The following is a 63,126-nucleotide window of genomic DNA, read 5'->3' as shown; positions in this document are numbered from 1 at the left end:
ATATATATCTATATATATATAGATATATATATAATGTTTTATTTGCCCTGCCAACCTGCCAATATTTACTGCCACAAAAAAAAGTTGCTTGTATCGTAATTTTTTTTACCCATGTTATCTTTTAAGCGTATATGCGTATATGACACCAAAATTTGTAGATACCAAATAAATTTCCAAACCAATTTCGATACTACAGCAAAAACTACTAGCCTAATAATTATAAAGTTCAAAGTAGGGCTGTGCGATTAATCAAAATCACCATAAAATCGCGATTTGAGCATACTCTATTTCTAAATCGCTTTACAGCACGATTTTCTGCGCCCCTGACCTTCATATGCTATCCGAAACAATCAGAATGCCGCGCGCCTAAATGGAGCACGAGAACAGAACAGACCGGGTGGGCATACAAACGTAAAGCCAGGTTCACACACTCCGTCTGTGGTGCGTATTTTGTCCGTGCCCATGTTAATGGATCCGAGCGTTCACACTGCACGCGATTGCGGTCCGGCAGTGCACTCCAGGCGTCTGCAGCAGTCATGCTGCGATCGTTTCCACACAGAGTCTATTTCTGCTGTGGGTAAAAATTAACATGGATTGACACGGAAATTTTGTAATTACACCATAAATGCATATAATTAAAGTACTGTTTCACAGTCAACACATGCTTTTTGGCTAGGTTTAAAACAAGGAAAAGTGCACTTTTAGATAAACAAGGCAATAATAGGTGGCACTCGTGGTGGTAGTTAAACAAAGTTATATTTATTGAGTTTAAATGTGAATATATGTCTATGAAAGATTGTATTACTGTACTGTGATAAGAGAATCAAAATGCTGAAAAGGCATTTTCAGAAACAACGTTTGGATTTGAAATCAAAATAATGGATAAATGTTGTGTTTGTGGTAAACATCAGGATCAGAAGCGGCCTGCAAACGCATCCTGTGTGAAAGCAAAATTAGTCTGTGCTGCTTCTGCACCGTATACACATACTGTATACACACTGCAGACGGAGTACGTGTGAACTTGGCACAACAAATCTAGTTCAACATCTGAGGCAACACCACAAAGAGCTCTATGACCAATGCATGGCAAAAAAAATCCCTGGACACAGGATTTTTTTTTTCTGCCATATGTCTATTCTAGAGACATTTTGTTACACCTTTACTTAGTGATTATTTTGCCTTATGTCTGTTCTAGAGACATGTTACAGCTTCTTGATAAAGCTCTAATTGGTTTTCTTTTGGAAATATGTTTCAAATTCACACTGAATGCATTTATGACTGTAAAGCATGTCTGTGGGTGTCAAAATCGTGATTAAAATCGAAATGGTAAAATTTATCAAAGAAATCGTGATAGGTTTTTTTTTGTCCATATCGCACAGCCCTAGTTCAAACATTATTAAAGACAAGTGAACAGTCCGTAAATAAGAACAAATTACAAGCAATAGCACAAATGAATGTTTAGAACAAAGATACAAATGAAATGATGCTTTCTGAAAAACAGCAGATGGGCTGAATGAGAATGCAAATTCACTCTCTGACAGCAGGTGGTGCTTATGGAACAGCACTTCCTTGGTTCCCGCTGTACTTATTACCTTAAATCCATAAAACGCCATGTAAACTTTTCTGAAGAAAGTCAGTTCCCCACAGAGATACATTCATATAAACCCCTAATTCAACATTTAGGATTTTCTTTCAATATTTTGCAGATTGTGAACCGTGCTCTTGCTCTGCCTGCTACAGTGTTTACTAATATTTGCGTCTGTCTTCAGTGTCTCTGGCCTCTGTTAACATCCGTTTACACACAAAGTAATATTTACACACAAATGACATTTTGAACTATGATTGCAGTGCAGTTTGTATGCAAGCCCGGAATGGAAATCGGTTGAAATAAAAAAAATAAAAATGGCCAGTCGAATGGTGCATCTGTACTCCACTGTGTAAATTAAATATATATTAACTAAGGATGTAACGATTTACCGCGAGCTGGTTGAAAATCGATTCAAATATGTGACGATTCAAATCGGTTGAGATGCTAAACAAAGTGTAGAGTAGGTGTAGAAGTTTTTATGAATGAACGCCACTAACTGCGGTTACTGAAACCACGCTGCCTTTCTTTGCGTGAACATTTGGGCGGCATTATGCAAATATTTCCACATAGTGACCTAGATATGTAGGGGCGTGTTAGAACGAGCCGTTTTAGGGGGGGGTGGCAGAGTCTTAACTTTGATAAAGAATATCTCTTTGGTTTTGAGACTTTAGTCTTTGCAACTTCAGGGATCTTATCTATGCACAATCAGCTTGTAACACTCCAAAGAGAAAGGAAAACTTGAAATCGCATCATATGACCCCTTTAATGTAGTCGTCTTTCGCGTCTTGCTTGAATGCTTTTATAATTTTTAAATTAGCAAGGCATAAAAACACGTGCAAATACTAAACGTTTGTGACAATGCAGCAGTGGCCCGATCGGGCCAATGACAAATCTGTGAACTGTCCCAAGTCTTTTACGCTGACCCCGTGCCATCTGGCAGTCCTTATTGTCGAGCCCAGATATATATATATAAATTTTTTTTTTTTTTAAACAAACATTATAATTGGAAATTATGGAGAAATTAACTGATGAAAAATTTGACTCTTTGGTGAGCCACCTGATGTGTTAGTGCATTAGTATTACCTGATTGGTTCTTTTGATGTTTACATATAGATGATGGCAAGGAAGAGCCACCCACTACGTTACTCTGGGTGCAGTATTTCCTGGCTCAGCACTTTGATCAGATCGGCCAGCACACCATGGCTCTCGACTACATCAATGCTGCCATTGAGAGCACACCTACTCTGATAGAGCTCTTCCTCATTAAAGCCAAGATATACAAGGTGATGTCCAAAACGCATTGCATACAATTACCATTTTGGAAATTCTTTTAATTCAAATCGCAGTATGCTAATTGAAGCGATGATTGCAACAACTGTGTCTCACCAAACAGTGTGACTAATTAAAAGAAATGCAGAATAATTAGGTGGGTTCAGTCATTTGATTGTCATATCCTGGCTCCATTGGGTCCCGTTTGTATTTTCCTCACTCAGCATGCTGGGAACATCCGGGAAGCAGCTCGTTGGATGGACGAAGCTCAGGCCCTGGACACAGCAGACCGTTTTATTAACTCTAAATGCGCCAAGTACCTGCTTAAAGCAGGTCTGGTCAAGGAGGCTGAGGAAATGTGCGCCAAGTTCACAAGGGTAAGGGAAATGTGTGTGTACATTCGTGTATATATAATCTACTCACCGGTGTTTTGTGTGTAACTGCTCTGTTTCTCTCTCTCTCTCAGGAGGGAGCGTCTGCGGTAGAGAATCTGAATGAGATGCAGTGCATGTGGTTCCAGACTGAATGTGCTCTGGCCTATAAATCCATGAAGAAATATGGAGAAGCACTGAAAAAATGCCATGAGATTGAAAGGGTCAGTCATTTTTGCTTTGTCATTATATCATGGTATTTGTGTGCTGATTTTACCTCCTCATCTGATTACTTCCCTCTCTCATTCGTTCATAACAGCACTTTGTAGAGATAACAGATGACCAGTTTGACTTCCATACGTACTGTATGCGGAAGATGACGCTGCGTTCCTATGTGGACCTGCTTAAACTGGAGGACGTGTTACGTATGCACCCATTCTACTTCAAAGCCGCACAAACCGCAATCCAAATCTACCTCAACCTGCATGACAACCCGCTAACGGATGACAGCAAGGAACTACAGGCTGATACCGGTAATATGCCATAAATCTATGGAAGCCAGATTCTGCTACAGATTAAAAAATTAAGGTAACTGTGACTTTTTCATCTCACAAATCTGACTTTTATCCTTGTAGAATAGTGAGGAGGGAAAAGTCTGAATAGTGAGACGAAAAAGTCACAATTAATTTAGTATTTTTTGTTCTGTGGTGGAAATGACAAAACTGAATTGCGAGATTTAAACTCAGAATTCAGAGGGGGGGGAAAGTTAGAATTATGAGATGTAGACTTAGTATTCAAAGAAACAAAGTCAGAATTCTGAGTTTGTATTTAGCAATTTTGAGTTTATTTTCCAAAGTGTTTATTTTGCAATTAGTTTTTTCTCAGACCGTTTTCTCACAGTTCTGAGAAAAAAGTATTTTAAATTAAATTGTGAGAAATTGTGTGAGGGGGAAAAAGTTGCAATTACCTTGATGATTCCATGCCAGAAACGGGCTTCCATAAACTGAAGCAAGCCTGTATATGTTTACTTTAAAAAGAAGTGTGCTCAATGTTGCTTGGGTTTTCCAAACAGGGAACCTGACTGACAAAGAACTGAAGAAGTTAAGGAACAAGCAACGGAGAGCACAGAAGAAAGCACAGCTGGAGGAAGAAAAAAAGAATGCGGAGAAAGAGAAACAGTTAAAGAACCAGAAAAAGAAAAAAGAGGATGATGACGAAGAGATCGGCGGACCTAAAGAGGAACTTATACCAGAGAAACTGGCCAGGGTGTGTTTGTTTTGAGAGGAATGTTTGTGAAAGTGGGGAATTCTTCATCTGAAAGATTTTCAGCACAGTTCATCTCTTTAGTAGGAATACCAAGGGGAAATTCGAAGAAACTCGAAGCCTGTTCTTTGTGCTTGGACAAAACATGTTTTGTTTCTCTTTCATTTTTAAGGTGGAGAACCCATTAGATGAAGCTGTAAAGTTTCTGACACCCTTGAAAAACCTGGTGAAGAATAAGATAGACACACACCTTCTGGCCTTTGAGATCTACTTTAGGAAAGGTACATGCTTTACATCTCTGAACTCCATTCTCATCTCCATTTGTACAGTCTAATAATAGTTTTCTTTTTTTAATAATCCATTTCTCTTGGATGAACATCAGAATACGAAACAAATTATCTGTTGCTACATCTCAACTTGAATAGCTGCATAATTTCAGTGTTCCTTGTCCTCAATTTCCTCACAGAAAAGTACCTGTTAATGCTGCAGTCAGTGAAAAGGGCTTATGCAATAGACCCGGACCACCCTTGGCTTCACCAGTGTCTAGTGCGCTTCTTTAAAGGAGGTGAGTGAACCCAGGGTGCCTCTTGCTATTAGTTTGGTTGTATTTTCTTTACATTTTATCAATCAGTCACTATTATGTCTTAATTTGTTGCTTTTGACACCATGTTCACCTCCATGCGTTGGTTGAATTGCAAATTTGTTTGGTAATGTGTTCCTGTTGATTGGCTAACAGTGTCCGAAAGTAAAGACCTAGCAGAATCGGTCAGCATGGTTCTCAAGCAGGAAATCTCCAGGCTGTTTGGGGAAAGTAATGCAAAGAACTTCAACCAGGCCTTCCTCACCAAGTACTTCAATTCCATCCCTCATCGAGTAGCAGGTGCACATACACAACACTTTATGTGCTCACAAATTTCAAACTGCTACTTTTTCATGTTCAATTTCACCTTTTTTTCTTGCTTTACAGCTGCCAAAATGATGTTCTACTTAGACCCTTCAACACAGAAGAAAGCGGTGGAACTGGCTATAGCACTTGATGAATCACTGAACAACAGAAATATTCAGGTACATAATGGGCTACATGACCTTAAAAAGGTCATATGATGCGATTTCAAGTTTTCCTTTTTCTTTGGAGCTGGAAGCTGTTCGTGAATAGATAAGATCCCTAAAGTTGCAAAGACTAAAGTCTCAAACCCAAAGAGATATTCTTTATCAAAGTTAAGACTGGTCCACGCCCTACCAAAATGGCTCGTTTAAACACGCCCCCACATGTCTACGTCACAATGTGGATTTGCATAACGCCACCCAAATGTTCACATGTGTATTGTTGCTGCACCGCCGCCGCCATGTTGTGAAGACGCTGTGTTTCGTTGTGAAAGAGAAACTACTTTGTTTGGCCTTCCAAAAGAAGACACGACTAGAAATCAGTGGTTAAGTCTATTTACAACACTGTTCCAGAACACTTCAACCCAAATATTCAGATGTGTGCAGCACATTTTATGGAGGACTGTTTCCTGATCCTGGTAGAGTAGACTACAATGCCGGCTGTTCTGACTCACAGACTGTACTACGTTTTCATATTTAAAGGATTTGCCACTGATGATTCAAACGCGAGTTTTGAGCAGTGTAGAGTAGCACTTGTTGTTTGTAATTTCTCCGATCACAAATGCAGACATGGTTTTATGTTTACGCGGCACGATGCAACGCGTAAAAAGACAGTATAAGTCATTATAATCCGTAATTATGTCCCCACTGGATGCAACAAATGCCTTGTTTATAAAGGATTTTAATGTTTTTGTCTCGTCGCTCCGGCTAGACAGGGCATCACAGTATGGTAAGGGCGTAACATTTCCGTCACACGCTTGAGGTATTCTGCCAATCACAACGCACTGGATAGCTGGCCAATCAGAGCACACCTCGCTTTTCAGACCGATGAGCTTTGTAAGAATCAACACGTTTCAGAAAGGCGGGGCATAGAGGAGAAACAATAATGTACATTATGTGGAAAATAATTTGTTTTTTGAACCTTAAACCGCATAAACATTTCATTACACCAAATACACAAAATAATGTTCTTTTTAGCAACATCATATGACCCCTTTAAGAGGATTTTACGAGCTGGTTAATGTATAAAAAGTGATAAGAATGGAAATGTTTGGGTAAGTAGTGTAAAACAACTGTGATTTCCTTCACAATACTGAATTGACCACAGCTTTCTGTTTTTTTGTTTTTTTTAAAGCTGATGTCCTTCGCAAACCCCCAATTGGGAAACCCTAGTATATTACATGCTTATATTACTATTTCATTTTTGCAGATCTGTACAGAGGTTTTGGAAAGCCTGCGTGATGGCAGCCTCGGAGAGGCTAAGGAAACCGCAGAGTTCTACCGAGCGGAGTGTCTTAAGATCTACCCCTATACGCTGGCCTTCATGCCTCCAGGCTATGAGGAAAACATGAAGATTGCGGTCAATGGAGACGTCTCCACAGAAACTGAGGAGCTGGCCAATGATATGTGAAGATCTGAAGAGGGAGGAGGTGGAATGGGAAGCGGTGTGGCACCGCCACTGTCAAACACCCGAGATGGTTGCAGTTGACTAATGCGATTCTGTGAGGAACTTCCTGCGATCTTCTACGCCCCCAGAAATTGCAGTTAGGACTGACAGACAATGACTGTGTTTTGGAGTGGAGGAAGAAGAAGAGGTGGAGTGTTGGGGGGGGGGATAAATTGCCCATTTTACTTTTTTAACCTTGCTGATGACTACTCTCTAACTGAAAACTAGTCAAACATGCATCCCCTTTTGAATACAGTATGTTTGAATGCAAACTTTGTGCAATGGTGAAAGCAAATCCCATAGTCAACAAACCAAGCTAGAGAAGCGCACTCAAACCCATCTTTCCCCTGTTTTAAAGAGTAATTTATATGAAAAATAAAAGCTTAAAAAGGTTATGTGGCTTGTGCAAAAGATCTGGTTTGAGTTGGTGTGAAAAGGCAGCTGAACCGTTGGATGTACTTTAGGGGGGAGACTGGACATGGACAGGAAGTGATGTCATAATGGGAAGCGGCATGTGTAGAGGTTCCTTATTGCATATCTTGAAGAAGAGGCTGTATCCAACAAACGGACAGTAAACTGTGATCAAGAGCCTGTGAAATTGACAGAAGAAAACCCTTTTCCCCCTTTCTCCTTCATCTTACTTCATTCTGTCACTCTGTTTGATCCAAATGGGTTACAGTGTTCAAAGAAGAGTTTGTTGTATGATAGATTTTTTGTAATAAAAAAATCGTGAGAGCACACACATGGCACCAGTCCATGCACATCACTGTTCCTTCACATTGACATTGGTAGAGTCTTCAAAACATAGAAGATAACATAGATAAGCATACTTTGCCTCAGTTACACTAGAAACCGTTCTAGCTACTGAGAGGGATATGAAATAACTGGGCTGTTTTGGTTTCTGTCCAAGCTGGATGTCAGACTTCCCTTTTAAAAACGGTTCTTACCCCCCTTTTATTGTATGCATAATTGCATGCATGCAATGAATACTTGTGTTTTTTTATTATATTGTAAAAGAGAGAGGGAGAAGCTTAAGTTTACATCAGTTACCTGCTTTGACGTCTTATGAAGGTGGGCTTTGAAAACGAGTCCAAGTTTCTCTTATTTAAAGGGGAAGTTCTTCTAATCTAACCATGGGCATGTGAGGAGTGCTCTGTCCATGCACATCACTGTTCCTTCACATTGACATTGGTAGAGTCTTCAAAACATAGAAGATAACATAGATAAGCATACTTTGCCTCAGTTACACTAGAAACCGTTCTAGCTACTGAGAGGGATATGAAATAACTGGGCTGTTTTGGTTTCTGTCCAAGCTGGATGTCAGACTTCCCTTTTAAAAACGGTTCTTACCCCCCTTTTATTGTATGCATAATTGCATGCATGAATTCATGCATGCAATGAATACTTGTGTTTTTTTATTATATTGTAAAAGAGAGAGGGAGAAGCTTAAGTTTACATCAGTTACCTGCTTTGACGTCTTATGAAGGTGGGCTTTGAAAACGAGTCCAAGTTTCTCTTATTTAAAGGGGAAGTTCTTCTAATCTAACCATGGGCATGTGAGGAGTGCTCTGAACTTTTAGCCTCCTTTTAACATCCATTTCACATGTTTGTTTCGCCACTGGAACTGTAGATGGATTCGTCCATAGAGAGCTCCGGTTCATCGACCGGTAACCCGGTGCGCTGCCGTCGTACCTGTAAGATTATTGTGATTGGAGATGCCGGTGTCGGTAAGACCTGTCTGACTCACCGCTTCTGCACCGGACAGTTTCCCAGCAGAACGGAGGCTACAATCGGGGTGGATTTTCGTGAGAAACTTCTCGAGATCGAAGGCGAGAAAATCAAAGTAAGACTTCTGAGTTTAACGGTATCTTGGTTTTTTATGAAACACGTATATATTGTGAGCCAATTACAAAATGTTGCTAGGATGCATAAAGATAATTTATGCGGTGCAATAAAATCGTTCCAAAAACGCGATTTCATTCAACACGAATCGGATCTTTCGAACGGCGTTTAAAAGGAAAAAGACGATTCAGCGTTTTTTACGTCGTGCCGTAAAATCTCAACATCACTTGGCTGGAGAGGTGTTCTGTGTGTAATTTTTCTGTTTTTAATCAAGTCAATCGTTATCAGAACGGTTTATTTGTAACGGTTAAATGAACTTTTCACCCCATAAACTGAATCATATGTAGCGTTACACAAATCCTCTTAATATCGGTTTACTCATCGTTTAAATGAATGAGTTGGACTTGTTCGAAAGATACATTGCTCTAGTTACTCTAGTTAAACTGAAGAATTTGGATTTACCGGCTCTGATGTCAATTCAATAACCGACGTAAATGTTTACTTCTTGAATTTTTAGGTGGTAGATAGATTTATTGCGTGTGAATCCCATAGAGGAACAAGAGCAAATCGTGGGATTTCACCGTTTTGTTGTGATCTTTTCTGAGCTTCAAAATGAGGAATTGGACTTCACTTTTAAGAAAAATAGTCCTATGCACAAACATTAAACAGCAACTGCCTTAAAGATAACCATATTACATTACGTTTGAGTACATTTGCCTAAGAACAAATTAAGTTTGTGATTTAAATGTCATGTTAATTTTAAGATGTTGTCTAGACTTCAGCAGTACATTGGCATTTTCTACTTCTGCAAAGTCAATGCAGCATTGTGGTTTATGGGTCTGTCTTCTGTGAACATCTTACTGTCATATTTATTCGCATGTTCCTCTTGTGATATGAATTAATCAGATTTGCTTTTGCTTTGCCGTATTTGTGTATATAAACATTTTCATTATTATAGCCCAGTGTAAACTGGATTACATAATTAGATTTTTTTTTAAAGTAGGTTTTAATAAGTACTTGTAATTAGATTATATTACATTTTAAAATACTCGTAATCAGAGTACACTTACTTTTTTATTGATTACATATTATTCACAAAAGTCTTTGTCCTTGGAAGGCTTTTGTCTTTCAAACACATTAAAATGCAAACATGTACATTATTTCTTATTTGCATGTAATGCAGGGATTCCCAATTTTTTTTAAGGTCATACATGAATAACACATTTGCATGTTCACGGTTCTCTGACATTGGTTAATGGCCACATGACATGCAGGTAAACAAAGTATTTTATTTTTATTTTAAAGAGATTTATTTTAATTCTACATTTTTCATGATTTAACTATTAGGTTTTCATTTAAACTCACAAACCCCTTGCCGTTCCTGCGTGAACCTCATTTTATGAAACCTTGACGTAATGTTTAATGCTTCATTTTCTTAATTTAACAATGAATATTTTCATTCTCTTTGCATTTTTATATCAATATGATACAGTTTTATCCTATTTAAAGCAATGTGATTAACAAGTTAGGTCGCAAGTGATCAAAAAGGAGTCTGATTATATTACCTAAAATGTGTAATGTAATAGATTACGTTACTAACTACAATTTTTGTCAGATAATTTGGAATCAGTAACGGACTATAATTTGTAAATAACCTACCCAGCACTGCCCTTAGGTCAGATTAACCCTATGGAGATTTAATTTCAGTTTTCAATGATTCTATAGATCAAATGGTAAAGCATGTCACTAGCAATGGCAAGGTCATAAGTCAAATTCCCAGTATACAAAAATATGAATCTCTTCCTTTTCTGTCTCACCTCAGATACAGCTCTGGGACACGGCAGGTCAGGAGCGTTTTCGTAAAAGCATGGTGCAGCACTACTATCGCAATGTGCACGGAATTGTCTTTGTCTTTGATGTCACTAACCCCACTAGTTTCTGCAATCTTCCCTTGTGGATGGACGAGTGCCGTCAGCACTCTCTTGGTCTGGATATACCCCGTGCCCTCGTTTGCAACAAGGCCGATCTGGTCACTTCGACGACTGCTTCGGTGTTAATCGTCCAGGCTCGTCACTTGGCTGAAGTCCACGGAATGTCTTTTTATCTTACTTCAGCCAAAGGTCCCAAAGGGGACCCGGTGGACAGCATCTTTGTGACATTGGCACAGAGGTTGAAGAGCCAGAGAAGGGAGAGTGTGAACGAATGTGTATTACACTGCAGATCTGAGAGCTTCAATATCCCAGCAAGAGTCATAACCGCACAAGAGAGCAAGAAGAAATGGGCCTGCATCTGCTAATGGATGGATGAACTCGAGAGTTATTTTAGTATATCCACTAAAAGAGGCATAGAAAATAACAGTAGGTACTTTGGTCTCTATGTGTGATAGTATGAATGCTGGTTTAAATGGTAATTGCCATTTGGATTTTTATAGTCCTCTGGCCATCTTGGTTTGGTAGACAAGGTCTAGGTTACTTAACACAACATAATCTGTATGAATAAATGCCTTATAATGAAACAAATTGCAAGACAGTGAGATTTGAGAGTTTCTTTGGGGTTTTCCTGACCGCTGAATCTTCGCTTGTACTTGCTGCTCTTTGCACTGGGTTTAGGCTATAGTGACTAACATCCATATAAAACAATTAAAATATATTGTATTTACAGGTAGCAAAGTGTTTGTATGATTCAGTAAATTAATAAAAGTGTCTCTGTTCTTTTTTTTTTTTTTTGGTTCTTTGTTCTTTTTCTCTTTACAACTTTCTACTCAAATTATTGAATGATTGGGAAGCAGAAAGGAAGGCGAGGTATGAAGAGGAGCAAAATGTAGATGCAGTAAAGATTTAAGATATGATCATAATTCAGGTTGTTCCAGTAAACATCTTGTTAATGGAGCCAAACTCTCAGCAACCAATCATGGTTCAAGTGCAGCTGACTATCTGCTTGATACTGACAAAAAAGAAACATCTGCCATTTTTCCCTCTTCTTTTTGAGGCTTCCAATAATGCAGTGCATTGGAAAAGAGATGTGCCAGAAAATGTTTCGTTTCCTCAGCTTACCACACTTTCTTTTTCATCTGTAGATGCCAGAGTGACACCAATATTTGTGTAAAAACATCCAATTTATGTTTGCAAATATTTAATATTCTCTTCAATTATCAGCGTTAGTCATTTTTAAATCATTTGGCAAGTATAAAAACAGAGGCTTACATTCAGAGCCTACAAACTAGCACTTGACAGGCAGCACATCCAACTCGACTGAAAAAAGGAGCAAGGATGATAATAATCAACAGAATAGATGTTTCTGTCATTGAAATGTACAAAATTTAGTGGATTAGGTTGGACATGAACAAATATATTCATGAATAAGCTATTCATTTTGCTCATTGTGCAACAAGTTGTGTTCTGACCAGAATCACGCTGTCATTCTGAGCATGCTTTCAAACTAATTTAAATTTTTTTCTTTTATATATATATATATATATATTTACATTTATTCATTTAGCAGATGCTTTTATCCAAAGCGACTTACAAATGAGGACAATAAAAGCAGTCAAAACTAACAAAAGAGCAACAATATATTAGTGCAAATGACAAGTCTCGGTTAGCCTAACGCAGTACACATAGCAAGGTGTATATACAGTGGGGCAAAAAAGTATTTAGTCAGCCACCAATTGTGCAAGTTCTCCCACTTAAAAAGATGAGAGAGGCCTGTAATTTTCATCATAGGTATACCTCAACTATGAGAGACAAAATGAGAAAAAAAATTTTTCTATTCTATCTACTTGTTTTTCTGTGTGTGTGTGTGTGATATCTGTATATATATATATATATATATATATATATATATATAGATAGATATTATACACACACACACAAAGAAAAGCAAGTAGAAAAAATAGAAAGCTAGAGTTTTTGTTTTTTGCTGTTTTTTTTAATAAAAAAAGATAAATATAGATAAAGTAGAATTTAAATAGAATAGAAAGTGTTAGAGTTAGAGGGTCAAATAAAGGTGGAAGAGATGTGTTTTTAGTCTTTTCTTGAAGATGGTTAAGGACTCAGCTGCTCGGATTGAGTTGGGCAGGGCATTCCACCAGGAGCGAACAGTTAATGAAAAAGTCTGTGAAAGTGATTTAGTGCCTCTTTTAGATGGCACAATAATATGCCGTTCACTTGCAGAATGCAAGCTTCTAGAGGGCACATAACTCTGAAGTAATGAATTTAGGTAAATGGGTGCAGAGCCAGTGGTGGTTTTGTAGGCAAACATTAATGCCTTGAATTTAATGCGAGCGGCTACTGGTAGCCAGTGCAAATTGATGAACAGAGGTGTGACATGCGTTCTTTTCGGCTCATTTTGGATTAATTGTAGAGGTTTGATAGAACTGGCTGGAAGACTTGCCAAGAGAGCATTGCAATAGTCCAACCTGGACAGAACAAGAGCCTGAACAAGGAGTTGTGTTGCATGTTCTGAAAGAAAGGACCTAAAAAGCAAATCTGCAGGACCGGGCAGTTTTAGCAATGTGGTCTGAGAAATTCAGCTTATCATCAATCACAACTCCAAGGTTTCGAGCTGTTTTTGAAGGAGTTATGATTGATGAGCCTAACTGGATGGTGAAATTTTGATAAAGTGATGGGTTTGTTGAAACCACAAGCAGTTCTCTCTTAGTCAGGTTGAGTTGAAGGTGATGGTCCGTCATCCAACAAGAAATGTCTATATATATAATATAATAATAATATAAATCTAATATATATTTATATTATCTTAGCGTTCTTAGTGCAGTTTCTGTTTTATCATGTGGGTTTGTGAGTATGCTTATCTAGCAGCCTTTCAGTGTAAGAACATTTTTCATTGTTTAATATTTAATCTGATCACTAAATCTTTTGACTGTTTAACTTAGTATTTGTGCAATTAAATAAACATGAGATTTAAATTGATTCTTTGTTCATCTTTCTACTTTTCTTTCAGTCATCATTTAAGATAACTTCCAATGAGTCAATTATCTCACTGAAGCTTCCCATAAAAAAGTACATTTGCTAAAATATGTTTCAAAATATATTTGTGTAAATATGTTTTCTACCAATATATTTTTGACAATTTTTTATATATTATTGAAAATATATTAAAAAAATTATATTTAAAAAAACAACAACATTTAAATATTTAAAGGGATCATATGATGCTTTTTTGTTAAAGATCATTATTTGGTGTATTTGGTGTAAGAGAATATGTTGACATGCTTTAATGTTCATGCTTTAAATACTGTACATTATTGTAGGTCCTCTATGCCCCGCCTCTCTCAAACGCTTAGTTTTCTACAAAGTCCCTCCTTCCGACAAAGCGCAGTCTGCTCTGATTGGCCAGCTGACCCAGTGCATTGTGATTGGCCGAACACCGCAAGCACTCGTCGGAAATGTAACGCCCCTTACCATAATCGCTTCATCTTTCAAAATAAACGTAAAGACAGAGCCCGAGAGGGGAACAGAGTCGCGTGACAGACACAGTGATGAAGTTGGTCTCTCTCGCTCTCTCTCTCACACACACGCACACACACACACACACACACACACGAAGCGCAAAACTCCGCGAACAGTCAATAGCAAATACTTAAACTAATAACATATATATATATATATATATATTAATATATAAATAACATATTTAAATAAAATAAAACTTTGGATTCTCCATAACAGAACTTAACAATTGTGCTTCTCAGGAGCCTCCAGTCGCATACCTGACTTCTGTCCATCAAAATACAAATTAGCTACTATATACATATGGGCCTAAAAAGAAACGCTAAGCTGGACATTAACTACAGTTAGGTTGGTTATATGAAGCAAAAAAAATAGGCATCCTTGTTTATTATGCAAGAATAATAATGTCCATTATGTTGTGTTTTTTGTAGAGCTGTTTCATCTCAGCACAAATTAATATACTCCTTTTTTTTACAAGGTATTTACAGTTTTTTTTTCAACTGCTTACATTTTCAAAAATGTGCCTCTTTTTTTCAAAACTTTACACACAAATCCAAAAATTGCACACACAAAATGCAAAATGCCTCACATCTCTTGCTAAATGAAGTACTGCATTCAAAATATCACAAACACATCTCAAAAGCAAACATTTGTCTTACGTTACAAACACCTTGCCATAATATATTTTTGGATATATCATATGTGACCCTGGAGCACAAAACCAGTCTTAAGTCGCTGGGGTATATTTGTAGCAATAGCCAAAAATACATTGTATGGGTCAAAATTATTGATTTTTCTTTAATCCTAAAAATCATAAGGATATTAAGAAAAGATCATTTTACATGAAGAAATTTTGTAATTTACTGCTGTGAATATATTAAAACTTAATTTTTGATTAGTAATATGCATTGATAAGAACTTCATTTGGACAACTTTAAAGGCGATTTTCTCAATATTTTGATTTTTTTTTCCAGATTTCAGATTTTCAAATGGTTGTATATCGGCCAAATATTGTCCTATCCTAACAAACCATACATCAATAAAAAGCTTATTTATTCAGCTTTCAGATGATGTATAAATCTCAATTTCGAAAAATTGACCCTTATTGTGGTCCAGGGTCTCATGTACACACAGTTCAAAACCTAAAGCTCTTCTTTCATGAGCTCCTACATTTCTGTTCAAGATTGAAAGTAATTGGCAGAGAGATGTTGAAAAATTCATGGTAAGCACAAAAGCAAGATTGAAAACCAAACTTTTTTTTTTACTGTAAGCACTTGTGGTTGTGAATACACGTGTAGTTGTGTAGATGTGTATTTATAGGCCCATTATAAAGCCATGATTGCTTGGTGTTAAGTAAAGCAATGTGTGTTTGCACAAGTGAAGGAGTTAGTGTGAGGCACTGATGAATTAGTGTGGCATTTTGATTGGTTGTGTTTGAAAAAGGAAAGGTTTTTGTGTGTTATATAGAGAATTATGTGTTGTGTTTTGCAAAAAGTGTTTTATGAAATTGAAAACTCAAAGGCCAAAGGCCGAGAATTAGTGTATGGTTTTTGCAGATTTGGTGTGTGGGTCTGGTGTTTGAGTGTCAGGTTTCAGAAATTGTGTGACAAGTAAAGATTTTGTGTGTAAGCAGTTGAAAAACAAAATGTAATTGAAATCTAGTGTTGTCAGTACCAAATCATTTGTAGTGCTAATGTTCGCCTCTGGATGGGGTATTTTCTCCTTTTTGTGTCCCTTTGTAGGCTATTTTACCCTTGATTTTTGCTGCCTTGTTTGATATTATAAATGGTTGATTTAGTAGATCAGCAACAATATTACAACATATAGGTTACACTACAATAGTCTATAATATATAACATATAATAGTGTGTATTGTTACATTTGGAAAAAAAAAACATGCAAAACATTTCATAACATTTTCACACAGGTAATGAAAATATTTATCAGGTTTTGAAAATATTTAGGTCTGATGATTTGTCTGGCCAGGGGAGATGTTGAAGTTCATCTTGGTGCTCCAACTGTCCAGGTTTTATAATTATAATACCATCTTTGCTGTATTTTGGCACTGGCGTCTGTGAGTACACAATCCTTAGTAGTGTTTAAGGGGCCCTTTCATTCACTTTAGGTTGTCGCCCACTGTTCTTCTTCACTGATGAAATTTTGCCATGCTTTGACTACACAGTCATAATCATAAACGCTATTACTCTGAAAGGGATAGTTCACCCAAAAATTTTAATTACCCTCTGATTTACTCACCCTCAAGCCATCCTAGATGTATATGACTTTCTTCTTTCAGATGAATACAATCTGAGTTACATTAAAAAATGTCCTGGCTCTTCCAAGAATTAGTGAATGGTGGTCAAGATTTTGAAGCAAAATAAAGTGCACCCATCTATCATAAATAGTACTCCACATGGCTCCGGGGGTTAATAAAGACCTTCTGAAGTGAATCGATGCGTTTATGTAAGAAAAACATCCACATTTAAAATGTTATAAACCATAATCTCTAGCTTCCCCTAACTGTCATACTGGCGTTCACGAGAGATGACGTAGGAGGTAGGCGTAGCGTAAACTCCGGTGAGAAGTGACAAACCCGGAAACACCGATCACGAATTAGAAGTACAAAACGAGGATTTGTAAAGAAAAATGTCGGACGGTTTCGATATAAGCCAAGAGGAGACTGGTTTTCCTTTGCTGTAAACAAAACTTGGTTCTCGCGAGACTAGTATATTCTCACTGGAGCTTATGCTACACCTAGGCTATTTCCTACATCATCCGCTGGAACACCACTCTCTCGTGAACAAGCGTTTTAAATATGGATATGTTCCTTTCACAAACGCATCGCATCACTTCAGAAGGCCTTCATTAACCCCCGGAGCTGTGTGGAGTACTTTTTATGATGGATGGATGCACTTTATATTGCTTCAAAATCTCAACCACAATTCACCGCCATTATAAAGCTTGGGAGAGCCAGGACATTTTAAAATGTAAGTCTGACTGTATTTGTCTGAAAAAAGAAAGTCATAAACACCTGGCTTGACGGTGAGTAGCCTAAATAATTTTTCTTTTTTTGGGCGAACTATCCCTTTAAGAGCAACAGTTTTTATGATTATGACTGTGTAGTGTAGACAAAGCATGGCAGAGGGCGAGAAACAAAAGTGAATAATAGGGACCCTCGAACACTAATTTTGCCCTTTTCGGAAGTCTAACAATAAACCCATTTCACCAAGCACTTCACTGCTGAACACAACTTATAGCCTACTACACTGACACAAGCTAGAGAGTAGAGACAACGTAGGCGAAATATAAAAATAAGGTAATCACAATGTTTTTCCCCCCACTGTAGCCTAGAAATGATATTAACTCCTATAATAACGAGTGTTATAGTCCAACCCCTGCAAGGGACCCTCGAACACTAATTTTGCCCTTTTCGGAAGTCTAACAATAAACCCATTTCACCAAGCACTACACTGCTGAACACAACTTATAGCCTACTACACTGACACAAGCTAGAGAGTAGAGACAACGTAGGCGAAATATAAAAATAAGGTAATCACAATGTTTTTTCCCCCACTGTAGCCTAGAAATGATATTAACTCCTATAATAACGAGTGTTATAGTCCAACCCCTGCACTAGGCTATAGATATCACTTTACACTCACGCCAAAACAAACGTATTTACATACGTATATTGCTTTAAAGGACATTAACCGCAGCAGCGTTTAAGAGTATTATTGTCCTATATTGTGCAGACACCCCAACCAACATTGTCGCATAGGATACTATTGGCTGTTGCAAAGCATTTTACATCCACTCTAATTTTAGTTCTGCTTATAATGTTCTGACCTGGCGTGCTCGATTTGTACTGGACAGTGGAGCAGTGACTGTTGATTGGTGTTCTGCAATCTGCTCTCTCTCATACCTCGCACTGTGTGTGAGTGTAATTAGCCATCAAAAGCAGTGGAGTGGAGGGAACGAGTGCATGTCTGAGTGCGAGAATCAGGGAGACAGTATTTTAATGACATAGCACAAGGAAGAGCATTAGGGATTTTCATATCAAACGCACACACGTTATTAGCCTACATCAGCGTGCTGCTCTCTGTGGAAAAATCTCACAGAGAATTGAAGTCGTAGCTCAATGAACAAACTAGACACCTGAACTGTATTTCTCAACTCGGAAACAGACGGAATGCAGGCAATTCTGTTTGCAGCAGCAGTGCTCTTTGCGCACGACCTCGCCGTGGCCGAGCCGAAGACGAAATGTCCATCCAAGTGTGATGTGAGTAAATGTCCGAGTCCGAGCTGCCCGAGCGGGTATGTGCCCGACCACTGCAACTGCTGTCTTGTGTGCAGCCTGGGCGAGGGCGCGTCGTGCGGTCGGAAGGATGATGCTCCGTGTGGCGACGGACTAGAATGTAAATTTCCAGCCGGTAAGCGACTTTCCAAAGGTGTTTGCCAGTGTAAGACAACTCACAGAGTGTGTGGCAGCGACGGAAAGACCTACGGGAATGTGTGCAAGATGAAGGCTGCCGCGCGTAAAGCGCAACAGCGAGGGCTCCCCGTAATAACCCAAACGCAGAAGGGTCCATGTGCACCATCAAGCTCAGGTCAGTCACTGATCACTTCAACTACTTATTTTATGTGTGTAATACTTTTTTAGACATGTATGTCGTGTGTATATCTATCCTAAAACTCGTTAATACGAGTAGATATTATAAAAATAAATATAAAAGTTAGACATGTATTTAAAACATTGATTATAAAAACATATAAACATACATATTTTTTTGTATGTGTGTTATTTTAATAAGGTTGTATATATAAACAAAATATTTGTTGTTGACATCTATGGTTGCTAATCAAATCATGATGTATAGGCTACACACACATTTTACTATGGGGATTTTATATTTGTTATAAACGTATGTCTTCATCTGCCCAGAGAATGTATGTATGTGAAAATTATATATCACCTTATAGGTAACATAAATGGAATAAATATGCTGTATATTACATTTAATTATAGGTGCTATCAGAGTTTACTGCAAGGTGGATCTGGACTAATAATTAAAAGTAGTAGCCAATCCGAATGAAGCATGCAGTCACAATAGTTCTGAGGCAGTCAGCTGTAGGACAGTTGTTATATATCCACTATAGTTTTGACTTCCTGTGTGATGTCTGATTTTGTCTGATTGAGACTTCATGGAATTTCACACTGTCTCCAATTGCTTTTTATCATTCTATATTGAACTTTCTATACACAATAACAACCTTGTTTTTTCAGCAGGAGACAATTACTTTAACCCTGCTTAAAGTGCTAAGATTTGCACAAGGCAGAAACATCAGTGTGACCTTGGATGTTTAGTGAGATGTGGACTCTTAGTTCCTCTTACTATTCCCGTGCCAACTGTGGTTTCACTCAGAGTCAGAGAATACAGACACCATCTAAATGCAGCTTTTAGTCCTTTTGTACTGAAGTGCAAAACAAAATATGCAACACTGTTTATATATTCTACCCAAAGCTTTGGGAAAGAGGAAACAATCTAGGCAGAATGCCATCTGCATCCAGCCCACAGAATGTGAGGGAAGTAATAAATGTGACACACCTAGCCACAGATGAGCAGAGATCAAAATTATTACAATGGATGATCTGTTCTTTGTTATATGCTCTATGGGAGTAACACGAACCTAATAGAACAATTATTTCTGAGCAGTACTGTGGAGGCCTCTGATAGTTACACTACTGGTCAAACGTTTGGAATAATTAAATTAAGATTGCATTTATTTGACCATAAATACAGTAAAAAGTGATATTGTGAATACAGTAATATTGTGAAATATAACTTATTATAACTTTATAAGAATTGTTTTCAATTTGAAAATATTTTAAAATGTAATTAATTCCTGTGATGGCAAAACTGAATTTTCAGCATCCTTACACCTGTCTTCAGGTGTTCAGGGGGCCCAGAAACCATAGCGGCGCCCATGCCAGTCATCAGTGTCACATGATCCTTCAAAAAATCATTCTAATACGCTAATTTGCTGCTTACTAATTACTAATAATGGTTCTTATTATCAATGTTGAAACCTTAATACATCTTTAGTCACATTTTAATTGAATGCACCATTGCTGAATAAAATTATTTCTTTCTTTCTTTCTTTCTTTCTTTTAACCTAAATTGTCTACTGTATCAACAGTTGTTTTCAAAATAATAATATTGAGCAGCAACTCAGCATATTAGAATGATTTCTTTCTAAAAGATTAAAAACAATTTAGACAGATTTGCTGAAATATGAATTTAGTGCACATTTACACATGTATAGGCTTTTTTACCAAAAACAGTAAAGTATTGCCAATACATCCCAGTATAGTCTTCATATCTGGCATATCATGTAATGTCATTGACGTGAATGGTTCTTCCTGCTAGTATAGGTCCTGCACATCTGAACAGCCCAAGATACAAGTTTAACTTTATCGCTGATGTGGTGGAGAAGATTGCCCCGGCTGTGGTACATGTCGAGCTCTTCCTCAAGTAAATACAATTCTGGTCTTCATGATATTGATTTGGCAATGTTTATATTGGCGATAACTATTTTTAGAGACAAATATATATGTCATTTTGGCACCTGATTGAAGACTCACAAGAAAAGGTGTTTTTAAATAATCTAATAATGAGGCAATCTACTCATTTCACCTCACTGATGGCCAACAGTTGCTTTGGCATAATTTTTTATTTTCAAGTACTACTAGAAAATAAATGTTCACCTAGTCATGTAAAAACCACTGTTTTCAATGTTTGTGTCCAGCCATCCACTGTTTGGCCGTCATGTACCTTTGTCAAGCGGTTCTGGATTCATAATGACACAGTCCGGTCTGATCGTGACCAATGCTCATGTGGTTGCTAGCAGTGCACCAGTAACGGGCCGTCAAAATCTACGAGTGCAGCTACACGATGGCCAGACATACGAGGCCTCCATCAGAGACATAGACAAGAAATCTGACATTGCAACTATCAAAATTAACCCAAAGGTGAGAATCATTTCACAAGCATTAATGACTTTATCTGTTTAAGACTGTTAAAAATAACAGGACAATTTAAACAAGTAGACAAGTTTCCCAGGTCTCTTTTTTTATTTTTATTGTACTGTAAATGTGGAACAAGGCCTTGAGGCTGAAAAATTTTAATTTTCAACCTTTCTTGCTGTCACCATATTTTTCTTTACAGTGTTTTCTGACACAAAGCCTATTAGTCAATAGTCCAGAGTTTATCTTTCAAAAACTTCCAGAGTATAAAACCTCAGCATACATCATCCAAAACTGGCTACACCTTTGACTCTTAACACCCATGTTTATGAGTCCAGAGGCAGATGGTTTATATCACACAATCCGCCTCGTCTAGACACACTTGGACTTGTTAATGGTAGCCTGCTGCACATGTTGACCTACATTTGTGTGTGGGAATTCAAGAGGTGTTGTGTTGTAAGAGCTATTTTGTTTCCTGATTCATATGGATCTGATTATGGAGATGCACATTTGGTCTAGTGCAATATTTCCATAGCCCATTTTTGATTTAGGGTATCAAAGAAAAAAATATTCAGAGTAGGGACTGCTTTCGAAACAAAAGTTGAGGAATGTTCCCACGTCAGAGAGTCTGGATTGCTTGCAAATATTTTGTTTCTGTTTATAGCAGCTCATGTAATTTCCCCATCTTTTGCTCTGCAGCCTTAGACTTTTTCCACACTGCACCCAATTCTGATCTTCTGGACAGACTGCCCATGTGTTTTTGCAAATAATGAAATCAGTCCAGTTTGTTCAGGTAGTGCTTGTCACATTGGTGGTTCACCAATGTGACAAGCACTACCTGAACAAACTGGACTGATTTCATTATTTGACTTTGAGTGGCATTGAGGTGTAGGATCCAATGCAAGCAGTTTATTAGAATGAAACAAAAACACAAGAAAACCAGGAATCTAAAAAACAAGGGCTGCATTCAAAATTGCACACTTCCATACTATATAGCAGGCGAAAAACAGTATGTGTCAAAGGAAGTGTGTCCGATTTCACAGTACTCATAAAAGAGTATGCAAAAAGTACCCGGATGACCTACTATTTCCGGTGTGATTCTAAAATGTGCATATGATGGACACAGGAGAGAATTTGTGAATGGCAGTGAAGCTACACAACTGATGCTGGTAGGTCATGTAACAATGACAACATGGCGAATGTAGTACATCCAGATTACATTCGTATTACACACATTCATACTATATAGAGCAGAGGTCCCCAGGCAGTAATCAGGTCTGGGTGTGGCTAGTGAAATTTAACTCAGCTTTCTAAAATAATGTGGTTAATCACAGTTCTTTCATTATTTAAGAGGAGGGGCAAATAATTTTTCACGTAGGGCCAGGTAGGTTTGGACAGCTTTTTTCCCTTAATAAATGAAATTATCATTTAAAAACTGCATTTTGTATTTACTTGCATTATCTTTGCGTAATATTAAAATTGGTTTGATGATCTGAATCTTTTAAGTGAGACAAATATGCAAAAAATAAAAAAAACAGGAAGGGGGCAAAAACCTTTTCACGGCACTGTATTAGGAGTTAAACGGATCGCAGTTGATCCGTAATACGTACGGGTGAGACCCTACCGTTCGGCACGCACGTGATTCACAGATTAATTTGCCAATTTACACGTACAAGCAATTTTAAACCACAAGAAGAAGAAACGAAAGAGAGCTCAATTCGTTACTCACGCGCTGTTCTCACAGACAATCAAACTGCGCAAAAGCATAGAGACGTGTTTCAGACAGCACGGAAATACCGAGTTGCCTATACATACACATAAAATTAGCCTAGCCTATATCTAAAACCCTTCACGGCATTGTCATTCTCTGTGCTATAAATATTTTTTTTCTTGCTTATCCGAAAAAACCCCCCAATATAATGCGTTGAACCACTATATAATGCTATTATAATAGCCTACTAGGCTATATCCTAATATATATATAATTTAATAATAATAATAATTTATGCATTTAGCAGACGCTTTTATTATTAAAAAATATTTTTTATAAAATTGTATTATTCATTTAACCGGTAGAGCTGCTAACGCTGCCACAGGAACATTAATATTATAATATAATAATAAAGAAATAAATGTACGGAAGTTCTAAGCGGCCATGCATAATTTTTTTTTTTCCTTCTTGTTTTCTCGTTATAACGACTTATTTTCTCGTTAATACCCTGAACATGTTTCTTTAATAATTATTCTCTATTTATGGATTAAAACATGCTCTTCTTCACAAATACATGCTTTAATAACAGCGAAAATTAATTTAATGTAATCTTAATGTTGTGTGTCAAGTTTATCAAAAAACTTCCGAACTTCCGTATAAATGTAATATATATATATATATATATATATATATATATATATATATATATATATATATTAGGCTATATATAACCTCAAAACAAAAAATTGTTAAAAACATTGAGTATTGTACTATTTATGGAATAATTCAATTTATTCAATGACTCACTCATAAAAACAGTGGCTTAATTGGGAAAAGCACACTACCATACTACTCTACTATTTATGCCATATAAAAATCTACAGATAAGCCATAAATATATAAACGTTATTCCAAATATAGCCAGTTACTTGTTTTGTTGAGTGTTTTTTAATGATTCTTTTGAACAAATGGTTTCAAGACTCACAAAGACTTGTTGCCACCTATTAGCGTAAACTACAACCTGTAGGAAGTGTTAATGAAGAAAAAAAATCAATCAGTGGTGCACAGATTGACTGAGTCATATTTCAGTTGATTTTATTTGCATGAATTGTTTGTGTTATTTCACCTGCAGAAAAAGTTACCAGTGTTATCACTGGGTCAGTCTGCTGACCTGAGGCCTGGTGAGTTTGTGGTTGCCATTGGCAGTCCATTTGCGCTTCAGAACACAGTCACAACAGGTATCGTCAGCACAACACAGAGAGATGGAAAAGAGCTCGGCATCCATGACTCTGACATGGATTACATCCAGACTGATGCTACCATCAATGTAAGACAAAAGAGAATGCTGTTTGCAGGCTACACTGATTGTTTAAAAAAAAAACGTTTTGGCTGAATTTGATTCTGTCTTTCCCTTTTTATTCATCAACAATGGGAAGTATGGAAACTCAGGAGGTCCACTTGTTAATCTGGTGAGTAATAATGCAAATGTACATCTAGTTAGACACTGGTTATATACATTTAATAGTACTAGCTTTTTCATAATATTCTGTCATGTTAGGATGGTGAGGTGATCGGAATAAACACACTAAAAGTCACTGCAGGGATCTCTTTTGCAATTCCGTCAGACCGAATCAGTAAATTCCTTGATGAATTTAATGATAAAGAGCAGAAAGGTAAGCATCAAGCACAGAAGTAATGCACTAATCGCAAAAGTTTCATTTTTTGTTAGTATTTCCAAAATTAATGCATCAACACAAATGTTAGCATGCAGAAATCTGAACTGTCAATGGATGTTCATTTTCATTCAATCATATTGACCTGAGATTACATTTTTGTGAGTGCCACCTCTTAAATGATGGTCTGCCAGTTGAAACAAAATGGCTGCAAAACACAAATGTGTGAAACAGCCCCATCTATTACATCCTTAGTGTCCTTTACTTTGATTTCAGTCAAACAAAGGGTAGTCAGGACAAACTTCACACAGTCTCAAGCTATGAAGACTGCCTCAGGTGAGGTGATTGCTAGCAAATTTCACTTTGCTAGCTAGCGGCTAGTCATCTTGCCAGCCTGATGACATCAAAAATGCAAGCTACAACAGAATCAACATTTAACTGCTCTGTCATGGCATTAAATTACCATAAGAGGAACTAAAGAGGATACATTCTGAATGTTTTGGCCAGAAGGCTGAATTCGTTGGTTAAATGTTTATTGAACATAATGTGAAACTGCTTTGCATGAATATGTCCCAGTAACCTGCTGTTAGCTAACTGCAAGTCAATATAACTCTTTGCTTCAGTGTTTAACGAATAAAAAAGGTATTTGGTCAATGCAAGTGTTCATGCTAAGCTACTGTTTGTGAATAACACTCAGTCCAGGGTACTACAGTTATCTAATGGTGTGTTCAAGTCCTCCTGGGAAGTTTGTATTTATGAGTTGGGAAGAAATCAGGTGGATTAAAATCACTTTGGTTGGAGCAAGAAACAGAAACTACAGAAAATAGAGCAAGATGTTTTAACTGTAAGGTTCTGTAAACTGAACCGTTATTTATTTATTTTATTGTAATTGTACCGTAATATCATATTTTATCATATCATATACTTTAAAGTGATCATTTAATTAATTTCAACAAATTTAAAGGGGTCATATAAAAAAAGTAACTTGCGTTACTTATTTGAAAAAGTAACTCAGATATTCTCTTGTAAATTAAAAAGTAATGCGTTACTTTACTAGTTACTTGAAAAAAGTAATCTGATTACGTAACTCGCGTTACCCCCAACACTGTTCGTACGTCGCTTATTACTACATCCGAGATGAAAGTCACATCCAAGACGATATCATCGCGCTAATCGGGATCTGGCTAATTCGGTTCTTCCAACGCACCTGTTGTTGTTGATTAGTATGGCTGGATTGAGTTCATGGGTTGGTTTAAAAGGGGCTATGTATCGATACTCGAAACCACGATCAGCAGTGCAGCGATTGGCTGCGGCAAGACAGCAACGTAATGACATCATATAATTAAAACAGACACCTGACGAAAAACGTGACAAATTTCTGGACTTTTATAAAGAAACAGCCAAGCGAACAAAACTGCATAAATGTTATAATAGATAAATGAAATGTGTTTTCATTTTATTTTCTTTCTTTTTTTTTTTAGATTTGTCACGTGACAGCATTATTTAAAGTTTCTTAAGGGTCAGGATCATGTTATCTGCATCTCCTGCAGCTCCATCAAGCCTCTCCCATAATATCTGTCAGCACTCAAATTCACGCACGACTCTACATTATCTGTACAGCATGTGTAAGACTCGAATACAATTATTCTATAATAATAAGTAATACTTTTATGACGAATACATCTTTCAGTGAGTAAAACTGGCTGTGCCTCTAGTATTAAAGACTACACAACATTATTATATTATCTTTAAATTAATTTTTAAATGATTATTATTTTAAATGATTGTCTCTGGATTAGTAGGATACTCTTGTAATAAAGTAGCGGTGGTAGCGGACAGATTTTAAGTATCCGTTCTGCTTAAAAAGATGCAATCTAATCCTGTTTACATGAAATAAGCTTATGAACCTGTTGCTATGACAGCAACTCCGGGATGAGCTTCGAAGAACCAAACAATCCAAGATCACGCCCAATCATCACCAGTCAAATCCAGCTAACTGAGTTAGCAGCGTACGAAGAACGGGCCCCAGCTCGCTGTATCTACTTTCTTTTGTTTATTCTAGTCTTTTTCACGTTGGTTGTGAGAGCCAGAGTTGTTTTTCCACCAGAGGTTTGCAAACAAAAGGACAAAAATGTCCTCGATCAATATTTTTCGTCTTGTTTACAGCTGAAACATCTCATGAAGAAATAACAGTCCATTTTCCCAGTGTTGCAAATATTTATCCACCCGTTGATTTAACGCAAAGTCATTCTCTCTGTGTATAGTTTTATTTGTTTAACCATCGCCTACATTTTTAGCTATTAATTAAATTGAATTGGAATTTATGCTCTGCTGAACTTTAGCTAAACATGGTTGTAATAACTTCACTTTTACCGGAATATTGAGGCGCCAAGATCTAAAGTCATTAACTGTCTCGGGTGTAAAAATTATGCATCCGAAATCTCTTGATATTGATTCCGTAACTGCGTCTAAGAAACTTTTCCGCAGGTATACCACTTATAGCAGATGCCCTTTTTAAACTAATAGTTTTCTGCCTGAATATTAGATTTGTGGACTCGGGCGTCTCAGCGACGGTAACAACACACATTCATGAGCTCTGACAAACAGCGATCAGATTCAGTGTGCTACACAATCCCTCGAGTCACGTAATACTGTATGATCATTTGGACACGATTATACATGTATTTTCTGTTTAACACGCTAAATTATCTTAGAACAGCTGTGTATGAAGATATTCTTCAGTGAAGCATCATGGGATAGGGGCGGTAACGGCGATGATTGACAAGCGCTTCGGCCAATCATATCGCTCTGATGCTGTGCCGGTCGCGTCTGAATGGCTAGTGACTAGAAACTGTGTTTGAGCGAGAAAATAATAAAATGACATAAGATAAACATCTAACTTGCTAGAATATCTTAGAGGGACAATATTTTTATTAATAATAATTAATTCTACTGTAAGTGTCTTTCATATTGCTTTTGTGCGTGAGAGAATGCATATACTTATAGAGCAGACATGACATCTATTCCAGACAGAAAAATCATAAAAAAATGTGCCAAAGCAATTATTTTCTAAAATGAGTGTTGTAGTATAACCAGCAGGAGAGCAGTGATGTGTGAACTGAATCTGGTGACACTACAGCGTGTTACTGTGAAGTTATTGAGTATTTTATTAGTAACATTGTTCGCGTTTTGCACTTTGCAGACGGTCCCTTCGGACGTGTTTTGTACAGAGCGGGGGAAAGGTTGTTTTGAGGGAAAAGTCGCTTGTAGCTCGTTTTCACTGCGAAAGAAAAGAGGTGTAATTTGTGTAGTAGAGACGTTTTGCTCGCGAGTTATTAATCCGGAAAAGTCGAATCTGTGAATATCTTGCCAACTTTACCGAACTTGTGGAAATCGTGGGAAAATGCCCGAAATCATTCACGTGAGTAACAATGGCGTACTAATGTGTGTTATCAAAGACGGGATCTGAGAGAAGCGCAGATGCCCCTCATATATTTGGCATTACAGCTTACACTTCAAAAGGCTATGGTTTCATTGATTAAATATGAGCGCTGCGAGTTTCAAAGTCAGGCGCTGCATTGCTTTGTTTACTGCGGTTACCGGGGAAACGGCTATACTCCTGTCGAAAAGCGCCACCTGCTGGCAGAGAATGAATGTGCATTTTTCAATAAGCCCGATATATCCAGCTGCAGCCCGGCAGCCCCACACGTTTCAGGACACACAATCCAGACCACACGATCCAGGCCGGAAGTGAGGGGCGGAGTTAGTAAACCGTAACAACATGGCGGATTCATTTTGTGATGAAAAATTCGTTTAAAAGTTCAATGTTTATGTTATAAATACTGTTTATGTGCATGCCTTTCACGTTTTATTTCTGAGGCTTTGAATTGTTGTCATCCTTTACCATTTTCGGGACTTTTCTGCGGACAGTTTGATTACGTTTTAGGTTGTTTGTTGTAAATGGGCTTTGCGATAAAGAATTGAATTTATTACTTTTTGATATATTGAATGCTTTCTTATAATTCTATTAGTTTCATTGTTTGTTGGTTTATTTTATGCTATTCTAGAGCATTGTAAGTTTGTTATTGACTTTTTCAAATAACAGAGAACGTGTGTTATGCAATTTTTCATTTGATCTCCTGTAGAGACATACTACAATTCAGAGAGGTAAAGAATTACCTCAGCCCCAACAGTGCCAAAACTGTTGCAGCCTTTATCATTGCCCTTTCTGCCGGACATTTAAGCCAACCAGACTGGACAAATTAAAATTGCATCTGCAGAGCCATTCCAGCAAGGCAGTTGTCTATGATAGTATGGGTATCTTGAGTTGTTTTATTAATGTGTTGTAGTATAGTTAAGTACTTTACTAATGTAATGATTTATTTGTTGATGGTAAGGCAAATCATGTTTTGCTATAAATAAACTAATGTTTGCCTTCCAATTTAATGGATTGACAGTATCAGTTTGTTTCTTCTGGGATCCCTAAACAATGGCATTGCTATCTTTCATCTTTCAAACTCATTTTGCCACATTTTAATTATGATTTGACTTTTTCTTAAATTTTGCTGTTTTTTTTTAGTATGCTCTACACGTTGTGTTGGGAGCCCCCTTTGACTTTACATCTGTAAGTAATTAGGAGCACAAGCAATTGGATTTCATGCTGTTTTGATATTTATAAGATTTCTCTGTATTTCTGTCTTAAAGCATGACTTTCCAAAAATCAGGAGATGGTGGGCACTAATTCTTTTGGAGAACTTTGGAGTTGTCCCAGAAAGGTATTTCCTTATTTCCCTACAGTTCACACTACCTTGCACCCTATCCCAGACTAATAGAAAAAATCAACCAAAAAATGTTACAGGACAGAAAACCTCTAGAAGACACTAGAGCTACATGAAGAACAAGCTACACCCAGCAGCAGTGAGGTATTTGTCAGTAAATGTGTGTTGTTGCAAATGTGTAATTTATATGAAATAGTAACATTTTATTATTCTTTACCATTTTGTAATAAAGGAGCTCACAATAATCAAACACATGAAACTGGCTGTAAAATGGATACATGCCAATAGACATGTGTTCAGGGGCCCTGTGGAAGAGCCTCTTTTCCTCAGAATGGAAGAGGATGACAAGGAAAAGGCCCTCCAAAATCTCATCAAAGATGTGGAAGATTGCAGAGACCCATTCACATTGAATTTTTCATTCAGGGAAGACATGGAGATTTTTTTTAGTTGAATGGCATGAAAAAATGGGATTAAAATTGATCAAACATGACCTAAATATCTCATCATAACCTACAGTCAAAATTTTGTTACAGTTTACTAGATTGATCAAAATGAATATCAATTTAAAAAATAAAATTGTTTTTTAATATATTTTTTTAGTATTTTTTGTATTATTAAATATTGTAAATCCTAACAAAATTCTTGGGATAGCTCATATTACATCTAACAAAAGAAAATTGCACTACAAAACTGCGACAGATCCACCGTTAACCATATATGGTTCGCCTTACTTCCGGCCTGGATCGTGTGTCCTGAAACGTGTGAGGCTGCGGGTCTGCAGCTGGATATTATTGGTTTGTTTAGACCAAAGCCAAAAACGACCCTTATTTTCATGCAGAAAACATGCAGTTATAAATGTGAACTGCGCAGATTCACAAGAAGATAATGAATTATAAAACTCTAAAGATATAGCTTACACTAAGATATATTTGTGTTCATATATTCATATACTAAATGAACATAATTGTTTGATAATTGTTTAAATTAATATTAAAATAATATAATATAATATAAAAATGGTTACATTTGACTCCACCCCCCCATACCCCCACCCCCTTTCCCGTATTTCCAAGTAGGTATAACTGCAGACCGGATATCTCCGAAATGGGGCGTGAACTCCAAAAGTGGGCAGAACCTCCAAAATGGGGCGTGGTCTCCTCACGCAAAGACTTTCACCATTGGCTCTGGCTCCGGCCAATTGTTATTGACTTACATTTCAAAATAAAACTTTATAAATGTAACATTGTCTCTAGTTCATCTAAAATAAAATATGCTATATAAGTAAATATTCTCCGTGAGAGCAGAGCCCAAAGCTCGTGGCCAGTGGTGTTTGGACCGGAGTTTAAACCTCTGCTTCATGATGTAAACGGGAATCACCCACAAGCTCTCCCGCTCAGTGCAGGGGAAAGATTTCACTCTATCGCTTTTTTCTAAGCAACTGGGGCGTCCCGGGGCTCGAAATTCGCAGGTTAGGAGGGGGTAGAGACGCTGGGTGTAACTAAAAAGGTGCCATTGTCCGGTGAGGTCCGGTTGGGGAGTTACAAAACGATCTCATATCGCATAATCTTATTAACTGTTTATCTCCTGAACTGCAACTTTCTTTACCACGCTATTCAGCGCCAATCCCGCCATACAGTCAATCTCACTGGTTAAGGTTAGGGTCAGATGTGGGGTAGGTTTAGGGGTTAGCATTTTTTGTAGCATAGTGTAGGAAATCAACACTTTAATTGGCACAACCAATAAAATCTTTAGAATCTGCTGTGGGGCAGAGTTTGCACTGAAGTGGATTGGGGGGGAAAATTGCGCATGCGTGTCTGTGCCTGGCTGTCAATGGGAGGAAGCCACGCCCTATTTTGGAGCTCCCACCCCGTTTTGGAGTTCCCGCCCCCATTTGGAGATCTCCGGGCTACAGTTATACCCTTCTCCGTATTTTGGTACCCAAATGTTGACAGGTAAATATGACGTAAATATGATGATTTAACCCCCGATTTTCACTCGCCACAGTTTTGTGGAAATCGTGGGAAAATGCCCGAAATCATTCATTTGAGTGACAATCCCGTACTGTTATCAAAGACGGGATCTGAGAGAAGCGTAGATGCCCGTGTTATATTTGGCATGCTAAAGGCTGATTTATACTTCTGCGTCGGACCTACGCCGTAGGCTATGCGTCAGTTTTCATTTATACTTCTGCGTCGTTGTCCGCGTCAACGTGCAGTACACATGCAAACCGCTAGTCAGCAGTGTCCACGGGCATGTTGCTGGTGTAACCCGCAGTACCACGGCAAAAGCCGAAGAAGAAGCGGCTCGTCGGAGAAGCATTATAGCCGTGACGGCGGCAAATAAATATCAAATCATCATTTAAAACTACAAAAAGGAGATAACAACGGAATAGGAGATGATGGCATTCTTTCAATCTGCACAAGGATCAACATTGTTTGTTGCGGACAACTACTGGTGTATAATGCTATGTAGTATAATAAATGATAAGACACTTGTTCTTTGCTTTGTTTTATTTAATATAAGAAGGTGTAACATTAAAATATATTAAAGTGCACATAAACACACACAAAACTCAAGTACATATGGAGGGAGGGGTCAATCACAGCGCTTGCGGTCTGCATAGAATTGACGCGCTGTTAGATTTTTGGAGAGGTGCAAATGGGGTGCGTATGGGTGTGCGTCTTTGCGTAAGCTACGGTCTAGGTCCGACGCAGAAGTATAAATCAGCCTTAAAGGCAGAGTAAGTGATTTTTCATAAACACTTTAAAAACTGATTCGGGCCGAATCACAAAACAAACTTGACCCAGTGCATTGTGATTGGCCGAACACCGCAAGCACTCGTCGGAAATGTAACGGCCCCTTACCATAATCGCGAGCTTCATCTTTCAAAATAAATGTAAATACAGAGTCCGAAAGGGGAACAGAGTCTTGTGACAGACACAGTGATGAATATGTGTTTGCAGCACACAAGCCACGGTTAAGACAGCTGACTCCACTGTGATGTCTCTCTCTCTCTCGCTCGCTCGCTCTCTCGCTCTCTCGCGTACACACACACACACACACACAGACACACTATGCGCAAAACACTATTATTTTGTGTATTTGGTGTAACAGAATATGTTGACATGCTTTAATGTAAAAAAAAAACATTATTTTTCAAATACTGTACATTATTGTAGGTCCTCTATGCCCCGCCTCTCTCAAACGCTTAGTTTTCTACAAAGTCCCTCCTTCCGACAAGCGCAGTCTGCTCTGATTGGCCAGCTGACCCAGTGCATTGTGATTGGCCGAACACCGCAAGCACGCGAAATCGCATCATATGACCCCTTTAAGTAAAATCAAAGCAAATAATCACATAGAAAATCATTGGCTTAATTAATACCTCAAATTCAGGTTCATTCAATTGAATGAATGAATTATTTTCAATCAATTTTAATTTTACTAATTCATTAAATGGAAATAAAATCAAACATTTTTAGTTTCATGTAGGTACAATAAAAATGTACTTTAGTTAATGCATTAGTTATCAATATGCTCTATGATCAATATTTTACAGCATTTATTAACCTTTCTCAACATATGTTAGTTCACAGTGTGCTAACTAATGTTAACAGATAAACTTTTGATTTAAAAAAAGGTATTAGTTAATGTAGAAATTAACATTAAGGTGTATTAATGTTGCAGAAATATTGTTTATTTGTGATTCATGTTCACAGCACTCTTAAAAATAAGTTAAATAAAGTTCCAAAAGAGGAATTTTGCAGTGATACCATAGAAGATTCAATTTCGGTTGCCCAAAGAACCTTTAAGTGAACAGTTCTACAAAGAACCATATTTTCATAGTGTGAAGAACATTTTAATAACCTAAAGTACCTTTTCCCATGGATTCCATGGACGTTATAGGTTCTTAATGGAACCATTGATGCCAATTAAGACCTTTTATTTTTTAGAGTGTGAAACCTTAAAGTTTGACCAAATTCTGTAAAAACAATATCATTGACCTCAATATGGGGTCTTTGCAGCTTGAAAAAGGTCCATATGACATGTACTTTCCATGTTTTCTGAAAATTTACAATAACTTTTTGTGAAGAACATTTCAAATACTTTTTAATGAATCAATTGATGCAATACAGTCTGAATGATTCATTTAAAATTGGACTGAACTGGTTCTCAACTAAGATTATTAGTGAATAGCAACTTCGGCCTATACAGTACAATTTGCACATTTTGTTTCTAAAACCTGATCTGATATTTATGGTGCTTTTGTGTCTTTTTTATTTTGTTTTTGAAGCTTAAAAGCTGCAGTGCCTATTAAAGGGTTAGTGCACCCAGAAAATGAAAATCATTATCCCCTTATGTTGTTCCAAACCAGAACACAAAGAAGATATTTTGAAGACTGTTGGTAACCAAACAGTTTCAGCTCCCATGTTTCAGTATGGACAAGAAATACAATGTAAGTCAATGGGAACCAAAACGGTTTGTTTACCAACAATCTTCAAAATACATTCTAACTTCTTGATTCCAATACATCCTCTCTGTATGGTGCATTATTGTATGTGGACTGTAAGTATCGGAGACTATGGAGTACTGTGATAATCCTGTGGAGCCAGTACTGATTACAGAGGTGCTGTTTGCAATAAATTCAATACTGGGGGGCTTACACAATCCATTATAAACAATGCAAAATGAAGCTAAGTGGCTTGTAAAAACAAAAGGAGAGATGGTTTACAGGCTGGGTAAGAATGACTTAGTCACACGGATTGAATTAAGAGTCCAAGTAAATATAAATGAACTCGCTGTTGTAAACATATAGTTGTTAAAGTAACTGTAAGTGTAGGATTGCTGTAATTAAGCTAATAAAAAATGCTGGGGTTTCCATGTTTTATGGGGACATTACATAGACGTAATGGTTTTTATATACTTTCTATCCCCTTACACTACCTCTAAACCTTCACCTCACACAAAACTTTCTGCATTTTTAGATCTTCAAAAAACTTAATCCTGTTTGATTTATGAGCTTGTTTCCTCGTGGGGACCATAAAAAAAAAATCTCCTCACAAGGACAAAATGTACTGGTATTACTATACTTGTGGGGACATTTGGTATACATAATACATAATATAAAGAATACCAGGACCACACACACACACACACACAATTGGAAAGCCCATTAAATCAAAAGGGAAAACAAGCTCATTACAAAACTAAAATTCCAGTCATTTTAGTGTAACAAGTTGCCACACCCACACCCATCACTCACAGCAGTGAACTCCTTCAAACCCCAGAGTGTTTGAGAAGCTGGAAAATGAATGGGATTTTTGTGTAGGAGTAGCATATTTTACTTCAGGCTAGCCTGGCTCTGGGTCCACTTTCACTCCGTGTGATTAAATCTTATTTTGTGTTATTTCATCAACATTATTCTTGCGAACTTACCCTCAGAGGATCAGCCTCATCTTTCAGGCACAAACCATCTGGAGGTGTTTTCAGCCACCATAGTCACACAAGATGTTAATCAGCACCCACAACATTATGTAGCAAGCAAGATAAGAAATGCAAACAAAGCAGTTTTCCTGAGAAAAACATGTAGTACAACATATAGATGCTTACACTATCAGTTAGTGACAGAAGTTGTCTCTTGAATAATTTATGGAATGTTTTTATTGCCTCTTTCTTTACATTTTATGACCTGATATTTTTGTCTGAGTGTTGTGAGATATTGGGTTTGTTGTGATAATAGTGCTAGTGGTGTCTGTGGGAAAGATGCTCTTTAGAGTGTCCAATAAATATGACATGTGATGAACAATACAGGTGCAACCCTTTTATAGGAACAGAGGAAACTGTTTCCCATCCTTGCCTTAAACTTCCCCAAACTGGACAGGGAAAATTATGGAGTTAATGCATTTTAAACTAAAACATCCCATTAATATTTAATCTTTAAAAGACAATTACACATTGATATGATTGAGTAAACATGCCTACACACGTGACATCACACAGAAGAACAACTAGAACTGCATGCAATGAGCCCAGTTCTATACTCAGCTGAACTTTCAGTGACAGGAGTTTTAGTGAATTATTTACTAAAGCCTGCAGTGCAGAGGAAAAAGCATGTGCATTTAAGTGCTTTGTGTACCTATATTTTCAGATTTCAGTATTCGATAAGGAAAATCCAGTACATTTAAAATATACAGTATATACACTTTTAAAAATAACAGGTTCTTTATTGGCAGCAACCTTTGATTACACAATAGGCTATTTAAAGTGGCAAAGGGTTCTTCAGATTATTAAAATGATATTTACACTAAGGGAAAAAATGTGTAATTAAATGTATTTTTTGTTGAACCCAAAAAAGATTTTCTAAAAAACTTTATTTTTAAGAGTGTACAGTAGAATCATTCCACAGAGATTCAGTTTGTATTTGCAAATTCACATTACAATGCCCATTTCATTTACTATATTTATATATATTCAGGCCATTTACAACATTACTAAATGAACTAGTCCAATATCTTTTAATGTTCTTGGGGAAAAAACATTATGGCTGTTGATCATAACTGAAAGTGAATTCTTTTACATCTATACATAGATGAAAAGAGTTTGATCTTTTTCAAATGCTAGCCAGCCTGCTGTGCGTGTGCCTGTGGCGCAGGGAAGCTGAAGGGGGTGGATGGTCAACCTGTCTTATCCTATTAAAATAACTGAAGCAATAGCAGAACCACCAGTCTTCTCTTCCTCTTCTACTCTTGTTCTTATATGTGTTTTCATGTAAATTTACATTACTTGCTTTTAATATACAAAGAAAATGAAAGTCTGTTTACAGTAAATTCAAACATAATTATAGTATTCTTATCGTACCTTTGATAAATATGGGGTGTAATATTGGAAGTCATGGTTTACTTTGGTTAGATACAGCTTACAGTCTGTTGATTCTATGACATTTTATTAGGCCGCTTAATTTGAGAAAGACATAAATATAGCATCAGATGTGATCCTAGATCAGACCAAATGTAGGTTTATTACTGTTGTTGATGCAATAAATGACAATATGGTGTGTGTGTGTCATGTTTTCCTACATTACTATTCCCACAAGGATGGTAAAATCTGAAATCACTATTGTGGGAACCAACCAGCAGTTGTCATGGGGAAAATGGCTTGTTAGACATACTATATTTTTCTTAATGTAACTGCAGAAAGGTACGGTAAGGTAAATTCCCCACAATAATGTTTATTAAACAAAACTTTTGTGTGCAGAAAAAATGGCTAGAGGTGTCCATGTGGATGTGATTCCGTTTTCTGGCTCACAGTGTACAGTACAGTACACCTCCATATGCAAAATAAACAACCGCATCCTGACTTCTAGACATCCTGTTATGTAATCTCTCTCTCTTATTATATATATGAAAATAGAGAGGGAAAGAAAGGCCAAGGTATGCCCTGACTGTTGACATCTTAAGTGGCTCTGGCATCAGCACTTTATTGCGTAACGTCCTCCCAGGGTCTGAACATGTGAACACAAAAAGGTTTCCTTCTTTACCACAGGGCACTTCCTCTGCACTCTAAAGAGGTTTTCCATCAACATACTGTAAAATAACTATGATCAGAGCAAATAGCTAAATATATCACGAGAGCATTACACCTATTATCTCAGTGTCTGAACTTCTGAACATAGTGCTGTAATCTGTTTTATTTGTTTTTCCCCACCAATTTAATCACAACAGAGACATTTTTCAGTTGTATTCTGTGTCACAACATAATATAATATGCAGTATGATTACACCATGTTATGTTACCAAAGCTACGTTTAAATGACAGTTTTTCACTGTATATAGTAGGGGAATTTACCGTTAACCATTTAACAGGTTTTTACTGTAGCATTTTTACAGTCTTTTACCGTTAAATTCACGGTCATTTTTTACAGTGAGTCTTTAACCTGCACCGCACGGTCATCATCATCATCACCACCACCTGGCAATTCATCATCAGCACCACTAAGGTAATTTAACCAAACTGAGATTATAACTTTAGCTTTGGATGTATTTCGCAAAAGTCACTTGCAAACATAGCAGTTTTTGTTTATGTGATTTGTAGTTTAACTAAGTAGAGTCAGACACTGGTTTTCTCTCAGTATTCAATGAATACTGAGAGACATTTCTTTAAATCTTTAAATCTTCAATGGCCATTTTGCTACAAGAAAGAAAATCCTTCAGAGGAATCTTCACGGTCATTTTTTACAGTGAGTCTTTAACCTGCACCGCACGGTCATCATCATCATCACCACCACCTGGCTCTGAATACAGAGGACTCTTATTTGAAATCATCTTAAAACATAACAGAAGTTATGTTAACAGAAGAAGACAGACACTGAATGTATCTGATGTAAGGTAATTTAACCAAACTGAGATTATAACTTTAGTTTTGGATGTATTTCGCAAAAGTCACCTGCAAACATAGCAGTTTTTGTTTATGTGATTTGTAGTTTAACTAAGTAGAGTCAGACACTGGTTTTCTCTCAGTTTTCAATGAATACTGAGAGACATTTCTTTAAATCTTTAAATCTTCAATGGTCATTTTGCTACAAGAAAGAAAATCCTTCAGAGGAATATTTAGTCCCATTGTACACTATAGTACACACACCAGCAGCCGCAAAATACTACAATGGCAGATGTGTTTCAAAAAAAGTCCTTGATGATTAAAGAAGAAGGAGCGAAAAAACCTCAAAGATGGAAAAAGAAAGAGTCCAAAATAACTTTACAAGTTGCCATGGTGATGATGAAAAAATAGCCCTGGCTTTACCTGTTGAGGGCAGTCGTGTGTGTATTTGCATATGCGTATAAAATAAACAGGTGTTTCACATTTGTTCTCCCAGGAAAGAAAGAAATGCAAAAGGAAATGGAAAATGTTGTGTACATATATAAAAAAAGTCTTTACTGTACTATTTACTTGAGTCATGATGGTGTGATACAATATGCAATATAAAAATTACAGTAGGTCTATCTCTCAATCTTTGACTGATCAGTGGCTAATTTTAGCTGTTTATTTCCATTTTATTAGGTACCAGACTGTTAAAAGCAATAGTTAAAAATTAAAAAATGTACTCACTCTCTGGCCATCCAAGATGTAGATTATTTTGTTTCTTCTTCGGAACAGATTTAAAGAAATGTAGCATTACATCACTTGCTCACCAATGGATCCTCTGCAGTGAATGGGTGCCATCAGAATGAGAGTTCAAACAGCTGATAAAAACATCACAATAATCCACATGAATCAAATAGATCAACTAACATCTTGTGAAGTGAAAAGCTGTGTGTTTGTAATAAACAAATCCATTGTAAGACGTTTTTAATTTAAAACCGCTGCTTCCCATCTGAATGAGGAGAGAAATATGCACATATCAATCACTGTTTACAAGTGAAAACAGTTATAAACAAATAAATTGGTGACTTTTGATGTGAGAGGACAACAGGGGATGGACTTTATCAGTGGAGGAAGCATTATTATGGAATATATGGACTGGTATTTTGGCCAGAAGCGAAGGCAAAGTTAAACCACTTTAATGATGGATTTGTTTTTTACAGTTACATAGATTTTTGCTTCACAAGACGTTAACTGATGGGCTGGAGTCGTGCCCATTACTTGTGATGCTTTTACTCTCGCTATTGTGTATATAATCAAGCTTCTGTAAGCTCTGGGATATTCTTTTTATTTTATTTTTATTTTTGAAAGCCGTCACAGAGCCCAACTGTATAACATGAATTCGTTTACTTTTGAACAGAGTTTGCAACTTCCTTGGGCTTAAAATAACTCATATCTTCCATCGACAATCTCTCCCACTGGCCAAACTGCAATTTGTCAAGCAAACGTCACATGCAATAAACTGGCTGCACGTGAGCCGGGAGCGCTCAGAGAATTCTAATACGCATGAGCACGTACGCGCACCGACTGCGCTCTCTCTCTCTTCACCTTCTACTGTCGAACGTGTTGTATTACGGTGCCTAATTTAAAATCATACAAAGATTAAGATTTTAACTCCGTAGATGCGGACGACGGGATTCAGTTCAATTGAGGTGATGATAATCAAGTCCGTTAAAGGTCTTTTCAGCACACTGGACAGCACTCCTCGACAATGACCGATACTTAACGGCGTTCATTTTTACCAAAGCAGAATGGAAAGCAGCATTGGTGAGCCACCGAGGACCCAAAGAGAGATCACGGACAAAAACTCACAACAAAGCAGCTATTGACATTGGACAGGAACATGAACTTGTTGGATATATTTCTAGAGTCGCTCATCGTTGTGATTGCAGTTGTGTCACTCGTGGCGAACTTGCTAGTGTTACTATGTTTCACCTGCAGCGCACAAGTTCGTTCACAGGTGCCGGGGATCTTCATCATGAACCTCTCATTCTGCAACATCTTCATCGCTGTTCTCAACATGCCTTCTACCCTACTTGGGGTCGTAAAACACCAAAAGCCTTTTGGCGACCACTTTTGTTATACAGTGAGTTTTATGGATACTTTCCTGACTACCAACACAATGTTGAGCATGGCAGCTCTCAGCATTGACCGCTGGATAGCCGTGGTTTTCCCTTTGACTTATTCCAGCAAAATGAGACTCAAGAATGCCGCACTAATGGTCAGCTATGCTTGGCTTCACTCGCTCGCATTCTCGCTCACTAGTGTCCTGCTGTCCTGGGTCGACTACAGTCCCGCGTACGCGTCATGCACCTTGCACCTGAGAGAAGATGCTGAGAGCCGTGTTCACTTCATGGTGTTCACCGCGGTGTTCCACGCATGTACTTTCGCCCTCTCGCTTTTCATCCTTTGCTTTACCTACCTGAAAGTGCTACAAGTGGCGCGCTTCCATTGTAAGAGGATAGATGTTATAACGGTGCAGACGCTTTTACTACTTGTCGACATTCACCCAAGGTACATGTAAAACATTATGAAGTAAACATTACAGTATTTTACTTGACATATTATAAGCATGTGTATTCGTGACTTGTTCTTTGAAACTTTTTAGTGTGAAACAACGGTGCTTACTGGAGCAGAGGAAAAGGAGACAGAGGGCCACCAAGAAAATCGGCATATTCATCGGGTCGTTCGTCCTGTGCTTCGCCCCCTATGTCATAACACGGTATTACATTATTACAATTCATTTTAGTGGAATGGAGAGCATAAGATAATACAAGTAATAGAATAATAATGATAAATATTCGAAAAATTTTGCACATACTTTTGACATCTCGCTACCTGCGAGAACAGATATTACAATAATAAGTGTTTATGTCTACAGTAGTACAGTAGTCACATTTTTTTTACTTCAGTAAATATTTCTCTGAGAGATAATAATACATAATTATAAAACATTTTTACATATGACATGATTTAGTGTCTATGGAAACAGATATTATGGTAATTCAATCGCAGTAGTAAGTGTTTATATGTATAACAGTACAAGGTAGACTGGGGCTAGGTATATTTCTCAGAGTGGGTTATTTTTGAAAGCCAGTTTCTGTATATTTACATATATACCGTAAAGCAAGGAATACGATAAAGATATTGAACATTTACACTGTTACTGCCCTGTAAAATAATAATAATAATAATAATAATACAGTTTGTTGCAAGTAGGCCCGATTATGTAATTGAATTATTAAATAAACCTCTATATTAATTCGACTACTACACTGCGTGCCAGAAAACATTAATTTATAGTAATTTGTTTACAACATGGCCATGAATCGTCTATTTCTTAAATACAAATGCCATATTAAATGTTTCTATAATAATATAGATCATTCTTTTCTCCTAGAATGACTGAACTGTCTCCTTCAGTAAAAATCGACCATTATTGGGGGATCATGAGCAAGTGCTTAGTGTACAGCAAAGCTGCCTCTGACCCTTTCGTCTACTCCCTCTTACGGCAACAATATAAAAAGGCCCTTTTTGGAGTTTGCAACAGGATTTTGGGACGGAACACACTTTCTGGTCACAGCAGTCCCTCATGCATGGAAAATGAATGCTACTCACAAAGGGTTAACAAGCTGATGGAAGATAACTGTCACTAGAGCAGGTGAAAAAGGCTGACAACTGACACCTTCAGAAATATGTGCTCAGCAGTGGTTTGGTTAGTCAGTGGCTAAATGGCACACCAAACTGCCTATAATTTCTGAAATAATGGCTTACAGTGTGTCATTTCTCTCTGTTAAAACCTTATAAAGTTCAAAACGTTTGCCAATCACTGGATCACCATGAAGTTTTGCACACTCTGTTATAAATGTATGACTCTTTATTCACAACATAGTATTGTAATGTGTATTATAATGTACATTCTGAAATAAAATTATAGTAGAAGAGTAAGATTTGTATAGGTATTTATCATTGTAAAAAGTGATGACCTGCACAAAGAGCTATTTCTACCCGATTTAACCCATAACATTTAGTTTTGTTGAAAATGAATGGATTTAGGTTGATTCAGTGCTAAAGTGCCCTTTCGGTCCTATCTCAATATTTTTATTGAGGGGACACTTACACTAACCCTACCCCTAAAACCTACCCCTCAGAGAAAAGTTTCTGCATTTTTAGATTTTCATAAAACTTAATTCTGTATGATTTCTAAGCTGCCAAAAATGACTGATATTACTATCCTTGTGGGGACACTTGGTCCCCATAATGTAAGGAATAACAGGACCACACACACACACACACACACACGCACAAGCACACACAGGTTTGTTTTTATGGTTTATGGGGACTCTCCATAGGCGTAATGGTTTTTATACTGTACAAACCGTATTTTCTATTGCCTTACACCAACCCTACCCCTAAACCTACCCCTCACAGGAAACATTCTGCATTTTTAGATTTTCAAAAAAACTCATTCTGAATTATTTATTAGCCTTTTGAATTACGGGGACACTGAAAATGTCCTCATAAATCACCTTCTCGTTGTAATACCTATGTCATACCCATGTTATTATACAAATTTGTGTCCTCATAAACCACATAAACATACACACACATACACATCAAACAAACAAACAAACCATAATAGTACATTAAATAGCATGAAGACAAACCTACATCTCCCATGTAATTAAATAATTAAATATTCAGAACTTTATTCTGCCTAGTGCAGCCTTTGGCTGGGCCGCAAGGTCATTAAAACTTAAAGCCACTCCAGTGTTGTCTTGGTAAGGTGTTGTAATGCTGAAAGGTGAAATTTAGCCCTAGTTTAAAAATTATGTTTCTGTTTGATTCAGTATTATCTTCATCTGTTGACCTCATCAAACTGTAGTCAAGTACAGTCAGCTTGAGTCATTCTTAAAATTTAATTCAACACATTAAGTTAATAGTTTTTACAGTGTATGTTTGGAATTCCATAAAGATGAAATCATAAAAAATGTGCAGGTGTATAAATAGTACATTCCCAGACATACTACATCCACAATGCAGGCATTGTTCTTTGACCCCTGTGCTCTTTGAGCTATAACATATGTACTAACAACAAACAATAAAATATGTTCAAATGAAAACAAAAGTAACAACTTTTGTTCTCCAATTCTACTACTTTTTTTCTTTTTGCTTTATAACAGCTCCAAAGAATAATGATCGGATTCTTACGCAAATAACTTACATGCTTTTTTTGCATATTATATTGTGTTACAGTTTTTTCCAATTGCTAACATCTCTTTGTCCAATCTGTAGTCACATTTTCAAAACTCTACACACAATTAGCACAACATCTGTCTGTTGTGACCATACCGTTAACACAATTCATGTTGTTTTCACACAATATTCAGTCAATTAACACGTTTCTAAAATGCTAATGTTCTTTTCACACAAGCTTACCCCATACCGAAATCATGGATCTTTCTTATCTTTTTTTACAAATGCTTAAACACAGCATGACAGAAATGAAGACCTAATGTTCCAAACTTTAAATATAGTGTAAAGCCTCTACTTTTGCAACAACAGCAGCTCAAAAGTATTGAAAAAAATCTCTCTATATAAAATATTGTAACAACTGATAAGCATTTTTTTTAAGTAACAGATCACTGAAATATTTATAAATAGCTGATTCCAGTCTCAGTTGTAGGAACAATCAGGTGTTGATGCTCTTTCTATCACATCAACATACAGTAGAGTAAAAAAGACCTCTTTGGGTCTTGTGGATACAGTTTTGTGGATGCAGAACAACAGAAAATATCAGGGAGAAAAAATAATGCCTGGGAGAGTAGTTGGATCAGAAAAATGGAGAAGAATAGGTAGGGAAGAGGAGTAAGAATGTGTGCTGGACTGTGCATTTTTATGTGTGTTTGTTTGTTTACCCCCTTACACACGTGGAACCTATGAAAGCTTATTTCTGCCATGGAATATAAAGGGTAAAGCGTAATTGTGACTTTTTTATCTCACAATTCTGACTTTTTTTCTTGCAATTTTTTTCTTTTCTTCTGATAAAGTCTGAATTGCAAGACAATTCCAACTCGCAATTCCAAGAATAGAAGTCCAAATTGTGAGATAAAAAGGTCACAATTACCGTTTTTACTTTTTTATGCAGTGACAGAAACAAGCTTGCATAGTAGCCAAAGGCCCTGTATGTTGGAATTTTTGTTGATCACTGGCATCAGCTACCATGGGGCACCATCCACATCCAACCCCCACCCACTAAAACAATTTCAATCAAGGTTACAATTGAATTTCTGCATAGGGACCCTTATTTTTTTCTATAATGACTCATTGAATTTTAGACTGTTGCCAAGAATGAACAAATTCAACACTTAAAAATGTAAAATGGGTTTCTGTTGAAGGTAACTAAATTACAAAAAACAATGGATTTTTATATTGTCTATGTGCAGGTAGAACTGAAACATGACAAGAAATGCAGTTTTTGTAAAGCCATCAAACTGTAAGTATTTTGACAGTCACTGCTATGATTGACTATATGTTTCTATTGGATAGAAAAGTAGTGCTAATGTTTTGACCGAAAGACTCAATTTTGAATCAGGTTTGCTGTGTTTTGATAGAGTTAGTAATGTAGAAAAACGTATTCAGCATTTTGAAATGTAGAGTTTGTATTTATTTAGCAAAATGTGGTTTTGGCCAGAAAATTAACTATTTGGCTAATTGTGTGATGTAGGTGTGTTGCTGTGTTACAGTTTTTCTTGATTGCTAACGCACTATAACTGATTCGTTTGGCACAATTTTCCAAACCATTCATACAGTTCCTAAAACAAAGACACGTTTCTCAAAACTTTTAACACATTTCACCTGTTTTCACAAACGCTCCAATTTGCTCAGTGTTTTCTGCAAAACTCTACACAAGAATGGCATCATTTTGCACAGGTTTAACCATGTTCTCATTTAGAAAACACAAACACACAATGTAACTACCTCAAGAATCACAATATTAACTCATACAGCACACATTTATCCATGTGTGAACATTAAGTAGCAAAACTGATGACACAGCAGTCAGAATCTCAGGATGATATGAACAAGAGCACAGCTGATTATGTGATTTGGAAAATGAATCCTACTAGTGGGAGACAAAGAGGAAGAGGAGGGGAAAAGAAAACTGAAGGGGACGGGTTCGTCATTCCTGATGAAATACACAGAGCTGTAGTTGATCATGTTCTTGTGCATGAGGTCAGCTGGCCAAAAGGTTCAATTTCAGGCTTTCAATACTACTTACAGATAAAATATAATGACAGAACAGTAGCAGTACTTCAGATTAGAGAACTTTTACTTTTTATATATATGTACAGTAAATACTGAAGAACAAGTTGTACACCCTCAAACTCATAACTGCTGAACTGATTTGTAACCAAGTACTTCTTACATGTACTGTATTTTTGCAGAACTAAGAGATGACTCTATATTCTGTTGTGTTCATATGCAATTCTTTGGTATTTGACCTTTTCCTTTCTAGTGCTTTTCATCTACTGTACTGTAAGATCTCTTTACAGCAGTGTAATGAAAATAATATTTTCTTACTGCAAAGCTTATTGTTGAATTTCACTGTATCTGCTATATTTACTGTAACATGTATGTGCTCTAATTATGTTGTATACTGTAAGAGACATTGAGCTGTAAAATTATACCTGATTGCCAAAAGAAGGTTTTTGCAACAGTGTTATGAATTGATCTCACTGGTATGTCTTTCTGAGGGCTTGTGTGTCATGTCTGTGGGCAAAGTTAGTTTTTTTTTCAGCAAGATTGAATAGTTTTAAGTGGAGAGCTTCATTTTGACCTGAAAATAGGAAGTATGGGGAATTGAGTGAGAAGTTAAGGATTTGTGTTTCGAGAAAAGGAGTCACAATTTCAAGAAATATGTTTAAGCAATCGAGAAAAAATTTAAAAGTTTAGAAAAAGTACTGTAAGTATTGGTAAATGCTTGTTAGCAATTGAAAAAAAAAACTGTAATGTCTCATGTATGTACTACACTTTGGTCTTAAACAGTGAAGAGTGGGGCTTTATATAGCCAGGGTGGACACCTGCCTTTCTGAAAACCGCCCAGGCAACTGAACTGTCCACACATAGGTAGACTTTAATTCTTGAAGATGACAAGAAACTCACATTAAGAAAATAAAAAGGCGTTTTGAAATATGTCTTTACCACAAAGGGGGTAAATGTGAAGTCAGGCATTCCTAAAGATCTGTAACTACAGTTGGTCCCAGACTCAGAAACTTTTTACTGTAATTTGATTATTTGGCAGCGGTGCTCGACTGCTCGTGCAGTCTCTCCCTTCTCTGGACTTTTCGGAAGATGATTAACTTTGTAGTCGTAGCGACTGCCACATCATTCAGTTTATGGGCAGCAAAATGCTCACGTTTTTAATACTTTTAAGCGCACTGGCGACATGCTTGAGCGTCCCAAGATGTACTCCGGAATAAGCAGCAATAGGTAACGTTATACATTCATTCAGTGTTGCACCAACTTTAGTAGGCTATACAGTTAACTCATGAAATTCTATATGGGGGAAAACATGAGACGTTTACAATATATCTACATTACTTAGTCCAAAATTTGAACGCTCTTTTGAATTTGTTTCTAATGATCATAAATAAATTTTTAAATATGCTTTAAAATGCTTAAAATTAAATTAGCTACTAAAATTTCGATCAGTATAGCCTAAACTGTGACTAGAACTACAAATTAGTATTCTTATTATTATTACTTACTGCACCAATCATATTAATATATGTTTTAATCAGTGTTTTAAAATGGTTTACTTTATTAAGTAAAAAAAATAAAGTTCCCAGCACTTTCAAACACTGTTTAAAAAGCATCCCAAGATGCATCTCATGAAGCTGGTTGGTTGAATGCCCAGAAATGTAATCTAGGCATCGGGTCGTTGCTTTAGCCTACTAAAAAGCAAAAATATTTGTTATAAATATTCTCAAAATGTTAGTATAAAATATTGGCAAAAAAAAAACCTTAAAAAAAAAACTTTTAAAACACTATTAATATAAAATATGGAAATAGTGATAATAAAGAATGAGTGTGTGCGTGTGTGTGTGTGTGCACAAGCTTTTGATTGGCAATATAAATGCTCAGAGGTCAAATAATGTCTTTATTACAAACGCACGCACCAAAGTGTGTGATGGCTTGAAATTGTCATGCAATATTCGTGCAGAACGACGTCTTTCTTTCCACTGTGTACTGTACTGCCATCTAGCCTTCAGACACCAGACTTCAGCAGATGTACCATCCTCTGTGAATATTATTATTATTTTTTTTAGGAAAATGCAGAACACCTGCAGGAGAGAGTCGTAAGTATTTCATTTTATTCGATTATGCATACTGGGTCAGATTACTGACTACCAAAGGGGGGGGGGGGGCGCAATTATTTAATATATCACATGACAGTTATTCATGTGATATATTAAAGGTATATTAAATAGATATATTAAAAATTCACCATCAGGCCAAGATGTACCCGAGTTTGTTTCTTCATTAGAACAGTTTTAGAGAGATTTATCATTACATCACTTGCTCAACATTGAATCCTCTGCAGTGAGTCTGAACTGTCAGAATGAGTCCAGACTCCAAAGAGCTGATAAAAGCATCAGAATAATCCACAATCCACAATTCTCCAGTGCACCAATGTGAAGCAATGTGAAGCAAAAATCTGCATGTTTGTAAGAAAGAAATACTGTACATAATTAAGGCATTTTGAACTGTTACTCCTGGACAAAATTTATAGTCTATAATTCATAATAACGTTTCCTCCAGTGAAAAAGCTGTTTTATCAGCTGTTTGGACTCTCATTCTGACGGCACCCATTCACTGCAGAGGATCCATTGGTGAGCAAGTGATGTAAAGCTAAATTTCTCTAAATCTGTTCTTATGAAGCAACAAACTTACATCTTGGGGTAAATTTTTCTATGAACTATTGAACTATTCCTTCAAACAAGCAATACTCATTATGAGTGTCACATACTGTTATTGTAAGGAGGTACTGTATTTATTACTAATAGGCTGAATAGGTGAAGCATTTGTGCAGTTCTTTCTCCCCAACATTGTGGGCCATTGTTCACGGCAGGATTTAGAGATGGGTGCAGTCTGTACCTGCTCTTGAGTGTGATCCATGGGTTGCTGAATGGAGAGTGTTCTCCAGACATCCTTCTGTTGGGCTGCTCAATGTTGGCTCCCCGTTGTCAAGACAACAGAATAATGAAGCCGTGCCGATGTGAGATGATGAAAAAGAGCTGTATTCATGCCTTTGAGGCCATCCAAATGGCATGGCCTTACTTTCTGCACTGCGACCGATTCTTTGTTGGCAATGAGGAGGACTGTTATGACCCATTGTCAGAGTTAAGAGGTAAGAGTTGTGAGGAAATCGAAGTAAAACTAGAGTTAAGATAACTTATTAACTAATAGGCTTAAATGCTTAATTAATACTTTAAAAGTATTATTTAATGATTATTTATTACATACTATTTGTTTAATGAAAGTCATGTAAAAATCACGTAAATGCAGGTCATCCTGACAGTTGTGAAGATATTAAATAGGTTGACTTTCATAACTTCATGATGTTTTATTATTTTCAAGGATAAGGGGTATATGACATTTAAAATCTATAACATTTTCACGTAATTTTCTCCCCTCAAAAAAGCAGGAAGTGGCCTTTTCCAACATATCTGATGGTGGTATTTTCACTATCCTTCAGTTCACTTACCACACCAACTCTCAGATGTTCAGCATCTTGAAGAAGACTGTTTTTGCTATTGACTGTTCAAATGCGGCGTTTTGCGCATCGTGTGTCTGTCTGGGCAGCTAGACATGATGGATGGCATTGCATAGTAAATAGTAAATTGTAGCATTGCTGTGGTTTTACACAGGTCTGTTATAAGGGCACGTTTTTATATTAATCTTTTTTTTTTTTATCATGCTAGGAATGTTCAGTACATGACTTTTAAGGCTGTCGTTAAAGTGGTAAGTGCACTTTTTTAATTAAGGTGGGGTTTTTTTTGCTCATACATATTTTCCTTCAAACAAGGACTGAATATCAGGTGTGCAAGATAAATAAAGCAACACATTTTCAGATTTTTAAAATACATTTCATTCACTGTACATTAGAACTGGAATTCCTAATGTGCAGCAATAAGATAATAAAAAATGTAAAGGGATACTTCACCTAAAAATGAAAAATCATGTTGTGATGGTGGTGAGTACATTTTAATTTTGTGTAAATATATTTGTTTTAAATTGTGCAAATCATGTAACACTATTACAAACACTGCTGTGGTTAGATTCATACAATATAATGTTGTAGTATTCCGTTTTTTCTGTTGTAGTATTCAGGTAAGTTTTTTATTTTTACTTGAAAATATAGTGTTATGCAAATCTTGGCCTGAATGCTTTATGCAGTTAGGATGCGCCTTTCTTCAACCACTAGATGGCAACAAAGCCTGTATAATGTTGAATTGCTGCCAGCACAAGTGTAGGCTGCTGCAGAGTAGATATTTGGTTTGAGTTTAATGTATTTTGATTGCTGTAAAATGCTTTCCTTAAACGCTGGAAATATTGCAAGTTTAAAAGTAAGAACTTAGAAAAGTAGGATTTTAAAAGTGGTGGTTTATTGATAAGAATTTTTAAATGGCTGATACAAATATCTACAAAACAAGGTATCCAATATAATAAAAAACAGATATACCAGACTAAATACTACAAACCCAAAGCTTACACAAATGTAATATATTTACGTTTATTCCATGGTCTGTCTGAATACTGGATTGTGATTGGCTGGCAGGTTTGCAGTAAAACCGTTTAATGCACAGGTAGTTCCAAGTCAGTTTAATCACCGTTCTATATTAATGCGCTGCTTTAATTGATGCACACTAACCAACAGATCGCTGATTGCGCTGCACACACACAAAAAAAACTTGTTGTCAACACTTCCCCGTGATTTTCATTAATAAAATAGCCTAGATACTAGATCGCTACATTATATTCCTCAGCAACGAGGTGGTAAAATCGCTGTTTTTTAAGTAATTGTTTGTACAGACAGACGCGCAGACGCAGCTACACACAACTGTCATCTCTGTCTCTCTCTCTCTGTCTGTCTGTCTCTCTCTCTCTCTCTCAAACGATCGATCGTTAATTAATTGAAATACATGCTATAATTCATTAAAATAAATGTGGTCTTACCGCACTATTTCATCTCTGTGTATGATTTGAAGAGGGCATAATGCTAGCGCTAACCAAATATCATAACGTGAAATATCGTGCTGCAAAGAGCAATACTAGTTTTAACTTGTCTATAACTTGGCAAATGACCATGGAATAAGTAAGGGATAATCAACGGCTAGCCATGCTTTAAAATCCTTTAACGCACGTCTAGCCGTTGATTATCCCTTACATATTAAGTTCTATATCTAAAATAAGTAAAGTAAAAATATATGAAACCTTTTAGAAATTGGAACAATTTCAAATGTTAGCATATGTATCTAGCCCATACAAATATGTTTATGTATTTGTAATACATTTGTCATGTACATGAATATCCATATATAGTCCTATAAACATGCAGGTTTTTGTAAATTATAGGCTTCACTGTTGACATGCATCAGTTATTGTGTTAAAGCGGTCATATGATGTTGCTAAAAAGAACATTATTTTGTGTATTTGGTGTAAAGAAATGTGTTTATGCGGTTTAAAGTAAAAAAAAAAACATTATTTTCCACAAACTGTACATTATTGTTTCTCCTCTATGCCCTGCCTTTCTGAAACGGTGAGCGGAAGCCCCGGCTTAGCGTGAGCTGAGGCCGGGCTAGAGTAGCAGAGGACGGCGGGGTCGAGGACGGCGGGGCCGAGAACGGTGCGGCCGGCGGATCCGACGAAGGAGCGGCAAGCACATGTGACGACCCCAGGCTTCGTCCACGGTGAAAGCCGATCCGGCGATCTACAGCACAAAGTTGATGCATTCCCTCAGCGACCAGCACGGATCAGCTCTAGGTATGACGAAGCGGATATCGTCCTCTTTTAGAAGACCAAACAAAGTAGTTTCGCTTTCACAATGAAAAACACAGCGGCCTAGCGTGAGCGGAAGCCCCGGCTTAGCGTGAGCTGAGGCCGGGCTAGAGTAGCAGAGGACGGCGGGGTCGAGGACGGCGGGGCCGAGAACGGTGCGGCCGGCGGATCCGACGAAGGAGCGGCAAGCACATGTGACGACCCCAGGCTTCGTCCACGGTGAAAGCCGATCCGGCGATCTACAGCACAAAGTTGATGCATTCCCTCAGCGACCAGCACGGATCAGCTCTAGGTATGACGAAGCGGATATCGTCCTCTTTTAGAAGACCAAACAAAGTAGTTTCGCTTTCACAACGAAGCACTCAGCGTCTTAAGGACATGGCGGCAGCAACAATACTACAGCGAGAATAAAAGTTACGCCTTCTTTCTTTGCGTGAACATTTGGGCGGCATTATGCAAATCTTCCCACAGAGCGATGTAGGTATGTTGGGGCGTGTTAGAACGGCTCGGTTTTAGGTAGGTGTGGTTTACTCTTAACTTTTATAAAGAATATCTCTTTGGATTTGAGACTTTAGTCTTTGCAACTTTACAGATCTTCTTTATGCACCAAGAGCTTGTAACACTCCAAAGAGAAAGGAAAAATTGAAATCGCAACATATGACCCCTTTAATGTAATTTTACTACTAAGAAGTCAATCCTGAAGTAGACTACAACTGATGTCATAACACCGCAGCTGCAACAGTATTCTTTACAGCTGAGCAGGTGTCTGTCCCAGTGGCTTTGTAAAGAAAGTCTCTAATGGCCTGTAATATGACTGCATCGCTTCACAACCTCCAAACACATGCTGATGGAATTTATATTCAGCAAACATCATAACTCGCAGCTGTAAGTGCCGTGGAAGCGTATCACACTGCCTGTTCTTATTGCAGCAAACAATTTTGACACATTAGCCTGAAGAATAATCTGCGAGGGGTCAAAGTACAACAGCAAAGGCGCCTCTGTAAGTGTCTTTTCACACTGCTTTGTCAAGTTCTACAGTCTACAGCCACTGCATGTCTTTCCTGCAGCCAGTTCATCTTCAGCAGTTTTTAGTTACACTTAGTAGTCTGACAGCACGCCCTCAGGAATAATTACATGGCATATGTACTTCACGTGTGAATTAAAGTTTGTCATCAGACCAAAAGAAAGACATTTGAACATGTGGCACCCCCCTGTACTGCCATCACAAAAAGAGCAACTATCTGAATAGGCTGGTAAAATTTTCCATATGCTGGTCAAGATTTGGTACATATATTTCCACATCTATTTGTTGCTTTGGCAGGTCTTGCTTTTATGTACTTTTTGCTCATTCTTACAGCACACAGTTTAAACAGATCTTCATAGTTAACAATTTTCCATCACGACTTTCCTGTGCATAAACCTTAGTCTAGTTAAAAAAAAAATGTTTTTTTTAAACTTTATATATAGATACATATCCTTTTACTCAACGAGAAACACAAAAATAGGCACAAGCTCAAAGCTGCTGAGTACTAGCAAAAACGCAACGTGGTTTAAAAAGTTACAGTGATAATCGACCCTAACAGCTCAGTATGGTTTTATTTAGACATGCTCAAAAGCTTGAGTTTATACAAGAGGAAACCACTAATAGTGTAATATGATACCTTAATATGGTATATTTTTTTATTATAATTTAGAAATACAATGTTATTTATATAACAAGTATAAATGTGCTCAATCTGAATGATTATGCTCAAATTATTACTTTGCTTTTGATACTGAAACAAAATTTCCTCCATATACTGTAATGGAAGGCCATCTGTTTGTGATTGAAAAAAAAAGAAAAGACAATTAAAAAAAAAACATAACATTGACTTGTTCTCAAAAATATGTAATAACAATAATTGACCACTCTGTAAGCACTATGTAGCTTTGTTTTACATCTCACAATTCATTCTTATGATACAGTGGCTTCTTAAATAAAACATCTTTGTAAGAGCTGAGACCACAAATGATTCATCCAGAAAACTAATGAACTAAATGTTTGCCCATTTATCCTCAAGCTAAATGGCTCATTCCCATTTACTGGTTTGTCACATGCTTGTCTCTGAGACGTTTTCTAACAGAATAATATATATATATATATATATATTTTTAATTAATTAATTAATTAATTTATTTTTCTTGATTTGCTACGTCATATATTTTTATCTCGCATATAATGACATTGACTTGTTCTCAAAAATATGTAATAACAATAATTGACCACTCTGTAAGCACTATGTAGCTTTGTTTTACATCTCACAATTCATTCTTATGATACAGTGGCTTCTTAAATAAAACATCTTTGTAAGAGCTGAGACCACAAATGATTCATCCAGAAAACTAATGAACTAAATGTTTGCCCATTTATCCTCAAGCTAAATGGCTCATTCCCATTTACTGGTTTGTCACATGCTTGTCTCTGAGACGTTTTCTAACAGAATAATATATATATATATATATTTTTTTAATTAATTAATTTATTTATTTATTTTTCTTGATTTGCTACGTCATATATTTTTATCTCTCTTTCTAGCATATAATGATGATATCATACAAATCAAACACTGTAATTTTTTTTCTCTTTCACTTTTTCTCCAACTTTAGATTGATCTCTGCTTTCTCAGTTTTTATTTTCCCATCTGATTTTTGTGTATTTCAAACCCTTCACTGTTTTCCCCCCCATAATTGGAGTTACAGTACACAAACAATGCAGCTTCAGTTGGAACATATCAGTGTGGAATCCGTGGTTTAGGCCTATGCATCCATGTAAAAGAGCTCTCTTGCTCTCCTGCTTTCTTCTTTCTCGCTTTCCCGGCGGTGAGGTGTGCTCAATGTGGCAGAGATAATTTGTTTGCTTTGCAATTATTTTCCATCAGTGGAGACAAATTGATTTGTACAGCATAAAGCGACAGTGAGAGTGTAGTGTGCTATAAGCAGCTCAGACAGATCAGCGCTAACTTGCTTATGCTAAAGTCTGACAGACAATGGCACTGTTCCTGTCATTCACTCTCTGCTGAACTCAGTAGTTGGTGCACCTAAGAGAAAACAACTGTGGTGCTCTAAAATCAGTCAGTTGTGATATGAACTGTTGTTTGCTTCATGAAAGTTACTGAGCCCTGTATGCATGATTGTATTATTACATGACAGTATAAGACTATAACCAGAACAATGCTTAACTGAGTTAGCATAGCTTTCCATTTATCAGCTTATAACAAACCTGCAACCAATCATTTTTTCTAAGAAATAAAAAAAGTAATTTAAATAGCCTATGCCATGAGTTTTTAAACAGTATAGGTTGAACAAGACTGGTAAAAAAAGTTCTTCTCCTTACCTCTCTTTAATAAATAAATAAATAAATACATAATAATAATTATTATTCTTATAGTTTTCTTGGCTTCACTTCAGCCTGCTTTCTTTCTTTCTTTGTATCTTACAATACAATTAGCATTGCCCTCAAATAGTTTTATTTTAAAAAGTTTTAATAAAACTTTTAGTAAATTCAAAGTTTTAATTTGTATTTAGACATGTTCCAGTTTTTGCTAACAGGCTGCTAAAAATGCAAACCTTATATTAAGTGAAGAGAAAGAAAATGGCTTCTATGTCATTTTTAAATAGTTTTTTTTATATGAGCTCCTGAGGTTTACACTTAACATTTTCTAAGGGTTAAGCACCTCATTTCACTGCTCAGTTGTTGAAAAGAGTGTGAGAGAGAGAGAGAGAAAAATAAAGTTTCAGACTCTTTTTTTTCTATTCATGGAAAGTGTCAAATATTTTCATTAAAGTTAGAGATAAATGAACACACCAAACTAGCTAATAATCTAATAATAGCAAACTTCATTACGTTTGCTTTGTTGAAATATGATTATTTATTTATTGATAACAGTAGAGTTAGATTGCTTATGTCTGCTAATGAAAAAGCTGTGAATGACGGTTATACGTAGAGCTCAAAATCTCTCTCTCTCTCTCACTCACTCACACACACACACACACACACACACACACACATGCTAATGAAAAAGCTGTGAATGACGGTTATACGTAAATCTCTCAATCTCTCTCTCTCTCTCACTCACTCACACTCACACACACACACACACACACACACACACACACACACACACACACACACTGCTTCCCCATGTGAGCCAGAGTTCAGGGGTCACCAATTACTTGGGGAGGCTGAGAAAGTTGCAGAGGCCGCCATGTTGAATTAATGTCTGTTTGCTTGCAGGTAGAAAGTCAGACCTCACTACAGCTCAGTGGATATTCTGAATTTTAGGCCAGTCATGCAATATGTAGTACATACTTGAAATCACTAACATGTATAAAAAAAGTTGTATAATATCTTGTATAACAAGCACTGTCTTTGTAGAGATCCATACTGTTAACAATAAACATAAAGAATATTTCAGAAATACATTGAGAACATTACCATAGCATGTTTTATTAATATAATAAGACAGAAATAAGTAATATCTCACATGCAAGTCAGCTTTGATTCAGCTTTAGAAATTAAATATAAAATGACAATATCAAAATTTTTTTATTTTTTATTTGTTATCATTAAATATGTTAATTAAATATATTAAATATGTGAGTTTTGTAAATGTATATAATTAAACAATTATATGTCAACTATTTTCTTTTTCATTATAATCTTCCTGAGCAAGGACATTATTCTCTGTATAAGCAAATGTTGAAAAGTCTGGATCTGAGCCCGAATTCCTCACATCACAGTAGCTTTCCTAACTCCAGTCACTCAGACGTGGTTTGTTCAACGTCTGAAAACTCTCTCCCCACCCTGTGTAAAAGGAGAAAAAGAAAAGAAAAGCGGCTATTGTTCAGGGCAGAGTTTGCAGAAGGTGAGCCCTTTGCACTTTGTGAATGATTTAAGTCTCAATGGGTCTGATTCATTGTGTTCAGCCAAACCAGCATAATTTGCAAAAACAGCACTTGATTTTGTAATAAAGGTCCAGTGTCGTCTTCAATTGAGTCCTGCTACTCAGTGGCAGTAATTACAAGGGCCTTCTCTGTCTCTCTCTGGGTCCCCTCTCTCAGCGTCAGTGAAGGTCCAGTTGAACTGTAATGCAGAGCTAATACACACTGTAATAGACACATATGCACAAATACAAATTCACACTGAGAGACAAGTGTTCTAATCATGACTGATAGTCGATTAGAATTTCAATGGACAGAAAGTCATGCTGATAGTCACAATTTATCACATAAATCAAGGCTGTAAGGGATAAACTTTACAACTGCACGCACCGAGGTCCGAGATCACATAATTTTTGAAACACACAACTGTCAAAACTGTTCAAAGCAGCGTCAAAGACTCTAGATAGGCTGTACAAAGATGCACTCATATTACTCATGAATAGGAAAATGTGCACTTCTGAGACACATGCTTAGGACGGCACACATGCATTGGCTGGCCCAGCCTGAAAAATAGGCTTTTTTAAACACTATTTGAGCAAAACTTATGAGACAGTTGTTGTCAGATTTCATTGATGAATTAAAATATGAAATTAAATTGTTTGCTTGGTGAACAGCTTCGGAGAAATTAATGTTTTCCTATTCATTGAGACAGGATCTGTATGTACTTGCATGACTGAATATAGTGGCCTGAGAGGCGTTTCAAAGATGGCAGCCAAGTGAAATGACTTGCCTTAAAGGGACTTTGACTTATATCCCTCACAACCTCGTCTTAATTCCAGTCAAATATTAAAGACCCCTTGTGTTGAAAATAATTTTTTTTAAATGTTGTTTACATGTTTGTCTAGTGTTTTTAATATGCTTAAAGACAAACCATGTGCAAATTCATCAGTCGACACCATTGCTGAGCATTTCTTGGTAAACCGCAGTGTACAAAGACAGTCTCATGCAGTTTAAAATGGCCCCTGTTTCTATGTAACCAATGGCATCAATTTGCGGGGTCATGGCTTTTCATATTATTATTATCATCTTTTCATTTTATTAATATCTTATTTTTGCAGCGTTGAGCAATGTTTTTAAGTTAGAATCCACACACCGCTCAAAACGGCAGCGTTTTGTTTCAGTGCTCAGTTCTGCACACTCACGAATCCTCTCAATATAACAAACAAAGTGTAGATGAGATGTAAGTAAGACATTAAAGGGGTCATATGATGTTGCTAAAAAGAACATTATTTTGTGTATTTGGTGTAATGAAATGCATTTATGCGGTTTAAGGTTCAAAAAACATTTTCCACATACTGTACATTATTGTTTCTCCTCTATGCCCCGCTTTTCTGAAACGCATCGATTTTTACAAAGCTCATCGGTCTGAAAAAGCGAGGTGGGCTGTGATTGGCCAGCTATCCAGTGTGTTGTGATTGGCCGAATACCTCAAGCGTGAGACGGAAATGTTACGACCCTCACCATATTGTGATGATGCCCTGTCCGGCCAGAGCGATGATTCAAAAACATAAAAACCCATTATAAACGAGGCATTCGTTGCATCCAGTGGGGACATAATTATGGATTATAATGTCTTTTATAACTACTTATACTGTCTTTTTACGCATTGCGTAATGTCTGCATTTGTGATAGACAAACAACAAGCCCTACTCTACACTGCCCAAAAAACTCGCTTTAAATATATAAAATATAGAAACTCTTTAAATATAAAAAAACGTACTTACAGTCTTTGAGTCAGAACAGCCGGCATTGTAGTCTACTCTCCCAGGATCAGGAAATAGTCCTACATAAAATTCGCTGCACACATCTGAATATTTGGGTTGAAGTGTTCTGGAACAGTGTTGTAAATACAACTTAACCACTGATTTCTAGTCGTGTCCATTTTTGGAAGACCAAACAAAGTACACTCTTAAAAATAAAGGTGCTTCACGATGCCATAGAAGAACCTTTTTGTCTAAATGGTTCCATAAAGAACCTTTAACATCTGAAAAACCTTTCTGTTTCACAAAAGGTTCTTTGGGGCGAAAGAAGGTTCTTCAGATTACAAAAAGGTAAGAAAGAGGTGGTTCTTTAAAGAACCTTTGACTGAATGGTTCTTTGTGGAACCAAAAATGGTTCTTCTATGGCATCGCTTGAAGAACCTTTTGAAGCACCTTTATTTTTAAGAGTGTAGTTTCGCTTTCACAACGAAACAGCGTCACACACGGCGGCCTACAGTGAGCAGAGGCCGGAGGCTAGCATGAGGAACGACCGGAGGGTTAGAGTGAGCAGAGGCGGGTGGGCTTGAGAACGGCGCGGCTGGCGATTTCGATGAAGGAGTGTCCGGCGGGCTTGCACCAACCACATGTGACGACTCTGGGCTGGACTCCGCTTCGTCCACGGTGAAAGCCGATCCGGCGATACACGCGCAAAGTTGTAGTATTTCCTCAGCAACCAGCACGGATCAGCTCCAGGCATGACGAAGCAGATATTGTCCTCTTTTGGAAGACCAAACAAAGTAGTTTCGCTTTCACAACGAAGCACACAGCGTCTTTACAACATGGCGGCGGCAACAACAAAACTACAGCGAGAATAAAAGTTACGCCTTCTTTCTTTGCGTGAACATTTGGGCCGCGTTATGCAAATCTTCCCAGATAGTGACGTAGACATGTGGGGGCCTGTTAGAACGAGCAGTTTTAGGTAGGCGTGGCTGACTCTTAACTTTTATAAAGAATATCTCTTTGGACTTGAAACTTTAGTCTTTGCAACTTTACAGATCTTCTTTATGCACCAAGAGCTTGTAACACTCCAAAGAGAAAGGAAAAATTTAAATAGCATCATATGACCCCTTTAACTGTGCAATGTAGAGCTTCATTAATTGTAATGGAACTTAAGATTGTGATTAATTTTGCACGCTTTCTAGGCAATAATTTCAATAGATTTTCTAGTCACTCTGCGATAACCATTTATCCAGTATTGCCACTTGCCATTGCGTAACGTTTACTACTTCCGTTAACTATGTGAAAGTGGAGCAGGTGCATGCTGGAGTGATTGAGTGGAGGAGGGGACTCTTTATCATAGCTTATTTATGGATTTGCATATAAGCCTACTAAATAAGGTAAGGGTGTAGTAACTCTTTCAAGCCATTTTAAGACATGAAGTTAGGGGTATTGTAAATGTGGTACTAATGTCTATACATTGCTATTGAGTTTGTAAATGTGTCGGAAGTGGCGGGTGTTCGCACATCATCTGGGCTATTTTTTATTTATAATATTTACACATTCAACGCATTTTGCGATCCCTTTTCTATTCTTGTGCGTTTGGCTTCTACTCGCCAAAAGCATCCTAAACTCTCTGTGCACGTGCCTGAAATTGACTACACTAACATGCTGATCCACTAGTTGGCAACACTCACAGATGGGCGGTTGCTCTTAAGGACTACTCAAAGAAGGCAATGGAAATTGAAGAAGGTGGAGACTACAAAAATTAATGTGCGAGGAGATCAGAGTTAGAATGGAAGGTACCAGTTGACTCACAAGTTTTGGATTTAAACGCTACTTTAAGCTTGAATTTCGTCATGTGAATTTCGTTAAAATTGTATACAATACAATGAATGGTAGACCCATTGCCAACCAGTGGTCTCTACGATCAACTTAGCTTTCGATGCTTTTGCGAAACGCAGCCTAGGACTCTGGAAAACAGCGGCATCTGGTCATCCTAATTTACATAGAATAAATGAATTAACTCAAAGTGTTAAATTCACAGGTCTCTTTTAATATATACATTATTAAAATTGTGTTGTAAAACTTAAGTACGGAAACACATGCAAGCACCTGTACATGCAAACGGTCACTTGCACAGATGTGTGTTTAGACACCAACCACGAACAGAAATAGAACACCATGGTTCTGACCACACACACTGTGATCTTGTATTGTTCAGACCTCCTGAGGCTTAACAGAGACAGGTTTAGTTATGCCAAGGCTTTGTTATGTTACTGTCTCCAACACAAAAGAGAGCAAGAGGTGCTTGTGATGGTTTCGGGTGGTGTGTGTGTGTGTGTGTGTGTGTGTGTGCAAGTCAATTTAGTCAAAAACACATTGGTGGTTACACATCCTTAAATCACAATGGCCATCAAGAGTGCTTAGTGAAATTTCTCTGATTTCTCAGAAATGTGGGTATTGTTTTATTTGATTTTGGCTGTAGAGGCTTGACGTTCACAGGTCATCCAACACAAAGCATGTGTAGTTAAAGCTCTGACCCCTAAGGTAATCTGACAGCTTAAGGCTTTTCATAGTCATAGTTTCAACCAGCAGTGTTTGTTTACATTTCCCCTTCTTTTTCTCTGTGTTTGTTATGATTTCTTTTTAACGGTCTGTAGTCCCCGAGATGTAGTTGGTTTAAGGAGAAAAAATAAGTTCCTGGAATTTCTCCTTATCTTTTGTTATGGGATTATTTAACTGAGGCTCTGATGATATTTTCTCAAGTATTTCCCAAGTGTTTTAAGTTCAGTTCAACCAGACACAGAATTATTCTGTTGTAAGCTGTCTTAAAGATTTATTGGCTGACTGATTGCACTTCTTGTGCTTTTACCTCATCCATTCCCAATAAGTGATGTATGATGTTATTACTATTTAAGTGGTATACACTTTTCTGCTTGTAACATGTTGTAAATTTTAGAATATTGAATGGTTATCATATGAGCTACCATATGCCGTATTGCTGAATGTCCTAAAAATGAAGATGGGCACATTGTGAAATAGTATATAATGTTGGGCACATAATAGAAATAGTTCATGTAATGCTGTCATGAATCCGGTCCATGAACTTCCACCTGCTAGCCATCAGAGGTCACCCTTCCCATTTCATTGACTCTCGCACTACACACTGTTGCATATCACCCCAGACTACATATCCCATCATCCACTGCACTGATGACGCACACACAGCTGATTGCACAGCACTGATTGCACACAGCTGTTATCACTCACACATCCCCTATTTAACTCTCACTCTGATCCCATTCCACTGCAGAGTATTGTATGCGTTTATCACTCTCTTAGAGATAGCTACTCTACGGAGCCTGTTTCCTTTCGTTAGCCCTAGCCTAGCCTAGCCTAGCCTAGCCTAGTCTTGTCTTGTCTTGTCTTGTCTTGTCTTGTCTGTGTCCTCGTCTTCTGATTATTGCCTGTGTACTTCGGATTACCTCTCTCGTCCTGCCCTGTTTGGATACTGTTTGCCACTGCCTGGACCTTTGCATTGTTATTGGATAACCCCTCGTGTCAAGCCCTCTGGATATTGTTAGCCGCTTATCGACCACGCCCGTTTTTGATTACTCTTCTGTCTTGCCCTCATTATACCTGTTTGCCATTGTTCGACCCTGCCTGTGTTTCTGACCTCTTCTGTTCTAAATAAAGCTCGCACATGGATCCGCACGTCTCACGTCTTGTCAGCCCTGTTACAAATGCTTAGCAGGTCCTGAATATTGGGTGAATATGATTATTATTGCAGCCACAATTTGTTGGCAACATTTTGACACTCCTATGAATTCCTTATGTAAAATCCACCTGGTTTACAAGATATACATTTTTTTTTATTATTTTTTTTATTTCATTAGATTTAATTTGTGATATTATTAAGGAAAAGGAGTGCTCTGTGTTCATCTTTTGTACTCCGCCACAAAGTGCATTTGTCAAGTTAACTCAGTGATTCAGTGACTCATTCTAGGTGCATTAACTCCTCTGAATAGCTTAATGGTTTAGATGCCCAAAGGCCACTGAAACCCAGTGAAACAAACGTAAAACCTAACTCAAGCTGCTGAGATGACAACAGCACATAAGCTGAGTTTGAGAGGCTACTAAATAAATGTAAAAAAATACCCATGAAAAAAATACTTCCATTCTTTGAGGCGTTGAGATGAGGGTAAATATTTTTGAGCAGTTGAAATGCCTAAAATACATTTATTGTTCCTAAAACTAATTATTATACAGATTTTTAGATTTTATTATAATTTTTTTATTTTGTCAGATACTAGCCATGCTTCAACTGCTACTCTAATTTTTGCTCAAAAACAGATTTCATGGATTGCTGGATGGCAATGGGAAATGCGGTTTGAATGACTCTGAGTGTAAATGTCATATGACCTCAGTCTTTACAGATGAAGCATGGCTATTTCCCAAAAGACCATCGCAGGGCTCCATCCTCAGTGGCATTTCTCTGTCATTGGCCTTATAAAGCGGCAGCATTTGTGTGAAGCCTCTATTTATTTCTCTCTCTGCCTTCTCTCTTTCTTCCTATCTTCCCTTCTCCATTGCATTCATTTCATCCTCATATAACCGCACCATTTGGTTAAAACAGTTCCGATTTTTTTTCCTGAGTATGTGTGTGTGTGTATTTGTGTATCTCAGGCATACGCCTGGACAAGTGAAGTAAATGCAATTCAATTAGATACTGCCCTCAGGCATGTAGTGTTCCTGCATCTCTCCACTTCACATATTTATCTTACATAACTCACAGGAACTAGTCCATCCATTACTGCACACTCACTTTTTAAGTGCTTCGGCCCAGAGAATAAGAAATAAAGATGGTTGAAGGCAGCATGTTTGTAAAATAGCTGCCTGAAAGTATTGTTATGTTGGGGGATTTATAATTTCCTGTCAGCAAGGATTATGATTCTGGATTTAGTTGTCATCGTATGTCTAATGTTCAAACTAGCCCATCAAAAGAACTATTGATTGAGAGGCTTGCCGGTTATTTAGTGATTAAATTGAATTATGATTTATTTTTCAACAAATAAGATGGTTTTAGGATATTAAAGTTAAGTGACAGACTGACGTTTCTTCATGAGGCCATTGTCTACACATCAGTGAATGATAGAGCGAATCAGTTATCTGATTGTTTCTTTCAGGTGTGCACAATAGTATCCATTCAGGTCAGACTAGAGAAGATTCTCAGCTACGTCTTCAGCAGGATTCTGTTACACTTCATGTTAGTAATGGGGGTGAGCCTTAAGGAATGTCTTCACTTTAACTGAAGCAACCCTGACAATTTTTCACTCCACTAAGATTCATATCCCATATGCATGTTTGTTCTTTCTCTGGCCTGCAAAAATTGTGATAATATTGAAAACAGGCCATTTTGTTGCCATATATT

The 63,126-nt window shown here is 37.1% G+C and overlaps 4 protein-coding genes and 1 long non-coding RNA gene across 6 annotated transcripts; all 5 read left to right on the top strand.

The window, feature by feature from the left end:
• Nucleotides 1-2,676: 2,676 nt before the first annotated feature.
• On the top strand, nt 2,677-7,804 carry LOC107556532 (N-alpha-acetyltransferase 15, NatA auxiliary subunit-like). Its single transcript, XM_016239671.1, has 10 exons — nt 2,677-2,871; nt 3,082-3,234; nt 3,324-3,452; nt 3,548-3,761; nt 4,301-4,494; nt 4,664-4,772; nt 4,958-5,056; nt 5,228-5,371; nt 5,459-5,556; nt 6,806-7,804. Exons 1-10 carry the CDS (start codon nt 2,788-2,790, stop codon nt 7,004-7,006), a joined length of 1,425 nt encoding a protein of 474 aa, XP_016095157.1. The 5' UTR covers nt 2,677-2,787; the 3' UTR covers nt 7,007-7,804.
• Nucleotides 7,805-8,539: 735 nt separating this feature from the next.
• Nucleotides 8,540-11,580, top strand: rab33bb (RAB33B, member RAS oncogene family b). 2 transcript variants are annotated; one of them, XM_016239652.1, is made up of 2 exons: nt 8,540-8,885; nt 10,707-11,580. In XM_016239652.1, exons 1-2 carry the CDS (start codon nt 8,673-8,675, stop codon nt 11,178-11,180), a joined length of 687 nt encoding a protein of 228 aa, XP_016095138.1. In that variant the 5' UTR covers nt 8,540-8,672; the 3' UTR covers nt 11,181-11,580. The 2 variants fall into 2 exon arrangements, with proteins under 2 accessions (XP_016095138.1, XP_016095139.1); XM_016239653.1 differs by lacking the exon at nt 8,540-8,885 and adding an exon at nt 10,122-10,158.
• Nucleotides 11,581-18,280: 6,700 nt separating this feature from the next.
• Nucleotides 18,281-25,314, top strand: LOC107556529 (serine protease HTRA3-like). Its single transcript, XM_016239669.1, has 7 exons — nt 18,281-18,959; nt 20,786-20,885; nt 21,160-21,382; nt 24,220-24,414; nt 24,524-24,556; nt 24,646-24,760; nt 25,037-25,314. The coding sequence occupies exons 1-7, from the start codon at nt 18,542-18,544 to the stop codon at nt 25,132-25,134; spliced, it is 1,182 nt and encodes a 393-aa protein (XP_016095155.1). The 5' UTR covers nt 18,281-18,541; the 3' UTR covers nt 25,135-25,314.
• Nucleotides 25,315-29,286: 3,972 nt separating this feature from the next.
• LOC107556531 (uncharacterized) lies at nt 29,287-29,947 on the top strand. Its single transcript, XR_001605288.1, has 4 exons — nt 29,287-29,384; nt 29,465-29,535; nt 29,619-29,682; nt 29,771-29,947. It is a non-coding gene; the product is annotated as an uncharacterized lncRNA (long non-coding RNA).
• Nucleotides 29,948-39,470: 9,523 nt separating this feature from the next.
• Nucleotides 39,471-41,792, top strand: LOC107556530 (G-protein coupled receptor 26-like). The gene is made up of 3 exons (XM_016239670.1): nt 39,471-40,464; nt 40,559-40,672; nt 41,351-41,792. The coding sequence occupies exons 1-3, from the start codon at nt 39,794-39,796 to the stop codon at nt 41,604-41,606; spliced, it is 1,041 nt and encodes a 346-aa protein (XP_016095156.1). The 5' UTR covers nt 39,471-39,793; the 3' UTR covers nt 41,607-41,792.
• The last annotated feature ends 21,334 nt before the right edge of the window (nt 41,793-63,126 follow it).

Source organism: Sinocyclocheilus grahami, unplaced genomic scaffold, assembly GCF_001515645.1.
Source record: "Sinocyclocheilus grahami isolate Dianchi unplaced genomic scaffold, SAMN03320097.WGS_v1.1 scaffold571.1, whole genome shotgun sequence".
In the NCBI taxonomy this organism is placed as follows: Eukaryota; Metazoa; Chordata; class Actinopteri; order Cypriniformes; family Cyprinidae; genus Sinocyclocheilus; species Sinocyclocheilus grahami.
The sequence above is the reverse complement of the archived record's forward strand: the minus strand, read 5'-3'. Positions and strand labels throughout refer to the sequence as shown.

Excerpts from the sequence above, each read along its gene's own strand:
- LOC107556532 (XM_016239671.1), top strand. The coding sequence starts at position 2,788 with ATGGCTCTCGACTACATCAATGCTGCCATTGAGAGCACACCTACTCTG. Across the intron at positions 3,762-4,300 it reads GGAACTACAGGCTGATACCG|GGAACCTGACTGACAAAGAA; the intron begins GTAATATGCCAT and ends TTTTCCAAACAG. Across the intron at positions 5,557-6,805 it reads TGAACAACAGAAATATTCAG|ATCTGTACAGAGGTTTTGGA; the intron begins GTACATAATGGG and ends TCATTTTTGCAG.
- rab33bb (XM_016239652.1), top strand. The coding sequence starts at position 8,673 with ATGGATTCGTCCATAGAGAGCTCCGGTTCATCGACCGGTAACCCGGTG. Across the intron at positions 8,886-10,706 it reads TCGAAGGCGAGAAAATCAAA|ATACAGCTCTGGGACACGGC; the intron begins GTAAGACTTCTG and ends GTCTCACCTCAG.
- LOC107556529 (XM_016239669.1), top strand. The coding sequence starts at position 18,542 with ATGCAGGCAATTCTGTTTGCAGCAGCAGTGCTCTTTGCGCACGACCTC. Across the intron at positions 24,415-24,523 it reads AGACTGATGCTACCATCAAT|TATGGAAACTCAGGAGGTCC; the intron begins GTAAGACAAAAG and ends AACAATGGGAAG. Across the intron at positions 24,557-24,645 it reads GAGGTCCACTTGTTAATCTG|GATGGTGAGGTGATCGGAAT; the intron begins GTGAGTAATAAT and ends CTGTCATGTTAG.
- LOC107556530 (XM_016239670.1), top strand. The coding sequence starts at position 39,794 with ATGAACTTGTTGGATATATTTCTAGAGTCGCTCATCGTTGTGATTGCA. Across the intron at positions 40,465-40,558 it reads CTTGTCGACATTCACCCAAG|TGTGAAACAACGGTGCTTAC; the intron begins GTACATGTAAAA and ends GAAACTTTTTAG. Across the intron at positions 40,673-41,350 it reads GCCCCCTATGTCATAACACG|AATGACTGAACTGTCTCCTT; the intron begins GTATTACATTAT and ends CTTTTCTCCTAG.